The sequence below is a fragment of the Cryptomeria japonica genome, chromosome 11 (assembly GCF_030272615.1).
Source record: "Cryptomeria japonica chromosome 11, Sugi_1.0, whole genome shotgun sequence".
Lineage (NCBI taxonomy): Eukaryota > Viridiplantae > Streptophyta > Pinopsida > Cupressales > Cupressaceae > Cryptomeria > Cryptomeria japonica.
In genome coordinates this window covers 304,099,603-304,171,691 of record NC_081415.1, presented here as the reverse complement: position 1 = coordinate 304,171,691, position 72,089 = coordinate 304,099,603, and positions in this window count along the sequence as shown.

The following is a 72,089-nucleotide window of genomic DNA, read 5'->3' as shown; positions in this document are numbered from 1 at the left end:
CTAAGTTCGATGAAGTGGTGATCAAGGAGCAGTCAAGGATTTCTTGAATGATGTGTAGAGATTGTTATGTAATCCAACAGTCATACTTGAATTGACTTGTTTGTAGTCTCTATGAGAATTAGGTTTTTGTTGTGTTACCAACCTAGTTGATTTGTTTATAAGGTCGATGAGTTGTTTTAATTTGAGTGTGTTGGCAAAGTTGAATTGAGTGTGTGGTTGTCAAACCAGATGTTGTGTCTACAATTTGAGTAAAGGTAGATAAGAGCATGAAAAGGATCTGAACAAGAAAGTGAAGTGCTATTCAAATAGATCAGCAAACTCCTGTTATTTTCTAACAATTACAGTAGTTAAATCCCCTAACCAGGTAAGCTCTAACAAGCTTGGTGTTATTCAAATCTAATCCTCTAACAAGGTGATCCATTATCTTGGATTTTAAATCCTTTACAAAGGTTACTCGTCATAGGATATTGCTTCTAACAAGGCATTATAGTCAATCCTTTAACCAAGTGGTTCCTAACAAGATTGGTTCTTAACAAGACTTTTTGTAAAAGCTTTAACAGGCTTGGCTCCTAACAGGGCAAACTTCAGAAGAGTTCAAATAGTTATCTTATGAGTCTCATCTCAATGTGGTTTTTCTCATTTGGGTTTCCACGTCAAAAATATTCTGTCAAGTGGTGAATGTTTTTGTGGTTATGTTTCATTATGGTTGATTTTATTAACTACTTAATCCATTTTGATAAGTCATAATAACCGACAACAATATGAAGCTTTACTTATATCAGTAAAAGTATTTGGATGTTTGTAAGTTACAAGTTGATTAATTTTATCTGTTGTAATAGTCAACCGGTTTAGCTTGACAGTTTTTATCTTGACATAGATATTGAATTGATAGTTCTAAGTTTACTTTGAGAGAATTTTTTTGAGATTGGTGAAGTTTTATCAGTTTTGTCATCTACTGATTCATCCCCCCCTCTCATTAGTTGACTAGATCCTTGTTCTTTCCTCATACCATCAATTGGTATGAGAGCTTCTCAGATCCTCTAAGGTCTAAGCCTAACAACTTGAGGCAAAGATCTTGCAGATCATGATGAAGAAGTAAGGTCCAAAGTTTAATAGAGAGAACTATAGGATATGGAGTGAAAGAATGAAAATTTATATCAAGAGTCTTGGGAATCAATATTGGGAACATGTTAATACTCAATATGTTGCACCTACTAGGATTATGACTGATGATCAAAAGAAAAAGAAACAAGAAAACAATCAAGCACTGGAGGCTATTATCCGTTCTTTATTTGATGTTGAATATGTTGATGTTCATGCTCTGGAGACTGCACATGAGGTATGGGATAAAATTGAAGAGATTTATAGTGGTGATGAACATGTGAAGATTGACAAGGAAGAGATTATAAGAGGGAAGTTTGATGACATGTGGATGGTTGAAGGTGAGAATATCCAATAGTATGGTCAGAGGATAAAACAGATAGTTGGTGAGATTAAGAGTGTTGGTGGTGAAATGGATGATGCCATAGTAGTTAGTAAGGTATTGAGAACCCTGCTACCGGTCTATGCTATCCAAGTTTCAGCCATTCAAGAGTTGAAATCTATTGACAAAACCAAGGTAACCCTTGACTCCATCATTGGTAAGCTTACTGCATTTGAATTAAATGGTTATGATGGTAGTATTCAGAAATTTGAATTAGCATTTAGAGCTTTTGTTTATAACCCATATATGAAAAAAAGTAGAGATGTCAGTCACAGTTATGAATCTAGATCTAGTAGAGAAGTTGATGATGAAGATAGTTTAGTTGAGCTTGAAGGTTTGTTGGCCAAGTGGTTTCCCAGAGGTACTAACAAATATAGAGGTAAATTACCTTTGAAATGTTTTGCATGCAACAAGATTGGACACATAGCTGCTAACTGTCCTAATGGTGCTAATGAGCACAAGCGAGACAAGTTCAATAAGTACAAGGGAAAAAGAAGGAGAGATTGTCTTATTGCAGTTGATGGTGGTATCACTTGTGAGGAATATGATGGTGATGCTAATGAAGACATTGTGTTCATGGCCATTCAAGAAGAAACATCTGATCAGAAAGCTTTAGTTTCACAAATGTATAATTCTGATGATTGGATCATTGATAGTGGTTGTTCACATCACATGACCAGTGACCCAAGCAAATTTCTCTTTAAAGGAATTTGATGGTAGAATTGTAAGATTTAATAATGACTCACCTTGCATGATTAAGGGTAAGGGAATTATTTCTCTTAATGGAAAGAGCAGTGCAAATGATGTCTATTGGGTTGAAGGTCTAAAGCACAATCTATTAAATGTTGCCCAACTCAATGACAGAGGATATCCATTGGAGTTTAAAAATAACATGTGCAAAATATATGGGAGCAAAGGTGAATTGATTGCAACGGGCAAGCAGACTAAAGGTAACCTATTTCACCTAAATCCTAAAGTCAACAACTATTTAATTGCTAAAGTAGATGAAAGTTGGCTTTGGCATAGGAGATTTTGTCATTTTAATCTTGATAACATTATTAAAGTGAGTAAGTCAAAGACAGTGAGAGGTTTTCCTCAATTGGACAAACTGATTAATGCTCATTGTAAGGAATGTCATTTGGGAAAGATGACATCCTCAACTCTCAAGAGAAAGTCTTTTTCAGCAGAGCATCTATTAGATTTGGTTCATACAGACCTATGTGGACCAATAAAGACTAAAAGTATTCAAGGTGATACATATTTCATGATCTTCACTAATGATTTCTCAAGGATGATGTGAGTCACATTCTTGAAGGATAAAATAGAGGCATTTGGTAAGTTCAAGGCATTCAAGGCCTTAGTTGAAAAGGAGAGTGGAAAGAAGATAAAGTGTTTGAGGAAAGATCAAGGCAGAGAATTCACTTATGAGGAATTCACTAGATACTATGAAGAGAATGGTATCAAATGAGAGCTTTCTGCATCGAGGAAACCACACAAAATGGTATTGCAGAGAGAAAAAAATGGTCAGTTGTTGAAGCTGCTAGGATGATGTTGATATAAGGAGGTGTAGCAAAAAAATTTTGGAGAGAAGCTGTTAGCACAATTCTCTACACAATGAACATGATTTGCATAAAAAGAGGTAAGGAAAAGACTCCTTGTGAATACTGGTATGGTAGATCACCTAATGCTGGTTATTTCAAGATAGTTGGTAGAAAATGTTTTATTAAGAGAGGTGACTATATTAGAAAATTTGAGACTAAAAGTGATGAAGGTATATTTCTTGGTTATTCGACCAAGAGTGAGGCCTACAAGTGTTTTAACAACCAGACACAGAGAATCATAGAGAGTGTTGATGTTTGAGTGGATGAGTATCTTGAAGTCTCAGGGGAAACCAGTGTGGAGAAAAAGGATGAAGATCCTTGCATTTTGTTTTTGGAGTCAAAACCTATGAAACCTAAAACTGGTAAAGAGAATACTGATGTACTAGTTCAACCAGAACATGTAAATTCAGAAGAAGATGATGATAATCAAGATGAACCTAAAGATAATGATCGTTATTATGAGGTATGTGAGACTCAATCACAATCCTGAGAAGATTATTGGAGATAAGGATGTTGAAGTGCTAACCAGAAGAAAAATTAGAGAGAATTCTTGCATGATCTCCACTATTGAGACTAGAACTGCTAAGGAAGCATTTGGTGATGATCATTGGGTTAAATCTATGGATGAGGAGCTTGAAAAAATTGAGAAAAATAACACATGGACTCTAGTACCCCATCTGGTAAATAAAAATGTGATAGGCACTAAGTGGGTTTGTAGGAACAAATTGAATGAAGATGATGTTTTAGTTTGAAACAAAGCTAGATTGCTTTGCAAAGGTTATGCACAAGAAGAAGGAGAAGATTATGGTGAGACTTTTGCACCAGTGGCCAGACTGGAAGGTGTTAGAACTTTACTAGCTTTTGCAACTCATAAAGGGTTCAAAGTATATCAGATGGATGTGAAATTTGCATTTTTGAATGGAATACTGGAAGAAGAAGTACACATTGAGCAACTAGAGGGTTATGCTTTAGCTAACAAGAAGGACATGGTATGTAAGTTGCACAAGGCACTATATGGATTAAAACAAGCACCGAGAGAATGGTATGAAAGGTTTCATTCACACCTAATGAAGATAGGATTTCAGAGAACTAGTGAAGACATCAACATATATCTCAAATCTGAAGGAGATAAAATATTGGTTAGTGAAGTGTTTGTAAATGGTATCATATTTGGAGGAAATGATGAAATGAGAAATGACTTTGCAAATGAAATGAAAAGTGAGTTTGAAATGTCTCTAGTGGGAGAGATAAAAAATTTCATAGGTTTGTAAATACAGCAAATGAAGAGTTGTATTTTCATCACACAGTCTAAGTATGTGAAGGAGGTATTAAAGCCATTTGGTATGAGTGGCTGAAAAACTAGTTGGGATAGCAATGTTTACAGGTTGTAAGTTATCTAAGGAAGATGAGGCCACATCTATTGATGAGAAAGAGTACATCTCAATGATTGGAAAATTGCACTATGTTGTTCATAGCAGACTGGATATAGCTCATGCAGTTGGTCTAGTTGCAATATTTCAGAAGAATCTAAAGGAAACACATTTGGTAGTAACCAAGAGGATTTTCAGATATTTGAAAGGTACTGTTTACTATGGATTATGGTATCCATTGGAAGGAAACTTTGATTTGAAGGTGTACATAGATGCAGATTGGGAAGGTAATGTCGATGATTGGAAAAGCACAACCGATGGAGCATTCTTTTTGGGTGGAAGACTTGTTTCATGGAGTAGCAAGAAGCAGAGCTATATTTCACAGTCTACTGCTGAAGCTGAGCATGTTGCAGCTTATATGAATTTTACCTAGGCTATCTGGATGAGGCACATTTTGGAAGGTTTTAAGATGAAGCTTACAGAACCTATAAAGATCTTATGTGACAATACGAGTGCCATAAATATTTCAAAGAACCATGTCTTGCACGCATGAACCAAGCACATTGAATTGAAGTTTCATTTCTTGAGGGAAGAAGTGCAGAGTAAAGATGTGATCTTAGAGAATGTTTCTACCAAGGAGAAGCTTGTAGATATCTTTACTAAACCTCTACCTAAGACTACTTTTGAGTATCTTAGAAGTCAGCTAGGGGTTGTACCCCTTTATGAGGTAAATTGAGTGTGATGTAGATTACATCAGTCCTGAAGCTACTTGCATAATTTTATAGCAGGATTGGTGTAGAAGTGGATTTCTTCCATAGGGGGAGCATCAAGTTGCAGGTTGTTGATGTTGCATAGTGAAGTTTTACATTGCATGTTTTACTTTCACTCTGGCATTGTTGTCAAAGGGGGAGAAGAATTATGTGATCATTGTGAGCAGAATTGTATGATTGACAAAGGCAAGATATATAGCCAACTAGTAAGTGAAGACAAGCTGAGGACAAGGAGAGTACATGGTAAAATGTAAACTAGGATTCCAATTCACAATCACAACAATCAATGGTATTGATATTTGTATTGCCATCAATTCCAAAGGGGGAGATTGTTGGCATTTGCATGAAGACTGCATTAATAATATTTTATATTATCATTGATGTCAATTAACCAGTAATGATGTTGTTGTAATGTTGTTTTGTAATTAGTAGGAAGAGCTAGTGAAAGGAAACCATAACCTGTAGTTTAGTTTGTGGAGTGAACCGGTATTGCTAAGTATTGGAGAGTTGAACTAGTAAACCCTACCTACTGTTTTGATAAACCCTAACCGATTAAGTTTGGTAAATTGGTTATACTAGTTTATGATCTGATGATGAGCGGTAATGATTATGACATGTATGCATATTGTATGAAGAGAGTTTCAAAGTGATTTTGGCACATTGAGGTTGTAATACCCTAAAAATGGTCATCTAAACCACGAGCCCCTAACCTCGACAACATCACCAAGGTTGTAACCAAAGGCAATTAAATCAATCTTGAGCACACAATTAATTCTTTAATTATCAAATGTCACATGGCAAATTAATCACTCAATATTAATTAAATATTTATTTAATTAATTAAATCATTCCAAGTAAATCATTTTAAACAATTATCTTATTTATTTTATTAAATATCCTAGCATATTTAATTAAATAAATCAATTTGCCATTAAATCATCAAAAAGAGGAATTAATTTGAAAAATAAATAAAAATTGCCATAAATCTTCAAAAAAAGAAACAAATCAAGAAAGAGGAATTGGAAATTATGAGTACAAATCTTCAAAAAAGGAAACAAATAAAAAAAGGAATTAATTGACAAAAAAAAATTAAAAATTGAGAAAAGAAATCAATTGAAGATAATTTTGAAAAAAACAAATTAAAAATTGATAAATAATCTCAAAGAAAGCAATTAAAACAATTAAATATTAAAATTGAATGAAATAGAGAATAAATCAGTTTTTTCCTGATTTTATCTTAATTTTAGTTCAATTTCCTTTAAAACTGAGAAAAACATCCAATCACATCAATTCACCTGGATTGTGCTTCCTCTTGGAAAATCTTGACCACTCATCATCATTTGATCTCAGCCGTTGGTTTCTTTTTGAATTTTCTATAAATTCAGGCTCTTATCTCTCATTCAAAAAAAATCCTGGAGAATATATTGTTATTATGTTGATTTTGCTCTAGGTTTATTGAGAATATTGCATACATATTTAGATCATTTATCTCATTTATTGCTTAAATCTTGTTAGATTAATCTTGCATCCATCTAGCATTAATATCATGCTCATATAGATTAAAATCCTTCGTCTTGGTGTTGTCTAGTCACTGGATTGCTTATACAAATATGAGAGCAATCTTATACTCACATCTTTTAGAAGGAAATGGGTCGATTTTTTATGGTTTATTATTCATTGATTATTGATTTACTAACCATGCATGTAATGACTTAATTGAAGTGTTGTGTATTCCAGATACAGATATACGTGCACTTTTCACACACATATCTTTGGCACCTATCGTGGGGCTCTAACCCACAACTACAAGATTTCTAATGTTTCTTGAACAAATTTAATGTTTGGTTTTTATAACTAATAAACATGCGTTAAATTTGCAAATAAAAATCTTTCTTTTTGTTTGTTCTTCTATGATAGTCAAAAATGGTCTCGGTTTGGAGGGCATAACTTTTTATTGAACTATTGGATCTAAACCAATTTTTTATATGTTGTTGAAAACCAAGTTTTCTACAGGTTTACTGAAGGGATTTTCCTAAAAATTTTGGATTCAAAAGTTATGATTGACATAGCGCAAAACTATCATTTTACTTATTCTTTTGTGACAGTCAAAAATGGTCTCGGTTTGGAGAGCATTACTTTTTATTGAACCATTGGATGTAAACCAATTTTTGATATGTTGTGTAAAACCACATTTTCTACATGTTCAATAAAGGGATTTTCCTAAATATTTTGAGTTTGAAAGCTATGATTGACAGAGTGGAGGACTATTATTTTACTTATTCTTCTGTGATAGTCAAAAATGGTCTCGGTTCGGAGGGCATAAATTTTTATTGAACCATTGGATCAAAAAAAAAATTTAATATGTTCTATTAAACCAAGTTATTCACATTTCCACTGAAGCAATATTCTGAATTATCTCTGATTAAAAATTTATAAATGACATAGTGCAGTACTATAAAAACTGTCATAACTAGGATAGTCATAAAAAATGGAAATTCTTGTTAGATTAGTTTAATTTACAGTTTGCATGCTAGACTTTTCTTTTGATGATTTTTTTTAATATGATTTTGGAAACTAATTTTTGGGATTTTAATGTTTGTAGGATGCTTGTCAAAGAATCTATCAATCAAACATACACCTGCCAAAGAACCAAGAAGAAAATGACTACTGACATATTGGTTTTGTAGGTTGCCTAAGGAGAATCGACTAAACATTGTGTATTCATTTAGTATTTTCTTAGGCACTTAAATTGCTATCTGGTTAAAGAACAAATCTTTCTTTTGTGTTTTTAGAAAAATCTAAGATGTAGGAGAGTATGCTCTTGTCTTTTATAGACAATCAGAAATCTAGACCCTCCAAGCTTTTTTCTAAGTTTTGAGATTTGTGTACCTTTAGCAGGCCTGTCACAGTGGGAAAAAGTAATCACCCTATGAGAACAACCCAAGTGAGTACAGCTGGACTTGAGCATTCCAACTCACTATAATAAATAGGCCTTTGGTGATTAAAGTCTCAAAGGATGAGATTATTTGAGTTTTCTCTTTGAGATCTCTCATATCAAGCATTTTGTAGGGCCTCGTGGTCTCAATCACGTTTACATGACTACAACTTTTTTTGGTACCTTGTCGGGCTATAGGCCTTAATCATGCTTGCGTGACTTCAAGGGGTAATTTCAAATGAAATTCCTGACTAAGAACTATAAGATTAGAAGCTACCTGATTCACCTCCGAAAGGTTGATAATCTTTGTGCAAGAGAGATAGTAACTCTCCCAAGACACTTGCCATATCATGCCCCCATTAGTGTTTGGAGTCAGCTAATACGACATTGAGAATCCATTGCATGAGACTCATTGGCCATATTCTGATTAGCTATTAGGTGTGTACCTAAGTCAACAAGAAAAGGTTTTCTTCTCTGAGCCAACTTCCATAGGGTTAGTGTGCTATGATTGAATTATTATATATCCTGTGTGTTTTCTGTGTTTTCATCCCTTAAATTGAAAATGAAATACTGAAACTAGAGAAAATAAATGAAACAATATCAAACAGTTAAGTGATAAACTCTATCTGTGTCCAAACTGGTCTCTGTCAGTCATCGAAACATCAATCCTTATCAAAAAATGGTAGTCGTCAATCATTGAAACTTTGTCTATCAAAATCTCATCTCTGTCCAATCCTCTATCATACGAATTCCTAATCTTGTCAGTCAAAATAGTCAAAATTGTCTAAAATAGTCTACAACAAGCCTAAAACTGGTTATCATCCTCCTGAGCATAAACAACCTTGATAGTGTACCCCTGTCGTTGCGTTGCATGATTTTGTTGATCATCTCTCAGCTAGTTCAAACAACATCTTATCAAACCTAAGTTAACTTAGATAACATCTTACACAGGATAGATCATTCCTGAAATGAGACCAGATCTTAGTAACTTCTCTCAATCACTATGTTAAACGAACTACTAGCTACAATTTGATCTTGACTTTTGCAACACATTTAGCTCTCGGTCATGTCAGTTGTAAATGCTTATTCAAACCAAAAGCTCTTCTAAATTTTTTTTTGACAAAAGTAAGAATCTCATGGATACCTTATCTCCAATTCCCATGTCTACCTTTGCTCAAATATTTCAAGATATCAAGAAAGAAATATATGACATGGAAATCCAGCAAAATAAATCAATGACTCCATTTGAAAAACAAAGGCATAATATCAAGAGTGAGAAACTTCAAGGAATGCTAAAACAATTATATGATTTGACAATCAAATACCAACAAATAATTGACGATCAAAAGCCAAATCTCAAACAAGATCACAAAACACCTTCACCAAGACATAAAGACATTTCCTCCAAATATTCCCTAGATAGACAGTTTACACCTTTGGGGCAATCTATTGAGTTATCTTTGGAAGAGGTTCTTAAGAACAATCTTATCATAATACCTAAAAAGACCACATGGGGATGGGAATTTTTTAGTAAGTATTGTGCATATCATAGACAAAATGAACATAAGACTTCGCATCGCATAGAATTAAAACATAAGATTCAAGATCTCATTGATAATGGTGTCATTGAAATTGAAGATCCTAATGACTCACCTAAAGAAAAAGAAGGAACTATTTCTAAGCATGATCAAAATCGTGAACCTATGTCTAGCAAGGCTCCATATGTAGCCTCCATTCCTTCCATGACGCCTTCATCTCCTAAGACTTCTCAGCAACAATCCATACCATCTCCTTCAAACAATGAAACTTCTCATGTTGACCTTCAAGGGCTATCTCCTATGGAAATCCAAGTTAATGCCAATATTGATACAAGTTTCTCACATGATTTAAAATCCTAGATCCTATGCCATCATGCACTCCAATTCCAATCATACCCACTCCAGAAGGCCCTTTCCAAGATGCTTCCCAATCATGTCAAAATATAGAGACCTTCCAAGAATCCCCTATGCCTATGAAAAACCCTATCCCTTCCTTAGAAGTGACTCCATGTCAAGAGGATAATCTAAAAAATGAAGAAACAAGTCCTATCATAAATCAAGATCAAGGCACCAAAACTCCTCAATCCCATCTAATTAATAAAAAAGATCCTATTTCACTAGAATCCCATTATGATCCCATTATACCTTTCCATTTATTCCAAGATGACCCCCTTCCATCTCAAGATCAAAGCATCCTTCCAAATCCCTTTCCTAATCCACTTCCTAAGCAAGATCATGATGCCTCTTCCATCATTTCAAATGGTCCTATTCAAAATGAAGAGTCAAACACCCTTCCTATTCTATCTAATGGTCCTCTTCCATGTCAAGATCAAAGTATCCCTTCATCCTCTTGTCATAATCCTCCATATTCACCTCAAGGATCCATCATGCCTACAAATCCCTCTCGTGATCCTATCATTCCTTGCATTCCACTTCCATCTCATAATGGACCCATGCCTTCTTTCCAAAGGAAAGTGTATCCTACAAGTCAAAATATTTATAAAGGTAAAGGGGTAGATCTCCACAAGCAAGAACCCCTCCATATTAAAGAAAAAGTTAAAGGTCATGGCCTCAGGGAAATTTCTCAAGATGTTGGTATCCCTCATAAATCCTATATTTCTCCAGTTAAATCCAAATACATGCCTTCCCCATCATCGCTTCCTTACATTCTAGGTCCCTATATCCCTTCGTCCCTTATGCAGGATCAACAAAGGCACACATCTTTGAGTACCTTCCATACATCTAAAATACCTTCATATCATTCCTATCTATCCACACATCTCCCTCCAAGAAATTTGGATGTCAAGCATAAAAGTCATAAGTCAAGTAATCCAAATGTATTCAAGGATCAACATGTCCCATCTAATCGACATGTCAAAACAAATAAAAATATGATCCAAAAAGAAAAAGAAAAATACAAAACGCCACAAAGGCCCACAAAGAAAGAAGAAAAGTCAAAATTTATATGGATTCCTAAGGCACTTGTACAAGCAATACACTCTAAGGAACTACAAAAGCATGAAAAATCAAAAACCATGTGGATCCCTAAGCGGCTTCTTGAATCACAACAATCTAAAGAAAAATCAAAATTGGCATCCAAAATTGTTGTTCCTCCATCCAAACCTTCCGAGTCTATTCCTCCATCACCTCCTTCATCCGTTTTGGGTTCTTATGCCCCAAAATCTATAACCATTCCTTCATTCAAATCTTGAAATCTAAGATTCACCTCTCCTCCATATGTCCACCATCCCTCAAGGTGTGTGCCAATGTTGATCTTTCCAACATTTCCATCTAGCCATACACAATTCTCCCAACATCCCATCCATTATCCAACACCTCTTTTTCACCCTTCCATCCCTCTTATCCAATCCTTTGCATAAATCCTTGCCCTAGATTCATTTCATTATCTTGCCAACATCTTTGAGCATACCTTCATAGTCATGATCTATTGCAACTCATATTCTAAGGGTACCATCCAAAGCAGGGAGATGTTGGGGTCCTTCTTCAATCCCCTATCATGCCTCCAATATCTTTCAAAAAGAAAAAAAATGATGAAAAAAATGAAAAAAAAAAATCAGAAAAAAAGAAGTAAAGAGAAATAAATTCGTCCACGAGTGAAAACCACTTCTTGTGGCGCCTTGGACAAGTACCATGATGAAAACCTAGCAAACAGGCGTCATGCGTAATCCACTATCCTTTTGTACTTTACACTAGGGGAAAGTTCCATCCATGTACATCCATCTATTATCCTTCTGTTGGCATTACAATAAGTTGAGAGATTGTTGGCATTACAATAAGTTTGATGGTTGATGATATTGACAAGGTTGTTGGAGATGAATGATATAATTGATAAAGGTGATTACTGTCTTAATATTATTATTTTGTCATTGATGTCAAGCAATTGATTTTCTGATTCAGTATGATGTTGCCATATCTTAAAAAGTATGTTTTGATGAGTATAAAGATGTCATTAAGTGGCACAGAAAGAATGTGAAAATGAAGGCGAGCAATAAGTTATTCAATGGGCAACTATTACCAAGTTTGACAGTGATGAGATTATGATGTTTTAATTGTTTTGATATCCTATATATATGTATTCGAAGACTGAACTAGAAGGGGAAAAGATTTCATGTAATAGAATGAGTAAAGGTTTGATACTATTCTATTTTACCAAGCAAGGAGCTAGTCGGTAAACTCCAAGGTTACCGATGTCGGTTAATGAATGAAAAAGTCACTGAGAAGAGAATGTCTACTGAGTAAAGTTCAGTATTAACCGAGTATCAACCAAGCAGTAACAGAATGCATTAAATACAATTTTTACATTATTTAATGAAGGATTCCAATGAGCTAGAGGTTTATTGAAGATAGGAATGTCATGCAAGAAGGTTGTTAAGGATCAACGACAATTAAAATTCAAGAGTAAGATCTACAACATAGATTGAACAATCCTAACTGAGCACAAGTACCAAGGAAGGATACAAGTTTCAAGGCAAGATAAAAAAATTTCAGATCGAAGGATACAATGAACCTAGTCAAGTTTGAAGATCTGATGACTAAGATTAATCATGGGAAATGTGATTAAGGAGATTAAGTGGTTGGGAATTGCTTATAAATAAAGAGTAGTTGAAGAACAAGAGCACAGGCAAACTGAAGCACAGTGATGCTACAAAGGTGATACCGAGTACAAAAGATTGGAGATCTGATTGAAGAATAGATTGAGAAGCCCAGGTAAGGAGAAAGATAAGTCTTATGACAAGATTATCTTGAGCATATTGAGCACATAGAATCTGCTTTAACATTTTAGATGTGAAGTTGTAGATATATTTTATTACTGTTATTTATGTTTGTAAGTGACAGGAAATCTCTTAACTAAGTGGACTTAATAGTCTTATTTGTAAATCCTCTTGGAAGGTAACATTTTGAATGAGTGTTTGAAATTGTTTGACAAGGTCACTTCTAACAAAGTGAAGATTCTAACAAATATGATAGAAATCCCTTAACTAGGTCACATCTAGCAATGTGTATGTAATCTTTAACATGATTTGCTTTTAATCGAGCATACTCTAGAAGAGTATATTTTCTTGTGGGTCCGCAATCCCATAGTGGTTTTTCCCTATTAGGGTTTCCACATTAAATTTGGTGTCAAATGTGATTTAATGTTTCATGTTTATCTGTTTATGAGTTTGAATGATTTACAGTCATAAGTTGCATATCAAGTAAATGCTACTGAGGTTGAATCTAATTAGATTAATTATAATTGAGGTTATCTGATTCACCCCTCCCCCCTCACATCTATCTAACAATTGGTATCAAAGCTTGGACTCCGGAAGAAAAAGTTTAAAGGTACTTGAGGCAAGATCCAAAGATGTATAAAAGGGATGCACCAAAGATGAACAAGTCAAGTTTCACCAAATGGCAGAAAAGGATGAAGCTGCACTTATCAAGAATTGGAAAATATGCAACATATTATCTAGAGAATGATTACAGTGCACCTAGCACCTACCCTATGACAATGAAAGAAATAAAGGCAAAGCAAGAACACACTCAGGCAATGATAGAAATAACATCAGCTTTGACTGACTTAGAGTTTAATGATCTAGAAGGTTGTAATGATGCCAAAGCAATGTGGAATAATCTCACATCTGTGTATGGTGGAGATGGACATGTTCAAAGAGAAAAAATAGATAGTCTACAAGGACAACTTGAATCCGTTAGAATGAATGAAGGTGAGAACATAATCCAATACAGTACAAGATTAAAGGAAACTATCAATCAAATCAAAGGAGTAGGAGGAACTATTGAAGAAAAGGATGTAACAAGTAAGTTGCTGAGAACACTTCTACCTATTTATGCCATTAGAGTCTCTGCAATAAATGAATTGAGGTCTATACCAAGCATGTCAGTCTCCTTGGATGCTACTATCGGTAAGCTACATGCTTTTGAGTTAAGTAATTTTGATAATAGTGGGTCTTCGGTAAACAAAGTTGAATTTGCATTCAGTTCTTTTCATCTCAGTGAATCTGAAGATTACAATGATAGAATGTCTAAGTATGCTGAAGGAAATCATAGTGGAGCAAGTGAGAGATTTCATAAAAACATGGAATAAGTACACAAACTATATGAGGAAATCAGAAAGCAAGAAGAGTTTGAAGCATTATTGGTCAGAAGGTTACTGAGAGGCAAAGGTAAGTATAAAGGGAAGTTACCTTTAGAATGTTTTAACTGTGATAAAATTGGATGTATGGCTTCTAACTATCCTGACAAAGATGATGAAAAGAAAGATTATCAAGATGACAGACAGAAAGACAACCAATATAGAAGACACCAAGACTTCAAAAGGAGAGAAAGAAAGACATGACTAGTAGCTGATGAGGAATCCAATGATGATAAATCTGATGAGACTGAGACATAGGAAGTTGTATATGTGGCTACCAAAGATGGATTAGATGAAGAAAGGTATGAAGAAAAAGCCTTAATATCACACATAAATAAAAATGATTCTTGGATCATAGATAGTGGATGCTCACATCACATGATAGGTGATAAACATAAGTTTGTTAAATTAGAAGATCATGATGGAGGTTATGTAAGATTTGGTAATGATACACCATGTCCTATGAAAGGTAAAGGTTCTATTACACTTCTTGACTATGCTAAATGTGATGATGTATATTGGGTTGAAGGTCTGAAATACAATTTGTTGAGTGTAGCACAACTAAATAATATAGGATACCGAATAGAATTTCAGAAAGGAATTGTCAAAGTTCATGACAAACATGGAAAGTTGGCTACTACCGGGACTCAAACAAGAGGTAATACATTTCACCTTGACTCAACTAGGAACAATTGTCCGTATGCAAAAATAGAAGATACCTGGTTATGGCATAAAAGTTTTTGTCATGTAAATTTTGATAATCTGATCAAATAAGTAAGAAGCATCATGTAAGAGGTCTACCAAGCTTGGAAAAACATGTGAATGCAATATGCCGAGGATGCCAGATCAATAAGATGACAAAATCAAGATTTACATGTAAGTCTTACACCTCTAAAGGAATTTTAGATCTTGTACACACTGATATTTGTGTCCTATGAAAGTTCAAAGTTACTATGGTGATAAATACTTCATATTATTTGTGGATGATTACTCAACGATGATGTCAGTTATGTTTCTAAAAGAGAAATCAGAAGCTTTTCAAATGTTCAAATGGTATAAGGCAAGAGTTGAAAAAGAAACAGGAAGACAGTTGAAATGTCTTAGATCTGATAGAGGAGGAGAATTCATTTTTGATGAATTTAACTTATTTTGCAATGATTATGGTATAAAGAGACAAGTATTAACACCAAGGACACCACAACAAAATGGAATAGCTGAAAGAAGGAACAGATCAATTGTAGATTGTGCCAGAACTTTGATGATAGAAAAGAGAGTATCTCAAATATTTTGGAGAGAAGCAATAAGCACTGTAGTTTACACCTTGAACTGAGTACAACTAAAGAAAGGAACTATGAAGACACCTTATGAAATCTGGTATGACAAGAAATGAAAAGCAAGCTATTTTAAAATATTTGGAAGTAGATGTTATGTTCACAAAGATGATAGAAATGGAAAATTCGATCAGAAAAATGAGGAAGGAACATTTCTTGTTTATTCCTCTAGGAGTAAAGCATTTAAATGTCTGATCAAACCATCTAACAAAATTGTGGAAAGTGCAAATGTGAAAATTGATGAATTTGCAGAAAGGAATGATGAAGGAAACCCCAAAGAACCAGAAGATTATGAAGAGTTTGTATATGTACAACCGACCAGTTTTACCGAGAAAGCCAATGAAGAAAATACTCAGTTACCGAGTGATGAAGAAGATCATCCAGAGCCTACCGAGCCTATATTAGCAAAATATGTCAGAAGAAATCATGCATCAAGTAAGATTATAGGAGATAAGGATGCTCCAGTGATGAAAAGGAACAAACTGAGACACAACACATGTCTGATATCCAAAATTGAACTGAGGATAGTAAGAGAAGCATTAAGCAATGAAGATTGGGTGAATGCTATGACAAAAGAGATTGATCAAATCAAGAAAAATGAAACATGGACACTAGTTCCAAGACCAGAAGAGAAAAATGTAATCAGTACAAAGTGGATTTTCAGGAATAAGCTAAATGAAAAAGGTGAGGTCATTCAGAATAAAGCAAGGCTAGTTTGCAAAGGTTATGCTCAAGAAGAAGGAATAGACTATGGAGAAACTTTTGCACTTGTAGCAAGACTTGAAGGAGTAAGAACATTGTTGGCATATACTGCTTACAAAATTTCAAGGTATATCAAATGGATGTTAAATCTGCATTTTTGAATGGTATACTAGAAGAAGAAGTCTATATTGAACAGCCTGAAGGATTTATTGAAGAGAAGAATAGAGATCAAGTATGTAAGTTGAACAAAGCTTTATATGGTCTAAAGCAAGCACCTAGAGCATGGTATGAAAGGTTGCACTCTTACTTATTAAAGATTGGATTTATAAGGACTAGTGAGAATATCAACAAGTATATGAAGAATGATGAGAATGGAATATTGATGTTAGCCATATTTGTTGATGATATTATTTTTTGTGGAAATGATTCTTTATGTAAGAACTTTGGAAATGAAATGTGCAAAGAATTTGAGATGTCATTAATCAGTGAGATAAAGTATTTTATAGGTTTACAAATACTGCAAATGAAAAATGGGATTTTTATTACTCAATCCAAGTATATAAAGGAAATCTTGAAGAAATTTGGAATGGAGGATTCTAAACCTGTAAGTACTCCTATGACTACTAATTGTAAACTATCAAAGAATGATGAACTTGCATTTGTTGATGAGACACTTTACCAATCTATGATTGGAAAGTTGCAATATATAGTTCACAACAGGCCTGATATAGCACATGTAGTAGGTATAGCTACAAGATTTTTTGCAGATCCCAAAGAAACTCATATGACAGTAGTACAGAGAATTTTCAGATATTTGAGAGGCACTGAAGATTATGGTCTACTATATGAAAAGAGGAATGATTTTGACTTAAAAGTCTATACTGATGCTGATTGGGCAGGAAATATTGATGACAGAAAAAGCACAAGTAGTGGAGCTTTCTTTTTGGGAGAAAGACTAGTAAGTTGGCTTAACAAGAAACAAGGATGCATTTCACAGTCAACAACTAAAGCTGAATATGTCGCTGCAGCATTGAATTGTACCAATATAGCATGGATCAAACAACTATTGGAAGGAATGAATGAGACAGTTACTGGGCCAGTAACTATATTTTATGATAATACAAGTGCTATTAACATTTCAAAGAATCCGGTAATGCACTCTAAGACAAAACATATCTCTATAAAGTATCATTATCTTAGAAAAGAAGTTCAAGAAAAGAATGTTGCGCTGGAATATGTTAGCACAAAGGAACAAATTGCAGACATCTTCACAAAGCCACTACTAAGGGACACTTTTGAGTATCTCGGAAGTAAGTTAGGGGTCCTACCCCTATCTAGCACTCACTGACAGAGTTTGGTGAGAGCATCAATTCTATAACTCCAATGAATACTATTTGTAAGTTGATGCTAATTTACACACTTTAGAAGGATGTCTAAATTTGTGCAGGATATAGTGAATGAAGGCAAGTTGCTCTGACCAGGATACATTTGTATATGTTTGTACTGCAAGGAAATTACTTCACAGGGGGAGTAATTATGGACCAGTTTTCCTTTAGGCATTGTTGTCAAAGGAGGAGAAGATTATCAAACAGGAAAAGGTTACAACAGGGAGATGATTGTTTACAACTCAAGGATAGTAGGAGAAGATTAAAGAAATTGGAATAAATCAAGTTGGTATTGCCATCAATGCCAAAGGGGGAGATTGTTGGCATTACAATAAGTTTGATGGTTAATGATATTGAGAAGGTTGTTGGAGATGAATGATATAATTGATAAAGGATGATTATTGTCTTAATATTATAATTTTGCCATTGATGTCAAGCAATTGATTTTCTGATTTAGTATGATGTTTCCATATCTTAAAAAGTATGTTTTGATGAGTATAAAGATGTCAGTAAGTGACACATAAAGAGTGTGAAAATGAAGGGGAGCAATAAGTTATTCAATGGGCAACTATTACCAAGTTTGATAGTGACAAGATTATGGTTTTTTGATTGTTTTGATATCCTATATATATATATATATATGTATGTATGTATGTATGTATTTGAAGACTAAACTAGAAGGGGAAATATTTCATGTAATAGAATGAGTAAAGGTTTGATACTATTCTATTTTACCGAGCAAGGAGCTCGTCAGTAAACTCCAAGGTTACCGATGTTGGTTAATGAATGAAAAAGTCACCTAGAAGAGAATGTCTACCGAGTAAAGTTCAGTATTAATTGAGTATCAACCGAGCAGTAACATAATGCATTAAATAAAGTGTATACATTATTTAATGAAGGATGCCAATGAGCTGGAGGTTTATTGAAGATAGGAATGTCGTGCAAGAAGGTTGTTAAGGATCAACGACAATTAAAATTCAAGAGTAAGATCTACAACACAGATTGAACGGTCCTAACTGAGCACAAGTACCAAGGAAGGATAGAAGTTTCAAGGCAAGATAAAACATCTTTTAGATCAAAGGATACAATGAACCTAGTCAAGTTTGATGATTTCATGGCTAAGATTAATCATGGGAAATGTGATTAAGGAGATTAAGCGGTTGGGAATTGCTTATAAATAAAGAGTAGTTGAAGAACAAGAGCATGGGAAAACTGAAGCATAGTGATGCTACAGAGGTGATTATCAAGTACAGAAGATTGGAGATCTGATTGAAGAACAGATTGAGAAGCCCAGCAAGGAGAAAGATAAGTCTTATGACAAGATTATCTTGAGCATATTGAGCACATAGAATCTGCTTTAACATTTTAGACATGAAGTTGTAGATATATTTTATTACTGTTATTTATGTTTGTAAGTGACATGAAATCTCTTAACCAAGTGGACTTAACAGTCTTATTTGTAAATCCTCTTGGAAGGTAACATTCTGAATGAGTGTTTGAAATCCTTTGACAAAGTCACTTCTAACAAAGTGAAGATTCTAACAGATCTGAGGGAAATCCCTTAACCAAGTCACATCTAGCAATGTGTATTTAATCTTTAACATGATTTTCTTTTAACTGAGCATACTCCAGAAGAGTATATTTTCTTGTGGGTCCGAAATCCCATAGTGGTTTTTCCCTATTAGGGTTTTAATGTTAAATTTGGTGTCAAATGTGATTTAATGTTTCATGTTTATCTATTTATGAGTTTTAAGATTTACAGTCATAAGTTACATATCAAGCAAATGCTACCGAGGTTGAATCTGATTAGATTAATTATAATTGAGGTTATCTTATTCACCCCCCCTCTCATCTATCTAACACCTTCATCCTCCATTATCCCTCATTCGCTCTATCTACATTCATATTCCTTTTCCACCTTTGATCTTGACAAGGTTAAGGATCTTTATAGGTTTGGTATGTCTTGTATATTGCACTTGATCCACACCCTTTATCTCCTATCCATTACTTGCTTACATATTTAATTACCACCTTTGATCTTTCTTATCATATTTGCCTCTTATCCAAATCTATCCCTTGATCTTGATCAACACAATGGACAAAATGCAAAAACATGCTTTCCAGAAACCTCTTGACATGGCCACTTCTTTAGACCATATGGCTTCGTTATGCCTTATCCTTGCTTTACATCGCTAAAATCCTTGCTTTACATCACTAAAATCCTTGCTTTACATTGCTATATCAAGACCCTATGCTTGGATTAATGTTGTGAGATAGTCCTTGAAAGCGTGCACCATCATTTTCTTATCCATTCATGTACTCAAAATCCCTTTTGCCTTGCTAGACACTAGGGGTAAACATTCGAAAAAATCCTAAAAATGATAAAATGTCCTAAAAAAAATCCATAAAAATAAGAAAAAGTCCTTAAAAAATCCTAAAAATTAGAAAAGAGTCCTGAAAAAATCCTAAAAATCAAAAAAGAGTCCTGAAGAAATCCTAAAAAATCTGAAAAAGTCCTGAAGAAATCATAAAAATCAAAAAAGGTCCTGAAGTAATCATAAAAATTAGAAAAAGTCCTGAAGAAATCATAAAAATTAGAAAAAGTCATAAAGAAATCCCCCCCCACCAAAAAAAAAAAAAAAATCAAGAAAAAAAAGGAAAAAAGAGAGAAAATGCCCTAGTGAAAACCTGGTAAATAGGCACCTTGGTTAAAAAAAAAGGGAATCTTTGCCAAGCAAGTGAAAACTTGGGAAATAGACGTCGCTTGTACTCAAGTGCTCCATCTATCAACACAACATTGGCATTCCCACTTTCACACAATTCTTTGATTTCATTTGTACATAACTTTGAGTCACTTTTGTGACATCCTAGTATGTTGGAACCCTCATGTCTTGAAACTAATCATTTTCCTAGTCTTAGGTTAATTGATAGAGCACTTTACATGTCCTAAGCAGTATCAACCAAGTCATCTTTACATAAATAATACCTGGTCGTCCGCTCCAAGTCAGTCACCTGTCTCCTAACTAGTGAAGAGTTTTATCACTGAGTACACAAGCAAAACAAAACTGAAAACAATCACTAAACAGTTTGAGCTATGCATGAAATTTTCCTTGTGTGTTGTCTTTTACATTGGCTTTCGCTTATTTTTCCCTCTGAGTAACTCGAGGAAGTCTATCTTGACTAAGAGGAGAAAGGATTGGGGGCATAATATTTTTCTTTGTTTTTTGCTTGTAGGAATGATTCTGATGATTTGAAAACATCTAATCATCTAGGTGTCTATGATAAGTGTCTTCACATTAAGGTGAAATTTCCACACATACCTCGACTCCACTTATTTGAATGCTACAAGGAGGTTCACATCATTTCTTTGTCTGTTTTGAGGGAATTTCTTCATTGTGAAATCCACGTCCATGCGTAATCTATCCAAGGATATGAATGAGAAAAAAGGGTCAATGCGGACAAGATAATTAATATTGCACATGAAAAGTAAGGAACTCTAATCTTCCTGTTGTGGTTGTAAAGTGCTCAATGATGAAAATTAAGCTTTTCAAAATCTAGTGACTAGGTTTAGGTTGCATCTCATTTTTTCATCTCATTTTGCATTTCATTCTGCATCTCATACATTTAGAGTGATTTCGATATGGTAACAATGCTTTCTTTATTTTCTGAATGAGAGTTGGAGTGTCATCATTTCTAAGCTAAGTGGTCTCTTTTCATCATTTCTCCAATTGAGTACTTGTGTTTTGAGGTGTTAGCTGCATACATAAACATATTATATAGATTCATACATTCATTATTACTCATCTGCATTCATCTTATTGCATAGAAAAATGAAAACATTACATTATTCATATTACTCAGACTCATTCATTTTATAGGAGTTGAGAAATACAACCCCATAGTAGCCTAAAGATCTTCTGCAAGCTGAATAACCTATTACAAGGAGAAGCAATGAAGCTATAATCTGAAGAACACACAAAACATAGGAAAACTATTCTCAAAAGATGAGAGCTCCAATTCACCAAAAAAGTATTGTGTAAAGATAATACAATGAAAAGAAAAAATAACCTCTAATAGGTCAAGAAACCCTAAAAAGGGAAAACCCTAGACTTGCACATAATAATTAATAAAATAATTAATTAATATGCACCTAATGTTAGCTTAAGTGTAAAAAGATAAATGGGAACTTAAATAATTAAACAAATAATGTTAAAATTAATCAAGTAAAGACCCAATTACTCTAACACCCCCCGTTAAGCTAGACTTAGGGAGGAGCTGGTGCAGGAGCACCTGAGCACCTGAATGCTCAAATCCTAGCAGGTATAACATTTTATTGCAAATTAAACATGTGTTTTTATTTTATGCTTCTAGTAAGTTTAATAGGTTTTTTTTGTGGTGTCATAAGGCTTGGAACTCATTTGTGTTTAAGAGTTTCCAAGATTTTTGTTTTTTTCTCAGTGGGCGAAAAACTGTCAATTTTGGGTCCAAATGAGCATTTTTGAATTTTTGATGTTGTAAAGCCTTGAAAGGAATTGGAGCATGTTTATTTAGTGTTTCTAATTATTTTGAGTCATTGGTTTGAGTGCCAAGTCACTGGGAGTCAAAATGCAACTTTTTGAGCAACAAAAGTTGTCAAAAGTTGTCAAAAAGCTGTCAAAAAGTGCAAAAAAGTGACTTTTGGTGGTTTTGGTTATTTCCAGCCTATACTTGTCCATAAAAAGGATTCAATAAGTTGGAACATGTATAAAAACCATGTTCCCATCATTTTATGTGCAGTTCATGTTGGAAAAATAAAAGAAATACTTGTTTGTTCTTGTATTTTGTGAGTTTTAACTAGTTTTCTGCACTTTTGAGAGTACAGTCCATACCATGGCTTCATGAGCATGTACTACTCCTTTTTTTAATTGGTTTAATCTCCTTTGATGTTTGAGTAGTGATTTAGAATAGGTTTTGTTTGAAGTGCTCTTAAGAGAAGCATTGTTTTGTGGTTCCAATGGAAGATCATTCATGGTCCAACTGATTTCTTCAAAGTCTCTTCATCCATGGCTTTGAGGAAGTTTGTTGGATCCTTTGTACATACTATATCATACATCTATCTTCCTTTTCTAGTAGTGCACAAGTGTTTGTAAGCCCATGGCAAGTATGTGAAGTGAGCAACTTGGCTTGGGTATTCTTAAATTTGTTTGAATTGTACTTTGCTGTTCATAGCATTGTACTTTAAAATATTGAAGAAGAACTAAGTTGGCAAGAGTTATCATTGCCTTTTACCATCCTTGTCTCTCTCATGACTTGGTTGGATGCAAGAAGCAAAAGGTAATCAGATTGTAAAACAATGTGTCACTGTTTCATTGTTGAAATCTTAGTGCCAACCTCCCAAATGGATAGTATGGAATGATGGAGTCCTCTTTATGCATCATGGGAATGTATTTGTAAGTGTTTTCAATGTTAAGAAGACAAGGTACACCATTTGATTGTAAAGGACCTCAATAAGGATCCTAGAAAAGTGTATTTCTTTGTCACAGTCTTATAAGGCTGTCATGTTTTGTGGCATCTTTTGAGTGTTCAAACTTTTAAGATCTTTAAGAGGCTATATGTATTGTTTTTGCCTTGCCATTAACACCCCTTTGCAGGCCAAGGATAGAGTGAAGGAGTTCGTCCAAACAAAGAAAGGAAGTTGTATTAGTTTTAATACTGTTAAAAGTGTAGTGATGGTGGGTGCATGAGTAACAGTCACAAGAAATCCTTTCTTATTTGCTTTGCAGGGTGTTCCAACTGATGTCAAACCATTGTTGCATCCCTAATTGATATACTTTAATTGTATTTGGTTTATCAATGCTCAAAATGTATGCAAAATCTTAAAACCATTGCTGTCCCAGTCCTCTAGACTGTTATTTCTATGTAAATGCAGCAATATGGTATTTGTTTGATGTAATGACAGCATTCTAAGTTAAGGTTTGAATCCTTGGGAGTGTTGTGTAGATTTTATAATAAGGTTTGAACATTTAATTTGGGTCTAGCATCATGGAGGAGACCTTTAATTTGCAAACCCTCACTAAAACTCTTAAAAAACCCTTAAAAAGTGCCTATTTTGTGGGATAGTCCTCAAACAGTCTGTATAGTACTTGCCATAGCAAAAATCCTTGATATTTCATCATCAAATGACCACATCTCCAAGGGTTTTCCATGAAGTTTAACAAATTGAGCAGGGTGAACAAATTTCACTAAAAACTAGGGCTAATTCTAGTAGCCTTTTTGGAGCAAATTTGACAATTTCATGAAATCAATAAGGAAGGAGGAGTAAGTGATGGTTTCAAATCATCAAAAATGATAAGTTAAGACTTGAGACACCCTACTACAAGCTCCTCAACATTGAATTAAGTCATTTGATCAAAATGACCATTTGAACCTAGAAGTTGCCTTGAGTAGAACAACGCTCTTTGCACCCAACTTGGAAATTTTCATTCTTGAAAGGTGAAGGATAGTCATCACACTTTGTAGGCCTGTCTAGATGCTCAGTCAACACATTAATATGATTGAAATCCTTAAAGGTGCAAACAAGGTTAGGTAAACCATGGTTCTCCAACAATTGCCCATTCCTGGAAGAGAGGAGATTCAGCCAGTTGGACAACCAAACTTGTTCATTTTTGGTGACACCCAAGAGGACCTCATTTTAGATTTGAATGCCTTAGCATGGAAGGTAAGAAGGAGTGATGTATAATACAATAGGGTGCAAGCAGTGTTGAATAGAGAGGAGGAGATAGGAGAAAGGTTTAGAAGAATCCCATTTGTGCCTAGGGATTGATTTGGGAAGCATATTGAGAACAAAAGCCCACCAACCTCAAAGAAGACCAACTTCTATTTTACCTCCTCATCAGAAGCTAAAACCTAGAACAACTAATAAAAGCATGAAAGATGGGTCCCGACAACAAGGCCTAATCAGGTACCCAAATACAATGAAATCTCTATGAAACAGAGACAAAGGAAAAAACCCAGTGGGAAAAAATCCTCTCCAAAAAGAGATAAAAGAACATGCTGAAAGAAGAAGAAGGAAAGAAGGCCTCATAAAGACCCCCCAAGGACAACTTCCTTCACTCCAAGCATAGAGCATAACTGAAGATAGCACGGTGATGCAAAAGGTTTCGTGAAGATGTCTGCAACCTGCTTAGAAGTGGGAATGTACTCTAGAATGAGAACACCATCCTGAATCAACTGACGGATGAAATGCATATGAAGCTCAATATTCTTTGTCTGCTGATGCTCTACCAAGTTGCGAGAAATATGAATAGAACTCTGATTGTCACACCAAAGAACAATGGGACTATCAGGAGGAAAACCAAACTCAATCATCAATTGTCAAAGCCATAAGATCTCCTGACTAGGGAGCACAGCAGCTCGGTACTCAGCCTTTGTAGATGATAATGCATGAGCAGTCTGCTTCTTGCAAGACCATGTGATAGGACTAGAGCCAAGACAAAAAACAAAGTGAGAAGTAGACTTCCAATCAGTGACATCACCAGCGCAATCTGAGTCAGTGAAGCCGACAATGTGAGGTTCCCCTGATGTGTAGTGAATGCCATGAGAACTAGTGCCCTGAATGTACCTCAAAATATGTTTGGTAGCTTGCCAATGACTCTCATGAGGATTATGGGAGAATCAAGAGACAAGACCAACTACAAAGGAAATATTAGGATGAGTGTGAGTCAGGTACAAGAAACTACCAACCAACTACCTATAAAGTGTAGAATCGACTGAAGGAGTGGGACAAGCTGTAGTCAAAACAACACCTAACTAAAATGGAGTGGGAGCACGCTTGCAATCAAGCATGCTGAAGTGCTGAAACATGTCAATAGCATACTTCTACTAGTAGAGAGAGATCCCATCAAAAGACTGAATCACCTGAAGACCAAGGAAATAGTGCAAAAGACAAAGATATGTCATCTCAAACTGATCCATCAAGGCATGTTGAATATGCTGAATCATAGAGGATGAGCTACCTGTGATGAGAAGATCATCAACATATAGCACAAGAATTAGGATACCACCCTCAAGAAGTTGAATGTACACTATGTGATCAAAATGACTGTGGGAGAACCCAATGGAGAGCAAGAAAGAGTCCATCTTCTCATACCAAGCCCAAGGGGCCTGTTTGAGACCATACAATGAATGTCAAAGTTTGCAAACCAATGAACTATCCTGCACAAATCCCTGAGGTTGTTCCATGTAGATTTCCTCTTGTAAATCCCCATGCAAGAAGGCACTCTTCACATCCATCTAAAAAATAGGCCAACGCTAAGAAGCTGCAAGAGATAGTACAAAGCGAATGGAATTCATCTTGGCAATAGGGGAAAATGTCTCAGAGTAATCAATACCCTCAACCTGTGAAAACCCCTTCACAACAAGACGGGTTTTGTACTTATCAATGGAACCATTAGCAGTATATTTAGTGTGATACAACTAGTGACACCTAACCATCTTTCTTCCCTTAGGAAGAGGACAAAGATCCCAAGTATGATTCCTCATCAAGGAAGAATACTCCTCCTCCATAGTACAATCCCACTCAGGGTGACCTGTCACCTCTGAAAACTTTTGAGGATCATCTGAAATAGCATGACTCAAAAGACTGGAACCCACTGTATGAGAATGAGTGTGACAAGTATTTGAAGGATCACCAGCCATAGGACTGACCGCCTCAACAGTAAGGCAAGCCCACTTGGGCATCTGAGGTGGAGCAGGGGGAGGTGGGGATGGTGGAGGTGGGGATGGTGGATCATCAACACCATCATCAGAATCATCCTCAAAAAGATCCTGAAGGGGTGTAGAGGTCGAAGGAGGAAGAGGAGTAGACATTGGAGTTGGGGTATCCACTATGGGAAGAAACTCATCAAACTGAACATCCTGTCAAAATAGGTGCTCTCTAGAATCAGGATCAAACAACCTGTATGCCTTAACATCCTCACAGTAGCCAACAAAAATAAGTGGTCGGCTCTTTCGCTCCATGGCTTTCCTCTGAGTATCAGAAATAAAGGCCCATGCCTCACTACCAAACACTCGAAAAAAGGAAACATCAAGCTTGTCATGAGACCAAGCCTCCTTAGGAGTCATATGTCGAATAGCCTTGTGAGGCATTTCATGCTGAATATAGTTGCCACAATTGATGGCCTTAGCCCAAAAAGCTGAATCCATGGACCTAGACTGAATCATACAATTCACCATCTCCCATAAAGTTCTATTCTTACATTCAGCGACACCATTTTGCTAAGGGGTGTAGGGAATAGTGAACTGATGTTGCAAACCATGCTCAGTGCAAAAATCTTTGAAAGCCTAATTCACATACTCCCCCCCATTAGCTGTACGTATCTATCGAATAGAATAGCCAGACTACTTCTCTACATATGTCTTGAAGATTTGAAATGAATCAAAGACATCAGACTTGTACTTAAGAAAGTACACCCATGTGCATCTGGAGAAGTCATCAATAAACATGAGTACATACTTGGCCCCTGAAAAAGAAGAAGTGGGAAATGATATGTGGTCACTGTGAATCAACTCCAAGGGTGCCAAAGCATGAGAGGCTCTCCCCTTCAGAAAGGGATCTTTGTGATACTTTCCAAGCACACAACCATGACAAACACCATCAGTGTAGGAAATCTATGGGAGCACAAGAAAAAATGCCTATGTACTCATCTGTTGAAGATATCTGTAATTGACATGGCCCAATTGCTCATGCCAAAGCTTACTCACTGAATCTGCATGTGCTATAAGAGATGAACTTGTACCCGAAGAGGGCTCAAATTCATCAAATATATAGAGACAAGATGCATAATCCACACTACCAGTAGCCACAACCAAATCAGGGTCATGGAGGTCCCGAATAACCACATCATGTGGTGAGAACTCAACTGTCTTACCAGAGCTAGAGTGGCAAATCTGATAAATGGATAGAAGGTTCATTGAGATGTCAGGGACAATTAGAACATCCTATAGATTACCCCTATCCAAAGAGACAGAACCTGAACCCAAGATGGAAAGCTGAACTGAGTCACCCACTGCAATCTATGAAATACCACAAGAGGCAAGAGAAGTAACCAACTATTGAGTGTGTGTCATATGGTGAGAAGCACCAGAATCTAGAATCTATGTGGACCCATAGGTTGAAGCTCTAGCAGTGAGAGCATGACCTTTCCCCATGGAAGGAGAAGATGCCCAAGGTGAGGAAATGTGATGATGCTGCATGGCTTCCTCTAAAGCCTCTAATCATTTCCAACACCTGGAAACAAGATGTCCTTCCTTGCCACAAAAACTGCAAGTGTCTGATGATTTCTTCTTAGTCTTGGAGGAAGACTCACTAGACTATGAAGATTTCCCTTGTTTGGGAGGAAATGGTTTTGAATCAAACTTAGGAGCAGTCTTGGAGGAATTCTCACTACCTGCAGAAGGCTTTTTCGGCTTTGGTTTCTACTTCTGTTTCTCCTTCTTCTTAGAGGACTGAGCAACCAATGCTTTGTTCTTGGATCCTGAGAGCATATCCAGCTGAGAAAGATGAGACTACTCATGATACAATCGCTCAAAAAAGACATCAAAGGTAGACATGTTGAAATGAGCACCCAAGCCATCCATGGTGGAGTAGAAAGTAGAGGCAAAAAATTGAAAGTGACCCCGAAGCTTTGAAAGAATCAAATGAATTCACTCGGTTGTTCTTTCCACATCCCTGAAGAATAGATCTAGTAGTCTTGAATTTGTTCAAACAATCCTCAATAGTGGGAAAGGAATCAAGTGACAAAGAAGTCAACTTTGCCTCAATCTGTAATGCCTGAATCTCATTGATCCTCCAAAAGAGAGAATCAAACTTCAACAATATATCCCAAGGAGTAAGCAACTCATCAAGGTGAAATAGAAGACCGTCGGAGACATGCAAAGAGATCAAACCCATAGTCTCATCCAGCTTGTTCCGGTGCATAAGAATCTCATAAGGATGCTGCAGTACTAGTTGAACGTCATCCAAAGAATCCCACAACCCACATGCCTTGAGAAGCCTCATGATGTGGGGGTTCCAGGTGTGATAGTTGTGTGATGTCAACAACTCAATTGAAGGATCTTCCATGAGAACAAAAAAACTCTGCACCTACACCTGTGCCTTGTTGGTTGTTTTTATTATGTGATCTTTCAAAATTGACAGAAGATGCAGAAGGGTTTGTTTGTTTTTGAGAGTTTAGGTGTTCTTGATTTCTAATATAAATGACACAAAGTGAGAGAAAAAACACTCCCCCACAATAGAGAAACCCAAACCCTAGTACATAGTAATAAGAAGGAAGTGGTGCATAAGATAAAAAACTTCAAACTGATATCTCATGTACCTGGTGAAAATTATGAGGAAAAAGATCACAAATCTAAATAGAGCATCCTGAGAGCTTTCCAACGCTTATTCATTTTTGAAAAATGGAGTCCGTTTGCCCATTCTACGGCCCCGAAAGTGCAAAAAAGAAGCCCAACTTTGACTAGTAAAAAATATAGTCAAATAGTAGATTCAAGAAAAAAATCCACCACCACGAGGTCCAGATCGGAATCACCTTTCTGATGCCTATTTGTTCGCCAAAAACTGACTTTGGATGCACAATCTAGGCCCAAAAAACCAACCCCCTCTCAAAAAGAGTAGAGAGGAGGAGCTGGTGGTGGTTTGGGCGGAGGTGGGGCTCAGGCAGGGTGGAGGTGGTGTGGCCCAAGCTGAGCGAAGAACTAGCTAGGTGGAGGAGGCAACTTGGCTAAGGGGAGGTGGTGGTGGCGTGGGCTCGAAGAGGTGGCGGGGGCCGGTGGCCGGCGGGGCTGCCAGAGGCCGGGCGTCTACAGCCGGCAGGGGCCGTGGTGATCAGAAACTGCAGTCGGTGGGGGCTTGGGTGGCCGGAAGGCTGGCGGTGCCTGTGGGGCTAGCCTGATGGGTCTGCAGGCACTGTATGACGTCGGACAATCAGGTCCGGTGCCCAACAAAAAACAAAAAACAAAAAACAAAAAACAAAAAAATTCCTTTTGCAAATTGCTATGTGATTTTTTATTTTTTTTTTAAAATAAAAAACAATCCACCTTGCATGTCGTAAAAGGGCAAAAAAAAATTTTTCTTTCAAAAAAAAATAAATCTCGATTTGTGTGCTAGGGTCGTACAGCCTGGTTGGGAGAAACAAAATCACCCAAATGCTCAAGGGTCAAAAATGGACAAATTATATATGACTAAAGGGGTTTTTGGGCCTCCTGAGCATGACGGTGAGGTTCATTTAGGCCCAAAGTGCTCAAAAAAAAAACCTTAACCCTAAGCACACAAAAGATGCCCGAAACCCTAGATCTGCTTCAAATGCAAAATTCTCAAAAAGCAGGAACAGGTAGCTGCAGATTTGAGCTCTGATACCATATAGGAGTTGAGAAATACAACCCCATAGTAGCCTAAAGATCTTCTACAACCTGAATAACCTGTTACAAGGAGAAGCAATGAAGCTATAATCTAAAGAACACACAAAACACAGGAAAACTATTCTCAAAAGATGAGAGCTCCAATTCACCAAAAAAGTATTTTGTAAAGATAATACAATGAAAAGAAAAAATAACCTCTAATAGGTCAAGAAACCCTAAAAAGGGAAAACCCTAGGCTTGCACATAATAATTAATAAAATAATTAATTAATATGCACCTAATTTTAGCTTAAGTGTAAAAAGATAATTGGGAACTTAAAGAATTAAACAAATAATGTTTAATTAATCAAGTAAAGACCCAATTACTCTAACACATTTATGTGCATATGAAAAGAAACAAAAATAGACATCAATAATCATTTGCATTACATTCATCCATTCTGAAAAAGAAATGCATACATATAGAATAAAGCATATAGAACAACATCTCATAACCAATCAACACAAGTACGATAAAATCAAATCAAGAGCTCGTAAATCGGCTGCCCTGAGTCCATTTTCGGGATCGAAATCGAAATTTGAGATCATTTTGCTAGTCAATTTCAAAATTTGGACCACTTAGCGCTCTTTTTATCAAAAAATTATTCTTTCTTCAAATTTCGCTCAATTTCAACACTGAATCTTAGTTCAATTTCATTCTACACATCAACTTTATGATCAACTTTGCGCTCAATTTCTTATCAATCAAGATAAAAATTCCAAAAATTCCTCTGATTCAATTTGTGCTCAAATCATCACCATCGCTAAAGCAATTACCTATAATCATGTACCCTCGCTATCTTTCAATTTCTCTCTTGAGGGGGCATACTCATGACCTCAAAGTCAAGAATTTCTTTCAAAAATCTTCATCAAAACTCGAGCAAAAAATCTTTTCAACTAAAGAAAATCAAATAAGACGTCATCGCTAGGGGCATCTCAACTTCATCGCTTTATATCAAGTTGAGATTTCTCAACCATCTGAATCAAATCAATCACTAGGGGCATATCAATTTCATCACTTCATATCAAGCTGATATTTGTCTTCATCTGAATCAGTCTCTTAACGTTAAGCAGTTTCATCATTTTTCATCAAGTTGATTATTCGTTTAAACTTAATCAAGGGTTTAAAGAGTATCTTTGATCACATTCAATCTAAGCAGGTGTTCAGTATTCATTGCTTTGGATCAAGCTGGACAATTTATCTTCGCTCATCGTGTCTTGATCAATCAAGTTCAAGATCGATTTTTTATCATCACTCACTGTGTCTAGATCAATCAAGTTCTAGATCAGTAAGATCCGCTTCTTGATCAATCAAGTTCAAGTTTGATATCTTTTGTTTTCTATCGTTCCTAAGTTCAATCAAGTTCAGGATCAGTATCGCTTTAATTAGACTTCATTTAGCTTCGTCGCTTCGAATCAAGCTAAACACCTCACTTTATAATCTAGTTCGTGATCAATCAAGTTCAGAACTGGTATCTCCTAGACATCAAATTTTCTTTGAACCAATGCACTTCTCGCACATTAATTCAAAGAGGGGCAAATGTAATACCCTAAAAATGGTCATCTAAACCATGAGACCCTAATCCCAACAACATCACCAAGGTCCTAACTAAAGGCAATTAAATCAATCTTGAGCACACAATTAATTCTTTAATTATCAAATGTCACATGGCAAAATTAATCACTCAATATGAATTAAATATTTATTTAATTAATTAAATCATTGCAAGTAAATCATTTTAAACAATTATCTTATTTATTTTATTAAATATCCTAACATATTTAATTAAATAAATCAATTTCCATTAAATCATCAAAAAGAGGAATTAATTTGAAAAATAAATAAAAATTGCCATAAATCTTCAAAAAAGGAAACAAATCAAGAAAGAGGAATTGGAAATTATGAGCACAAATCTTCAAAAAAGGAAACAAATAAAAAAAGGAATTAATTGACAAAAAAGAATTAAATATTGAGAAAAGAAATCAATTGGAGATAATCTTGAAAAAAACAAATTAAAAATTGATAAATAATCTCAAAGAAAGCAATTAAAATAATTAAATATTAAAATTGAATGAAATAGAGAATAAATCAGTTTTTTCCTGATTTTATCTTAATTTTAGTTCAATTTCCTTTAAAACTGAGAAAAACATCCAATCACATCAATTCACCTGGATTGTGCTTCCTCTTGGAAAATCTTGATTGCTCATCATCATTTGATCTTAGCCATTGGTTTCTTTCTGAATTTTCTATACATTCAGGCTCTTATCTCTCATTCAAAAAAAATCCTAGAGAATATATTGTTATTATGTTGATTTTGCTCTAGGTTAATTGAGAATATTGCATACATATTTAGATCATTTATCTCATTTATTGCTTAAATCTTGTTAGATTAATCTTGCATCCATCTAGCATTAATATCATGCTCATATAGATTAAAATCCTTCGTCTTGGTGTTGTCTAGTCACTGGATTGCTTATACAAATCTGAGAGCAATCTTATACTCGCATCTTTTAGAAGGCAATGGGTTGATTTGTTATGGTTTATTATTCATTGATTATTGATTTACTAACCATGCATGTTATGACTCAATTGAAGTGTTGTGTATTCCAAATACAGATACAGGTCCACTTTTCACACACAGAGAGGTAATGGTTTTTTGTGTTGGGAATGGGCAAGTATATTACATATAATGCAAAGTGCATGATGAGTTACTAAGTTTGATGAAGCAGTGATCAAGGAGCGGTCAAGGATCTCTTGAATTATGTGTAGAGATTGTTATGTAATCCAATGGTCATACTTGAACTGACTTGTTTGTAATCTCTATGAGAATTAGGGTTTTGTTGTGTTACAAACCTAGTTGATTTGTTTATAAGGTCGATGAGTTGCTTTCATTTGAGTGTGTTGGCAAAGTTGAATTGAGTGTGTGGTTTCCGAACTAGATGTTATGTTTGCAGTTTGAGTAAAGGCAGATAGGAGCATGAAAAGGATCTGAACAAGCAAGTGAAGTGCTATTCAAATAGATCATCAAATTCATGTTGTTTAATAACAATTACAACAGTTAAATCCTCTAACTGGGTAAGCTCTAACAAGCTTGGTGTTATTCAAATCCTCTACCAAGGTGATCCATTAGCTTGGATTCTAAATCCTTTACAAAGGTTACTGCTCATAGGGTATTGCTTCTAACAAGGCATTATAGTCAATCCCTTAACTAGGTGGTTCCTAACAGGATTAGTTCTTAATAGGATTTTTTGTAAAATCTTTAACAAGCTTGTCTCCTAATAGGGCGAACTTCAGAAGAGTTGAGATAGTTATCTTGTGAGTCTCATCTCATCATGGTTTTTCCCATTTGGGTTTCCACATCAAAAATATTGTGTCAAGTGGTGAATGTTCTGTGGTTATGTTTCATTATGGTTGTTTTGCTTAACTACTTAATCCTCTTTGATAAGTCATAATAACCGACAACAATATGAATTTTTACTTATATCAGTAAAAGTATTTGGATGTTTGTAAGTTACAAGTTTATTACCATTATCTGTTGTAATGGTCAACCGGTTTAGCTTGATTGTTTTTATCTTGACAGAGATATTGCATTGATAGTTCTAAGTTTACTATGAGAGAACATTTTTGAGATTGGTGAAGTTTTATTAGGTTTTCTATGTAATGATTTACCCCCCCCCCCCATTTCAGTAGTTGGCCGGATCCTTTTTCTTTCATCATACCATCATTATAAACCTAAACAAAGCATGTCATAAGGATGATTTTCCCCTATCTAGCATTGACATAATTATTGATCTTACGGTTTGATACGAGATTCTTTCTTTGATGGATGGTTTCTCTAGATACAATCATATCAAAATTACCAAGGAAGATCAACATAAAATAACTTTTACCACACCATGGGGAACCCTCTGCTATTAGGTCATGCCCTTTGGACTAAAGAATGCAAGTGCCACCTATTAAAGATAAATGACAACTATTTTCCATGACCTCCTGCATGACATCATGAAAGACTATGTGGATTACCTCCTGGGAAATTCAAAGACATGTGAAGGACACATCCTTGCCTTGAGAAGAATCTTTGAGAGATTGGAAAAGTACAAGCTACAACTCAACCTTAAGAAGTGTGTCTTTAGGGTCAATCTAGAAAATTGTTGGGATTCATTGTGTCTGCTAGAGGAATTGAAGTAGATCTAACAAAAGTAAAAGGAATCATGGAAATACCTCCCCCTAAGACACTCAGGAAGTTTCACGGTTTACAAGACAAGCTTCAATCTATTTTCCAGTTTATAGAACAACTTGCAAACAAGTGTCATCCATTTGCACATCTTCTATGCAAGGACACAAAGTTTCAATGGGATTGTTTGTGCTAGAAAGATTTTGACAAGCTTAAAGATTTTTTGGCATCCCTCTAGTCTTAATGCCTCCTATTCATGGAAAACCACTTCTTTTGTACATATCAGCAACTACAATGGCCATGGGGGCATTACTTGCACAAACTGATGACCAAGGTAAAGAACACACAATTTACTACATCAACTGCACCCTTGTTGGATACTAGCTCAACTACACCCTGATAGAGCGAGCATTCCTTATAGTTGTCGTTAGTATACAAATAGTTCACCACTACATAATGAATCACAAGACCAAGCTCATAGCAAAGATCGATCCCCTCAAGCACCTACTATCAATGGCTACTCTCATGGGGTGTAGAGCTAAGTGGGTTATTTTACTCAGTAAATTTAATAGAGTATGTAGACCAAAAAACAAAGGATAAATCATTACTGACTAGTTGGCTGAAACTCCTCTACAAGGAGGCTATCGCCTCATTGTAGAATTCCTAGATGACTCTATCATGACACTCACACAATCCACTAAATGGCAGCTTTACTTTGATAGTTCTTGTACACAACATGGATCGGGGGAAGACATTCTATTGATTACCCCTCAAGGAAATTGCATACCCAAGTCCTACAAGATAGCCTTTACATGCACACACATCATCTAAAAGTTTGAAACTCATTATTGGAGTCTCCCTAGCTATCTAATGAAAGATCACTGACCTACAAGTCTATGGATACTCCCAAATTGCATCAAGTAATTCAATGATGAGTACCAAACCAAAGATGACAAGCTACTTCCTTATCACCATATGCTAGAAACCTCCAAGCAGCACTTCACTTCTATTTCATTTGAGAAAGTCCCCATGACAAACAACAAAGATACCAATTCTATGGACACTATTGGTTCTCTTTCAGATGCAGGAAAATGGTCAAAAATGTGAAATCCTAGTCAAGTATCTTCTAGTCCCAGCATACGATGTCCCTGAGTCCAACATAGTGTGTGTCCTTGTTAGTCCTGACTCTCCCTAGTATCAAGAGACCTATGCCTACTTACGTAACAATACCTTCCCCCCTTACCTCACTAAAACACAACAACAAACTTCCATTTGATGATCAAACCATTACACAATCCTTGGGGATACCCTATTTCAAAGGAACTTCAATGGAACCCTCCTAAGGTGTTTAAACAAAGAGGAGGTTGAATGAGCACTACTTCAGAGACATGAAGGCATCTATGGGCCACACTCAAGAGGCCTCACTTTGGCTAAGAAGCTCTTACACACTAGATATTACTGGCCTACTATAGAATAAGATGCATATCACTACATCAAGAAGTGTGTTCCCTATAAGAAACATGGCACTAAGATTCATGCGTCACCTCAGGATCCCCAACCATTTATTACACCCTGGCCCTTCTCCCAATGGGGGCTTGATCTCATAGGTAAAATTAATCCCTCCTTATCTGTTGGCATTTTGGCACAAAGTTGTCATTGATGTCAACCGGTCCATATAAGGCGAGCATAAATAATGAAGGTCTACCAGTAAAGTACAAACTAGTCTAAAGGATAAAGAAACCAATCTAAAGGATGATTGCTTGTGTATGATGAAGAGGTAGAATGTTAAAGTCATCTCACACCACCGGAGGTGAAGATGTGCAACCAATGTTGGATGCTCTACCACTTAACAAAAGAAAACTCTATAGGCAAAGGGATACATTGGTATGTACTTGCCGGATCAACTGTGTGTGTGAGAGGGAGAAAAAAATAACAGAGGTCAAGAAATAGAGACATCGATCTCACAACCGATAGTGTGAGTTTCAGTGGAGGAGAAACTACTTTCAACCGACAGAGAGTTATTTGATTCAAGAGTTGGATAATTCATTTGCAACAAGAAGCCTTAATTGTATTCAAATAGTATTTCAATATACATCACCTAGTTGAAGCTTGGTGCAGGGGTTGGTGCTCCTTTGGTTGGTGCCCAAAATATTTGTAAGTTTGTGTTTTACCTATGAGGCTGGATTGGTGTAGTAGTCTCTAGAATCTCTTCTCACCGAGGTTTTTCCCACATTGGGTTTTCCTCATAAATTTGGTGTTGTGAGTTACTTATGTATGAATGGTCTCTTTGGCTTTCTATCTTGTATTACCAGTGTGACCATTTAAGTGGTTAAGTAAATAACTGATATTCTCAAGTTAGATCGGAAGAGGAAAAACTTATGCACCACTGATTCACCCCCCTCTCAGTGGTATTATGTGTTTAACAATTGGTATCAGAGTGAAGGTTCCCGGTTATCTTTAAACCTTGGGTAGATTCTGGACTTTGAGAACAATGGCAAGAAGTGAGTCTGCTTCCTCAAAAGCCCCCATGTTTGATGGATCCAAGTATGCCTTCTGGAGCTGAATGATATAGACCTATATTTCATCTCTTGGTTCTAATGTGTGGATGTTAGTCAAGAATGGGTATGTTGTTCCTAATACTCCTCCCTCTGATCCAGATGCAAAAATGGAGTATGAGAATAATGCAAAGGAAAAACATGCTATCTTGAGTGGACTATCCGATAATGAATTTGTCAAAGTCATGCACTACATTTCAACAAAGGAGACATGGGACAAATTTCAGAGGTTGTTTGAGGGAGATGCAAAAGTCAAAGAAGACAAGGTGCAAACACTAAGGGGTCAACTTGAAAGCATCAAAATGAAAGATGATGAAAAGATTGCAGACTATCTTCATAGATTTGATGAAACTGTGAATACAATTAGAGGACTTGGAGAAGAGATTGCTAATGAGATCCTTGTCAAAAAGATACTTAGATCTCTCACTCCCAAATATGATACTAAGGTGTCAGCCATTGAGGAAGCCAAGGATCTGAAGACTTTTACAATGGATGAGCTGTTTGGCTCCCTGACAGCCTATGAGATGAGAACAACCGGTGATACTTCCTCAAGGAAAGAAGCAACATTCAACATCACCAAAATGGCAAAGAAGTGGTTACTCAGAAAGAATCCAGTGAAGATTCTGATGTAGAAGTAGCAAACTTTGTCAAGAAGCTCAAAAGGGATCCGACCGGTACAAAGGAAAGCTACCACTTAAGTGCTTCAACTGTGGAAAGGTAGGACACTTTGCTGCAAACTATCCCCACAAAGAAACCAGTGGAGATGAGTCAAGAGATTTCAGAAGATCTACCGACAAAGATAGTGAAAGGAATGACTATCGGCAAGGAAGAAGAGGCTACCAAAACTAGAACAAATTATATACCTTTGAGGAGGACACAACAAATGATGAAAATGCATCAGAAGATGATGACCAATGGAACAACAAAGAAGTCAATCTCTTCATGGCATGTGTCAGTCCAACTGTAATGCCCTGCCAGGAACCCTAAAGGAAAACAACACAACTAGGCAACTAAAGGGTGAATTTTTATTTTTTTAAAATATTAAGTGCATTAATTATAACCATTGCACGTCTAATAACATAGTGGAAGACTAACACATGATTTCCTAAGGGTTACCAACAAAGATTAATTGTAGATTATATTAACACCATGGTTAATCCAATTGTCCATTTAATTAGATAAAGTAAATGTTTAAGTTTAAAACTACACATACATCTAAATACCATAATGAAAGAATCAAAGTATTCTAATGCATTCAATTTTCCATAACTCATTTATACACAAGATCAAAGCAATGAATTAACATACATTCCACTGACATAATATTACAATATCCATAAATTCGTGGCTTCCAATAATACCACAAATTACAAAGTTACAATATCAAGGTTACATAAAAGTTTGATATAATGACCACAAGGTCTCAACTGAACAATGATCACAGACATGAGCTGGTACATGAACCATGAACCAAGAAACACTAGCGAAGCCTTTCCTCACCTGAAGATACAAATGAGAACATGTGATGGGAAGTGACACTACCACTAAACCATGTGATCCTGAAATGGAACCACCACACCATGCTAGGAGATAGTAGAAAACCCTCAAGCAAGAAAAGTAAGACAAGTACAAAAGAACTACAAGACTCCACAAACATCCATGTGACTCAACTCACAAAACACTAGTGACTCTAAGGAGAGAGTGTCATCGCATAGCTTGATGGTGTTTGCCTTTTTTTATGTTTATGTTGTGATTGTCATTGATGGACACACACTTGTATTGAGATCCCCTTTATATGTATGAGCTAGAGCTCAACCAGTATGTTGTATTCTAGTCTTTAGACTAGTGATTTTGTAGAATGTGTTTCCCAGTCTGAAGTGGCATGTTGACCCCAAGCGGTTTGTAGATCTCAACCGGTACAAGGGAGCAAAGTGGCATAACACATTCTTACCAGTCTTCATTTTTGTCAAACCGGCAACCGATATTTTGTATGAACTGTTAATACTCTGTGATGAGTTACCAACCCACCGATTGATTGACGGTGCCGACACACTGACAGTTCTTTTTGTGTCATGTTACTGAGTATGTCTAGATTCATTGAACCTAGGAAATTGTAATGTAATCCTATTGGACCGACATGAAATCAGATTCCTTTAAAAAGACATCATGTCTAGGGTTTTGAGTTGTTGTTGCTATTACTGAAAGGGTTTATGTTGTGGCTAGGGTTTAAGGTGGTTGTTGAGTTGTTGTAAGAGTGATCTTATCTGAGAAGATCGAGTTGTAAACAAAAAGAGATAGAGAAGACTGAAGTAATGCTGAAATGCATTAGCAGTGAGCTATATTGGATCTAACCAAGCAATTTGTGCTATTAGATAGATCAAACACTTGTTCAATACTCACCTCTTTGACAAGTCTGTAGCCCTTAACTGGGTAGGCCCAAAAGCCTTTGTAAAATCCTCTAACAAGGTGGCTCACTTCTGTGAATCTGAAATCCTCTAACAAGGTAGTCTTTAATCGGACTTATCTCTTAACAAAGATTGAGATTCCTAACATGATCTGTTCTGGTGAAGAACATTGTAAGACCCTAACTGGTCTAACCTTAATCGGTCTAACCTTAACTGGTCTAACCTTAGTCAGTCTGGTTTCTATTCTGCAGATAGTGACTTGTGAGTTCCATCTCACCGTGGTTTTTCCTAGTTGGGTTTCCACGTCAAATATCTTGTGTTATGGTTGTATTCCTTTTGTGGGTGAATGCTTTATTCACATTTTGGTTTGCATGTGTGATAACTAGTCTGTCTGTTAGACTGTTGTACTAGTTTATCTTCAGACTGTGTAAGTGTTTAAGTACAAAGATTTTTGGCATACTAATTCACCCCCCCCCCTTAGTATTCATTAGATGGTTACCATGGTAGGCCTCCTCGGTCCTGACTCTCTATCCTGGTAACCTCTCCCAGCTTCCGACTCCAGCTAAGTCTCATGCAGACCCTACCAATCCTTTCATGAAGAAAAGGTGGTAAGTTTGTCATTCTAGGCCTTCTCACAACATTATGAGCCCTATACAAGCACTCACCTATGCACAAGGTACATTATCTTAATTAATATTTATTCACTCCCCCACAATATATTATTAGGTTATCACTTTTTAACTGACTTTCGACGGGTTATCTTGTCATCCACTTCGGGCATGACCCCCACTCGAAAGCCACTCTCTCTCATAGGACACTAATGGGAAAGGTCTCTCTACGAGAACTCTATGGTGAAACAGACAACCATAACTAATCCTGACAAACCACAGGTGAAGGATACAAAATCACTAACCCAAGATTGACCATTTGGACAAAACACACAATGGCTCACATCAATAAGGTTATACAACAACACCTGACCAAGGAGATATAATAACATAGGACATAATGACAACTCAACAAGAATTGCAATGGAATTAAGCTTGACAAAAAACACCATTTACACAAGACCCTAATACACACAATCTTTTCTTACAATAGCCAAAAGCATAAATAACTTGCAAATAAGGAATTTACAGATAATAAGAATTTACAACTATATTAATATAAATAAATAATTTTTTTCATTTTCCTAATAAGGTTAAATCAATCACACAAAAATTAATCTCCTAATATTTTCAAGCATAAATGTAAAATCTCCAAATTTATAAATTTTTCTGAAAACACCCAAACTATAATCTAATTACATTCATAAAATATAAATATAACTATAAATTAAATTATATTCATATAATATAATTATATGAATACCTATAAATAATTCACTTATAATTATATTATAGAATATTGTAGCGTCGTAAATTATACGCACTCGCTAGGGTGGTACAATTTCGCACCTAGTTTAGCACCCGCCTTAGTGCATTTTGCATTCTGCATTGCATTTCTCCTTAAGCACTTAATTAATCAAATTAATTAGGTCTAAGGCCCTATTTCATCATTTTCTACATCATAAAGTTGGGCCCTTTCACTAAAGCGCGCCCTTTGCATTTTATTCTTCCAATACACCACTTAATCAAAAACCCTAATTAAGTCCTATTTCAAACTTGGGGGCTTGGTTTCGGGGTCTAAACATCTCGAAATCACCTGTAACTTCGGGATTCTCTCTAAAATCATCATATCCGACGGCCCTGAAAATTTGGTGAAAAGTTGTCGAGACCATGGCGCCCATGCAACATGGTCCTGGACATTTTTCCTGAAATTTTGGGAACACGATCCAATCATAAAATAAAGCTTAACCCCAAGAAATTGGCAAGATATTCAATCTCTAGGTCGGCCAAAATACGAATTTACGACCTAGGGTTTCATACATAAGAGCTCTCTTTCCTCATTTGAAGGGATCAGATTTTTGTTTTCAGGAACTTCATATGCAGCGAAAGAGCAGATCTTTGAGGACTTCAACAACACTCAACATCATTTTATCAAGCATCTATCAAATTCATTCATCCACTTAGGGCTTGGAAGACATTGAAGAACAATAAGAGATTACCGACTGAAGATTGGCTCGTACTCTTCCCTCGAGGGTTGGGTATGATTTCATATTGTTTTCATGTCTTTGCATAAGCTTTGATACATCATTTATTCATGCTTTAGATCACATTGCATCTTGATTTAGAGCATTTACATTATCATTTACAAGCAATTAGGGTTTACTTTCTAGGTTGCTCTAGTTTGCTTTCTTGCATTTTGGACCTTGCACACACACTAGGTCTGCACACACAATACATTTTACAAAACAACTTGGCTATTCGTGGAGGTCGAAATCACCGAAGCGGGGGTTTGACTAAGGCAAAACCCTATATAGCCGCCCCTCCCCCTTTTCAGCTATTATTGCAGGTTTCGGGATTCGGACGACGCCGCGGGACACAGATCCGGAGAGAGAAGGCTGAGGCAGAACCCTGTGTGAAATTGCAGCTCAGAAGACCAGGACAGGGGCGCTGGGTGCCCTGGTCCTACTAGGACAGGGGCGCTGGGCGCCCTGGTCCCTGGGACAGAGGTGCTGGGCGCCCTGGTCCTCCGGACAGACAGCTTTCCGACGACTTTCCGACAGTGTTTCAGGGTGCAGAACAGTGGTTTCCGGTGCAGTTTTCAGGACAGTGGCGCCCGCGCCCCTATCCCAAACATTTTCAGTCTGATTTTGACTCCGGGTACATATCTGCATTCTTATTTTAGCCTTACACTTACAGCTGTTCATTGTTTAATCTCAATTCTGCAATCTTGTTATTAGTTCATACTTGCATTTTTAGATTAGGGTTTGAACTTGCATTACTTGATCTTACAATTTCAACAAGGGAATAGAAATCCTAATAGATATCCCGTGGCTCTCTCTTTCACCAAAAGAAGTAGCCAATTGTGCGATATCTCTAGGCTCTTTCGTATTCCGTAATGTGTGTCGAAAGGTAGGATTAGGGCATGATTAACCTAGTCTCGCTTTTTTCCCCTACACATTTTGGTGAACCCGACGTGAATCTATCATTGCTTCCTCTTGCATTGCATTTATTAGATCTAGATCTAGATTTAGTGTGTTTTCATTTCATTTCATTAAAAGAGAAAAAAGAAAAAAAAAAGAGAGAAAACTTGTGTTTCTTTGCATTGTGTGTTTAAATTTTATGCAATCTTTTCAAAATGTCAGATTTCTATTTGCAAAATGTTCATGCATTTGATGATTATTATGAGTATAGCCAAGATGAATTAGATGAAGCTTTAGATGAGTTTTTAAACCCTAAGGATGCTAAACCTTCATTTTACCAAAAACTCATAAACCTTGTTACTATGCCATTTAGGTGTGATGAGAAAGATAAGTCGAATGATTCCTCTCAAGGATACATTCCTATCCACTCTTCCCCTGAATCTAGTAACATGGTTGTTTTCAATAATCCCCTCTATGAGGAGATGTCTCCTTTTGAATCAAAAGACAAACCTTTTAATCGATATGATCATGCTTTGTTGGATGATGCTCTTGATGACTTTGTGGCTTTGTCGAAACCTTTAAACAAAAACAAGACTTCTAAATTGGTTAACATGATAAATTTGAATGAATATAACAAGCCTCTCTTTGAAGTCCAAGGTGCTTATCCTTCCCCCACCTTTCAAATTCCTAAAACTCCTCTCCTTACTGTCCAAGGAAGGTATGATCATGATTCCTTTTGTACTCCGAATAAACCAATCATCACCGTACAAGGAAGAAAACCTATAAGTCCTTACAATTATGCTAAGCAAATAACTAGAGAGAGTTATCATGCGGTTGCCCATACCTATCATACCAGAAATAATAGGCAACCTAATCCTCCTCCTGTTATTCCAGTCTCTCTTCCTAATCCTCAACCAATTCTTCCTCAAGCTCCCCGTATTTCGCAAGTTATGGGTAAGGAATATGATCTCATAGAACAACTCAAAGCTACCCCTGCTAAGATATCCCTTTGGGATTTGATTCAAACTTCCTCCGCTTATCATGGAATGTTACAAGATGCCTTGAAAGATTTGAATGTTCCTCCACCGAATACATCTAGTAATATAGCATCTTTTGTTAACTCCGTGATGAATCCTAAACCTCAAATTGTGTTTACGCAAGATGAGTTGCCTACTGGTGAAGTCCAACAACAATATGATCCCTTGATGATTGTGGTTGTCATGAAAGACACTGCTATAAGACGAACACTAGTAGATAATGGCTCTGGCCTTAATGTGTGTAGCATTAATCTATTGCATAAGATGAATGTGGATACTTCTCTTATGGAGTCTGACTCTTGTTCCATTCATGGCTTTGATAATGTGGCTAAGACTTCATTGGGTATCATCACCTTACCTCTCATAGTAGGACCTGTTACTTTGCCTACTCCTATCCATGTTATGCCGGGAAATTTAACATATAACTTGTTATTAGGGAGGCCTTGGATTCACAGTATGCAAGCTGTCCCCTCTACATTGCATAGACAAGTTAAATTCATTTATAACAATAAGACATATACTTTGATGGGAGATACTAATTTTCAAGCTTGTCTACAAACATCTAATTCCAAAGGAGATTCTTCTAAGCCATCCTCGTCTAGTGATGACTCTTTAAACAAGAAACCTATCGATGAGTCTTCGCTTTCCGATGATCAAAATCCTTTGGATGAATCTGGAACTCCTGAAGAAAATCCTTCTTGACTTGAAACTACACATAAAAAGGATTTTGATCCTGAGAAGGATCTCACAGAAGATGATTGGGGATCTCTTGATTTTAACCCTACCTTTGTAGGTGAATATAAGGTTCCTCCTAGAGAAATTAAAGTTGGAAAGAAGGAAGAAGCTGAAAATCATAAAGTTGAAAAGAAAGAAGAAGCTAAAAGTCAATCAACCTTACCTGAAGCTATGAGTAATAATTTTGTGGTCGCTTCTCAAACTTCTTCTCCTCACATCTATAATTATGAAGAGTTTGATTCTTTGTCTTATGAAAAACCACCTTCTCTTCCTGAAATGGCTGATCATTATGGTCGTGGTTTTCGCATTTTCGCTAAGCATGGGTATCATGGAAAAGGTTGTGGTGCTAATGAACAAGGGATAAGAGTTCCTCTAGAGACTAATTTTCAACATTATGCCTTTGGACTTGGTTATAATCCCTGCAGACGTACTAAAGCCTCTAAAAGACCATGCATTAGTGTTAATGCTATCTCTACATCTTTATCAATACAACACCCTGAGTATATTGATGAGGATTCTTCGGGTGATTGTGCTCTAGATATCTTCCCTACCGACGATGCTTTAGCTGAGTTCTTGGGAGCCTATGACACTCTTCCTCGTTATCATCACAATAGGGGACTCCCTTATTGTTTGAACACTGAAGCCTATTTTGGAAAAGAGATTGATAATGACGAGATTGTGAAAGAATTCCCTCAGTTAAAGGATACTCCTCAACAAAGTAATCTCCTCATAAGTGACACCACTGATATTAAGATGGATCCTTGCAATAAAGAGAAAGTCATTAAAATTGGAAAATGTTTGGATGAAGAGGAACAGAAACAATATGAAGAACTATTGCATGAATTCCTTGAGATCTTTGCTTGGGCATATTCTGACATGCCTGGTATAGATCCTAAGATCGTTACTCATAATATTGTCTTAGTTCCTGATGCTAAGCCCGTGAAACAAAAGATTTGAAAAATGAATCCTAAGATAGCTCTGCTTGTTAAAGCTGAGATTGAAAAATTATTGGAGGCTGGATTTATCCGCCCTATTGACTATTCCCCATGGATTTCAAACATTGTCGCTGTGGCTAAACCAGATAACAAAATAAGAATGTGTACCGACTTTCGGGATCTAAATAAGGCTTCTTTAAAAGATGATTTCCCTCTTCCAAACATTGACATGATAGTTGATTCTACGGCAGGACATGCCCTCTTATCCTTCATGGATGGTTTTTCAGGCTACAATCAAATTTTCATTAACCCTCAAGATCAATTCAAAACCGCTTTTACCACTCCTTGGGGTATGTTTTGTTGGATAATGATGCCTTTTGGACTTAAAAACGCCGGTGCAACTTATCAGCGAGCGATGACCCTTATCTTTCATGATTATATGCATAAGATTTTAGAGGATTATGTTTATGATATTCTGGCCAAATCTTTTCTTCGCATGGATCATGTTAAAATTCTTCGACAAATTTTTGAAAGAATTCGTAAATATCACATGCGCTTGAATCCCCGAAAATGTGTTTTTGGTGTGGATAGTGGAAAACTATTAGGATTTATAGTTTCGCATCGTGGGATTGAGGTGGATACTAAGAAAATAGATGCTATTGTTAACATGCCACCTCCTCGAAATGTATCTCAACTTAAAAGCTTACAAGGAAAGATTCAAGCTATTCGTAGGTTTGTGTCTCAGCTTGCGGATCGTACCTTTCCTTTTACTCAACTTCTTAAAAAGAATATCACTTTTCAGTGGAATGAGGATTGTCAGCAAGCATTTGAAGATTTAAAAGTGTATTTGGCTAGTCCTCCTATTCTTCAACCTGCTGAACCTTCTAAACCCTTTATCCTATATACAGCTGCTTCTTCTCATGCTCTCGCAGCATTGTTAGCACAACATGATAAAGATGGTAAGGAGTGTCCGGTGTATTACATAAGTCGTACTTTACTCGATTATGAGACTCGATATTCTGCGATAGAAAGACAATGCTTGGCCGTGGTGTTTGCGACTCAGAAATTGAGACATTATCTTTTAAATTCAGAAGTCCACGTCATGGTTAAGTTTGATCCATTGAAGCATCTTTTCTCTAAAACTGATTTATCAGGACGTCTCGCTAAGTGGGTTATGATGTTAACTGAATCCTTTCCTGATGACTTCATTCTTTCTATAGAGAAAGATGAAACTTGGGAGTTATACTTTGATGGCTCTAAGTGTCGTACGGGATCGGGGGCAGGTGTTGTTCTGGTTTCTCCTACAAAGAAACCTATTCCCTTGTCATATCATCTAAATTTCCTGTGTACCAATAACATTGCTGAGTATGAGGCTCTTATAGCAGGAATAAAAGCAGCCTTAGCTCTTAATATAAAACACATACATATCTATGGAGATTCACAATTGATTATAAGACAAGTAACAGGAATATATCAAGCAAAACAAGACAAATTATCACAATATAAAGACCTAGCTATCTCTTTATTACAAAATTTCAATTCTTATACCATGGAACCTGTTCCTCAAAAAGATAATCGATATGCAGATGCGATGGCATGTGTGGCTTCATTAGTATCTTTAGAGGACCCTATGGTCGATCTTAACTTCGTTATTCACAATCTTATTTCTCCAGCTATTGAAGATGATTCTAGCTTGGTAACATGTTGTGACTTTGTAGACTCAAATGAATCGTTTTCGCATATTGTAAGATATTTGACCGATGGTACCTTCCCTGATTCTACTAATAGGAACACTAGGGCTAGAATCCGCAAGTTGTCTGCTAGATATATCATCCTTTCTAATGTCCTTTATCAAAGGGGTTATGATGGTCTTCTCCTTCGTTGTCTTAACAAGTCGGAAATCCCTATTGCCCGTGAAGAGGCACATTCGGGTGCCTGTGGGGGGCACTTTGGGGGTAAATCCCTGGTTCATAGGCTGCTTCGTATGGGATACTATTGGCAAACTATGCAGAAGGATTCCTTTTCATTTGTTAAAAAATGTCATCAATGTCAACAACACAATAACCTGATTCATGCTCCTACCCAAGAACTCCGCTCTCAAGTAGCTTCTTGGCCCTTCTCCGCATGGGGTTTGGATCTTATTGGAAAAATCTCTCCTCCTTCATCTCAAGGACACACCTTCATTATAACTGCAACGGATTACTTTACGAAGTGGGTAGAAGCTATTCCTCTCCGCTCTACTACTGCTGAAGTGATTTATCAATTTCTCCTAGAAAACATTATTTCTCGATTTGGGATACCTTCCACTATTATCTCAGATAATGGAACTTCGTTTAAGAACAAGGATGTGAAGAAATTCCTCGAGAAGTATCATATCAAACATTGATTTTCTACACCGTATTACCCTCAATCAAATGGTCAAGCCGAATCATCCAATAAGATAATTGAGCAAATTCTTCGTAAAACCATAAATAAGCATGGTAAGGATTGGAGTAACCAGCTAATCTACACTCTTTGGGCCTACCGAACGAGTGTACGAATTGCTACGGGAACTACTCCTTATAATCTTGTTTATGGTGCTGACGCTATTATGCCCTTAGAGTTAGAAATTCCATCACTTAGGGTTTCTCTTAAAGGTATAATAGATGATGACTCTTATAGAGAACAATGACTTCAACAGCTTGAGATGCTTGATGAACAGCGTATAAACGCTCTTGAGCATATCCAAGCGTATCACAAAACTCTACAGCGAAGCTATAATGATAAGGTTATTCAACGTTCCTTCTCAGTAGGTGATTTAGTCCTTTATGAGAATCAGCGCAATGTGAATGCCTTGCCAGCCAAAAAGGGAAAATTTAGTCCTAATTGGCTTGGACCATATATCGTTATTGAGGATTATGGATCAGGTGCTTACAAAATAGCGGATGTAGATGGTACGCCTCTTAAAGAACCTATCAATGCTATGCACTTGCGTAGATATTATGCTTAACTTCTTCATTTCTTATCTATCTTCAACATTGGATAATATGTTAGTGTTTCTTAATTAAAGCAAAATAGAATTAAATGTTATATTGTTTAATCTATATTGCTTCGTTCCTGACAAGCGTGCCTTCTTACTTTATAGTTTGTCTTGAATTCATTTATGTAAATTGTGAAAGATTTACATTTCCATTATGCTAGCATATTATACAGTGTCTTTATGTGTGTTAAGTAGAATCGTATCATGTTGTGTTTAAGTTCAAAATTAAATCACATTAGTTATATGATTCTTAGACTTAATGCATATTTCTTCCTTATCATCAATGTTGTACTTGATTAAATATTTTAATTAAGTCACACATGTATCAATTTAATCATGGAGCATTGAGAAATCAATCACATAGAAATTAAATTCTGAACATACATGTACATTTACCAAATGTATTAGATTTAATCAAAACAAAACATACATTGTTTTAAGCATTAGAGATAACACATTTGAGACAAAAGAGAAGCATGTATATATACATATATATATGTGTGAATCGTATACAAACATAGGTCACTGTATATCCAAAATGTGACCTCTCCTACATCATACAATCATCTCCTATCTCTAGGACTAGTGGCTAGAGAGTGTCGACTAGATGCTCCCTCCTGATCTGGCCGTGGAGGTGGACCCATGGGTGTATAGCGCGATACAGATCATGAGTGACTCCGAGAGGAACTCCTATGATCCCTATCCATAAGGATCACACGATAGGTGGTAGCTTCGGTCTGAGCCGCTACTAGGTCCCGCCGCACCTGCTGGAGGTCCTCTGATAGGACTCTCTCTCTCTGCCGTGCCTGCTGGAGGTCCTCTGATAGGACTCTCTCTCTCTCCCTCCATATATCTACCTATACTCGGAATGGGAAAAACAAATTCTCATGCCGACCTGCATTCCCTTGAGGCCTATAGGCAATCTGTGAGGAACTGGGGATCTGTGCTATCATGGAAATGTCTGTCATTGCCTGCTGAATCAAGGAACGCCATTCCTGCACATTAGCTGTGGCAGTAGAATAGATCTTTGTTAGTACCATTCTTTATCATCAAAACATTAATCAATCAATATAAACCTACTATACCTGGATCTCCCTCGCGCCAGTAGGGATCATGATATGGTAGTATCTGTGACTGAGAACCGCTAGGCTCCCCTCGCTCATATACTCTATCCATGATGGGTGTAGGCTGGACGGTACTGGTGATGGGTCTCCGTATCACCTCCTGTTCCCCCTGTTGGGGAATAAGAGGTGGATCCAGAGCTATGGTATCATCTCCTGAATGGTGGGGAGCTGCATCTGACTCCTCCTCATCATCTCTATCCTCCTCCTCATCGTCCTCATCATCCTCGTCCTCATTCGCGTCATCACCTGCATCCTCCTCGTCCTCCTCTCTATCTGCATCCTCGTCCTCCTCCTCCTCGTCACTGGGCTGATCGCCTGTAGGTGGATCAGGATCTTCTGCCTCCTCATGATCCTCTCCCTCCTCTGACTCCTCTGACCTGGATCCCTCGTCCTCGTCTCGGTCTCCATGTCTCCATGGGCCTGGATAGCCTGTCGGATGATCTGGTGGAAAGATAGGACCTGGATATGATCTCATGAACCATGAAACATATCTGCGCTGTGCTCCAGGCTCTGCAGAATAGTCAGTGACTACATCCTGACCTGATCCCTCTAAGTCTGTCATCTCGATATCATCTACCGTCGATCTCGCTACTGCTCTAGGTCTGGGAAGGACCCGTGAGTGTCGAGTATAGATGGGCACATCGGCTGGAACACACTGCTCTAGTCCGAACTGCCTCCGTACTCGATCAAAGTAGAAGGGGACTATGATGTGTGCATATCGTCCTCGCAGTAGGCGGTTCCTCTGTAGACATGCTAACTATCTCTCCATCCCATCCCATCTATGCATCAGTAGGTAAGGTCTCCACACTATCACCTCGGATGTCAGTCTGTCAATAATCACTCTCCAATATAACAAATCTCCAAATCTCCACTCGCTGGTCAGTGGATAAGTGAACACCCTAGGTTGCTCGCTCGCTATACTCAGTGGAAAGCCGACGGGCCTGGTGCATGTGACGTGCTCTAAGATCCACACCTGCAGAAGTGTGCATGTCATCAAACTACAACCCTGTCCGAATACATACTCCTCCAGGTCGTGATAGAGATGCGCAAGCATACTCCGACCCCAGGCATATACTCTCCTGTGTCTCTCCATTGCTCTAATACACCATGTGAGGCCCCCGTGCATGTGTGTCCCTTGCCCATTAGGGCAGACAGCTAGTGCTATGATGGCTATCATGAGGCGTCTCAGAAGTGGTATCTCCCCTGTAGGATGTAAGAGCCAGCTGACCATGATACGGCCTCTCGTCTTGCTCGACATGACTCTCCCTATGCAATACATCTGCTCCCTCTGATGATCCTCCGCTACCCGATCAGTCATGTATGTGACTGTCACTCCTCTGATAGGAAGACGCAGTATACGGTACACATCCTCGAGTGTGACCGTCAGCTCTCCTACCGGAAGGTGAAAGGTAGAGGTGTCAGGATCCCATCTCTCCATCAGTGCCATCAGCATCGCAGGATGAAATCGAATGGTCGACATAAGAATCACGTACCACAATCCTACTATCGATAGGGTGTCTCTCTCTGACTGAGTCAGCCATGGAATCTGATCTCGCAAAGTGCGAAGAATGTGTCCCGCTGTATGCTCTCTCATGTACGGGAGACCCTGCAAAACGAAAACATGACCATAATTAGTACTCAATCATCGAAATCGCAAATGAAAACTGTCGTACATTGTATGCTCGCCTTGTAACCCCTCGCCGGGCCCTGATTGGGGACCATGGCGCCCTGTCAGAGACCATGGCACCCTGAGGGGACCATGGCGCCTTGTCAGGGACCATGGCGCCCTGCAGGGACCATGGCGCCCTGCAGGGACCATGGCGCCCTTGTCAGGGACCATGGCGCCCTGGGGGGACCAGGGTGCCCCTCAGGGACCATGGCACCCTAGGTGGGCCCCGGTCAGCATTCAAGGTCCGCATTTGATCACAGAAAAGTCAAACATGTGAAAAATCAAAAGTCAAACGTTCAGTCAACTCACCTCGTCCAGTGGCTCGTCGTCGATCACGGCCTGGCGTAGGATCTCGATCCTCGTGGGACGCTCCAGTCGTTGTGAAGGCATGGTGATGGCTAGGTGGGCTCTGCTGCACTGAATAGTATCCTGAAATCGACAAAGTGACGAATACAAGTGTCACTTTCGAAGTATATACTCTCATTTGTTTATTCTTACTTCTTGAAACCCTAATTTTTCTTCTATCATTCATTTTATCATAACTTGAGTTTGGGAGATGCGATTTTCGAGCCGTTTGTTGCGTTGGAATCATACTTTCCTTCTCCTACTCTCGGGATGTTCCAAAAAGTGCTCTGATGAAGCCTATTTAGTGAACACTCCTCATCAACGCTCTCTTACACAATTTGTCGCAAGTAAACATGCTACCCTATTTCACCTCCCTAAATAAGCAAGTCAAAACAGGGGGGGCATATAGCTACTCACAGATTTCATCACTTTCCCTAGTAAGCATTAGGTGATTTTGTGATCTAACGTTTGTTTTGTAGGGTGCGGTTCCTAACTGTGTACTGCAGATACCGCTGGGGGCTTCGTCCGACGACTTATGGATATATCCTTTTTCAAATAATGTTTACTTTTCTGTACTTTAGCTTGCATATGCACGTAGTACTCATATGACCACTAAAGTGGGGGCTAAATGTAGCATCGTAAATTATACACACTCGCTAGGGTGGTACAATTTCGCACCTAGTTTAGCACCCGCCTTAGTGCATTTTGCATTCTGCATTGCATTTCTCCTTAAGCACTTAATTAATCAAATTAATTAGGTCTAAGGCCCTATTTCATCATTTTCTACATCATAAAGTTGGGCCCTTTCACTAAAGCGTGCCCTTCGCATTTTATTCTTCCAATACACCACTTAATCAAAAACCCTAATTAAGTCCTATTTTGAACTTGGGGGCTTGGTTTCGGGGTCTAAACATCTCGAAATCACCTGTAACTTCGGGATTCTCTCTAAAATCATCATATCCGACGGCCCTGAAAATTTGGTGAAAAGTTATCAGGACCATGGCACCTGTGCAACATGGTCCCGGACATTTTTCCCGAAATTTTGGGAACACGATCCAATCATAAAATAAAGCTTAACCCCAAGAAATTGGCAGGATATTCAATCTCTAGGTCGGCCAAAATACGAATTTACGACCTAGGGTTTCATACATAAGAGCTCTCTTTCCTCATTTGAAGGGATCGGATTTTTGTTTTCAGGAACTTCATATGCAGTGAAAGAGCAGATCTTTGAGGACTTCAACAACACTCAACATCATTTTATCAAGCATCTATCAAATTCATTCATCCACTTAGAGCTTGGAAGACATTGAAGAACAATAAGGGATTACTGACTAAAGATTGGCTCGTACTCTTCCCTCGAGGGTTGGGTATGATTTCGTATTGTTTTCATGTCTTTGCATAAGCTTTGATACATCATTTATTCATGCTTTAGATCACATTGCATCTTGATTTAGAGCATTTACATTATCATTTACAAGCAATTAGGGTTTACTTTCTAGGTTGCTCTAGTTTGCTTTCTTACATTTTGGACCTTGCACACACACTAGGTCTGCACACACAATACATTTTAAAAAACAACTTGGCTATTCGTGGAGGTGGAAATCACCGAAGCGGGGGTTTGACTAAGGCAAAACCCTATATAGCCACCCCTCCCCCTTTTCAGATATTATTGCAGGTTTCGGGATTCAGACGACGCCGCGGGACACAGATCCGGAGAGAGAAGGCTGAGGCAGAACCCTGTGTGAAATTGCAGCTCAGAAGACCAGGACAGGGGCGCTGGGCACCCTGGTCCTACTAGGACAGGGGCGCTGGGCGCCCTGGTCCCTGGGACAGAGGCGCTGGGTGCCCTGGTCCTCCGGACAGACAGCTTTCCGACGACTTTTCGACAGTGTTTCAGGGTGCAGAACAGTGGTTTCCGGTGCAGTTTTTAGGACAGTGGCGCCCGTGCCCCCGTCCCGAACATTTTCAGTCCGATTTTGACTCTGGGTACATATCTGCATTCTTATTTTATCCTTACACTTACAGCTGTTCATTGTTTAATCTCAATTCTGCAATCTTGTTATTAGTTCATACTTGCATTTTGAGATTAGGGTTTGAACTTGCATTACTTGATCTTACAATTTCAACAAGGGAATAGAAATCCTAATAGATATCCCATGGCTCTCTCTTTCACCAAAAGAAGTAGCCAATTGTGCGATATCTCTAGGCTCTTTCGTATTCCGTAATGTGTGTCGAAAGGTAGGATTAGGGCATGATTAACCTAGTCTCGCTTTTTTTCCCGTACACAAATATATATTTAACAACTCAAAATTTAATTTCCACGATATTAAAATAAAGCTAAAATAATATAATACCCATAATAATAAAAAACAACTAATATATAAATATATATATATATATATAAATACACACACACACACACACACACACACATATATATTATAAATTAATTAATAAATAACTCAAACTACACAACCCTCGGGCACAAAACCTGAAAGTGCCATGTCAAAGTACGCACAGGGGAAAAGAAAGAGGAAACCATACATCACGGCTACTCTGCATGGTAGCACATGCTACCATTGGTAGCACTTGCTACCGTAGGTAGTAGGTGCTATCGCCGGTAGCATACTACTGATGGTAGTACTGCTACTGCACAGTAGACGTACTACCCTCGGTAGTTGCTACCTGCCAAATTTTATTTTATATATATATATTTTATTTATTTATTTTTATATTTTACAATAACACAAAATTTACAATGAATTTCTTAGAAATCATTTTCTAGAATTTAGTTAAACAACTTTTAAAAAAATTTAAAAATTAAATAAGACAATTTCTCTATAACCTATAAAACCGAAATAAATTTAATTAAAAATTAGATCCATTACCATAGTAATTAATAATTACCCAGAGATCACACTAACATTGACAAAACATCCATAGCCAAATATCAAAACCAACCCCCAATAAAAGGAAATATTCTCTCTGGTAAAAACCCATTTTCTTCCAATCTTACAATTTCCATGCAAAATAAAATCTTGGCAAAATTTGCCATAATAACTTTCCTAATTTTCTCAAAATTAACTTCCTTCCATAAACTAGAAATTAACATCAGGAATGGACTTTAGCCAAGAACAAGAAATAATCAGACAGCATTTTAGCTTTAAACAAACATCTTAACACACACATCAATCAAGAGATAAAAAAAATAAAACTATTTTCTTTAAAACAACAATCAAAGAAGCAACACAACCTAGTATAGCTTTCCTGGAAGAAATCTGTAGAAGAGCCCTAATCTTTTCAACAAGCTTCCAAATAAATTTCTTCACCTACATCCCTGACCTATTTCCTGTGTATCCTAAAATAATGACCTATTGCTCTTTTTAAACTAAAATTCTAGGTTGAATATCTTTTCCCCAAAAAAACCTAAAATTTAGAATAAAAGCAATTTTATTTTCTTTTATAATATTCTAATCAAGGATAAGTTAACATGCAATAATTAAAAATTATTTTTCTTTCTTTTCTTTTCTCATGCAACTCTAATTAATTTCCTAAATAAGAAATTAAAGCAACGCTATAATTTTAATGAATTCTTTTATTCATTTATTTATTCTTTTATTTATTTAAAATTCTAGGAAACAATAAATGCAATTAATCTAATTTATTTTTTCACTAAAATTTAAATAAAATATATTTCTAATATCATGCAGCTTGCAATCTTAATTTAATAACTTCTTTTAATTAATTAAATTTATAATCTCAATGCATACATAATTCAACTATGAGATAACTCCATAAACTTAATTAATTAATCAAATCCTAAAACACACAAACTGAATAAATCTCAAGAAAATACTCATAAAAAGATCAAACGACAAAATATGAAGGCCAAACAAACTGACAGGATGACCAACTGATGATACTCACATGAGTGTAAATGAGTAAAATAGGGTCAACTACTATCTCCTCCACTTCCATCGAAAAATATAAAGCACTCTCAGACTTGTGAAGCCAAGTGGAGATGATACCCCATACCTACTCAGTACTTGTACTTGCAATATCCTATATCACCAAACCACACATGCATATATAGAATATAGAAAACACGACAAACACACTGATGAAGGAGAATCGCAACGTTCCCTGTCTCACTAAAATGAGTGAAGGAAAATCGTCCCCTTGTATCCAATACACTCGCAAACACACAACATATAATTACACATTGCATAGATAAAGTGAAGTGTCAGTACATAGCAATAATCCATAAAATGCCATAAATCACAAGTACTGAAATACTGCAAATAAATTATGCATCACATATCTAGATAAAGCATGAAATAATGTCATAAAAGTTTGAATAACACATCATGGTAATGTATCCATTGAAAGTAAACAATAATAAAATATGAGTCTAATAAGTTCAAATGAGTAGGGGTACTACACCAGCTGATTAAGATGAGGAAGAGGTGGATGTTGAGGCTGAAGTGGATTTGGAGAGAGAAATTATAAGTACTCTTGAAGAATTGAGTAAAACAACAACAGAACTCAAGAGGGTTAAGTGTGTTGTAGTAGATGAGCAAGATATTTTGAAACAATCTCTAGAAGAGTCTGGTCAAGTCATATCTGACTTGAAGTTGCAGCTGGAAGAAACTAAGAGGATTAGTGAAGCTACAACCTTTGATCTGACAAAGAAAGAAAAGGAGTTTCAAGAGCTAGAAGCTGAAATAAAAATAAGGAACAAGTATGAAGGCAACACTAAGGCCTTAGATAAGATGTTGAGAAAACAAAAGAAATCCAAAGACATCGGTGGTTTAGGTTTTGAGGAAGGTCAAAGTTCAACCCACAAAGATAAATCCAACAAAGAAATAATGTGTACCTATTCATTTGAAGGTGAAGGAAAGAAGACATTCACTATAGGCAAGGATACCGACAAAAAGACATATGCAGATGCTGTTGGAAATCGTCACTCAAACCGGTATGCAGAAATGAACTGGAGGCCACACTTATTGCACCAAAATACAAATCCAAGGAGAAATGCTAGAATTGATCGTGAAGGATTCACCAGTTTTAACAACATGAAGGGAAGACCCTCCATGAGGCAGTTCCATTCAGGACCAAGACAGCTTAACCGATATATTTCAAACTTTCATGGTTATTGTTACTGGTGCAATAAATTTGGACACAGAATAACTAACTGTAGATTAAACAATAATCCTTCTATGAATTATGAAAGTAGAAACCCATTTAATACATTTCAAGATATGAATATTGTCTGCCATCAGTGCAATAGATATGGTCATAAGAGTTTTGATTGTAGGAAGAATAAACCTGCACCCTACAATAATTTTAAGGATTCTCCCTTTAATAAAAATGTAAAATTCTATAATTGTCAAGAATTTGGACACATAGCAAAGTTATGCGAAAACAAGAAGATCAAGCAAATGAAGGCAAATCTAGTTCAAGGGCCGGTAACTAAACCTGAGCTCAATATAGTAGTAGACAAGAAGAAGGAAATCAAACCAGTTTGGGTTGAGAAAGAAAAGGAACAAGCTAAATCAAGTCTCTTAGTACAAACGACCTTGCATGCTTAAAGGAAAAATATATGGGTGGTAGATAGTGGTTATTCAAACCATATGACTGATGACAAAAATAAATTCATCAAACTTGAAGGCTCGAATGGTGGATCAATAAGGTTTGGAGACAACTCCTCCATCAAAATAAAGTGAAAAGTAACTCTAAGCATTGATGGAAAATTGAAGGCACATGATGTATATTATGTGGAAGGCCTCAAGCATAATTTGCTAAGTGTGAGTCAAATGTGTGACAAAGGTTACAAATTCACCTTTGACTCACCTGGTTGCTAGATAAAGAAACAAAGTACCGGTAAAGTTGTGGCAGAAGGAAAGAGGACTGATGGAAATGTTTATAATCTATAGGAATTCTATGAGTCCCAATGTATGTTAGGACAATTAGATGAAAGTTGGTTGTGGCACAGAAGATTAGGCCACATCAATTTTGATAACTTAGTTGTAGTAAGGAAAAAGGGGTGTGTGAGGAATATTCCACCCATCATCAAACCGGTAAACACATTTTGTGATGAATGTGTAAAAGGAAAGCAAACAAAAGTGAGTTTTAGGACAAAGGAGCACAACACCTCAAGACCACTTGAAATTGTGCATATAGATCTGTGTGATCCAACTCAAACAAGAGCACTTGCCGATGAAAGATACTTTATGCTCTTCATTGATGACTACACAAGGATGACATGGGTCACCTTTCTGCAAGATAAAACACAAGCTTTTGAAAGATTCAAGATCTTTTGGAAAATGGTGGAAAAGGAAAGTGGGTACAGATTAAAATTCCTAAGATCAAACAGGGGTGGAGAGTTCACATCAAATGAATTTGAAGATTATTGTGAAAAACATAGAATTGGAAGGCAATACTCTGCTCCTAGAACACCACAACAAAATGGTGTGGTAGAAATGAAGAATAGGATAGCCAAGGAGATGGCAAGAACCATGCTAAATGAGGCCATTCTGTCAGATACATATTGGAAAGAAGTTGTTCACACAGTTGCATATACTTTGAACTGGGTTCAATTAAGAACAAACAACAAAATGACACCTTATCAGTTATGGTATGATCGAAAGTCATTAGTCAAATACTTCAAAGTATTTTGAAGCAAGTGCTTCATCAACAAATATATGGATGGTCTAGGAAGTTTTGACTCCAAGAGTGATGAAGGAATATTTCTTGGTTACTCATCTAACAACAAAGCCTACAAATGCTACAATAAAAGGCTAAGAAGGGTTGTTGAGAGTGTGCATGTAAAAGTTGATGAAGATATGCATAGAGGATATCAACCATAGGTTAACCAATATGATGACTCTGGTGATGAATATTATGAAGTTCAAATAGATACTGAACTAGAGGTAGCATCCAAGAAGGTCCCCAACAAGTACGCACAACTGAATCACCCGGAAGGGAAAATTTTGGCAAATAAGAGTGATGGTGTGCAGACTAGAAGAAGACTTACCCAGAATGATGAACAAGTCAACCTATGCCTCATGACTGAAGTTGAACCCAAAACTTTCAATGAGGCTAGCAAGAGACAAGAATGGATGGATGCCATGGAAGATGAACTACACTAGATTGAGAAGAATAAGGCTTGGGAATTAGTCCCTAGACCAGAAGACAAGAACATCATTGGCACAAAGTGGGTCTACCAGAACAAGATGAATGAATAAGGTAAGATTGTAAGGCACAGATATAGACTAGAGTGCAAAGGATACTCTCAAGTAGAGGGGATTGACTTTGAAGAAACATTTGCACTAGTGGCTAGATTAGAAGCAATTAGGATGTTTCTAGCTTACTCTGCCTACAAGGGCTATAAAGTATACCAAATTTACGTAAAATATGCTTTTCTAAATGGAAATTTAGAAGAAGTATACATGGAGAAACCAGAATGATTTATGATACATGATGATGAGACATTAGTGTGTCGGTCAAAGAAGGTTCTGTATGGTTTAAAGAAAGTTCCTAGAGCATGGTACTCAAGATTAGATTAGTATTTGAAGGAGCAGGGATTTCACAAAGGGAAGTGCTGATAGAATTTTGTACATAAGAAAAGGTGGGAATCACATGATTATTGTGGTTGTGTATGTAGATGACATCATCTTTGGAGGCAACAAGGATACTCTTTGCAAAGAGTTTGCTGATCAAATGCAATCAAAATTTGAGATGTCAATGCTTGGTGAATTGACATACTTCCTTGGCTTGCAAATATTACAAAAAGATAAAGGAATCTTTATCTCACAAGTCAAGTATGCAAAGGAGATGCTGAAGAAATTCGAACTAGAAGATTGAAAACCAATAAGTACCCCCATGGTGACCAGCAGCAAATTGAGCAAGAATGATGAATCATCAGTGGTGGATCAAACTCTGTACAGATCCATGATAGGCAGTCTATTGTATCTAACTGTTTCAAGACCAGATATAGTTTAGGCAGTATGCATGGTAGCCTAATTCCAAGCTACACCAAAGCAGTCACACATGAATGTTGTTAGCAAAATTTTTAGGTACCTACAAGGAATGCTTACCTATGATTTGTGGTATCCTAAGCAGGGAGATTTTATCTTGGAAGCATACACTAATGCTGATTGGTCAAGATGCATTGATGATAGAAAGAGAACAAGTGGTGGCTCATTCTTTCTAGGTGATCGATTGGTCTCTTGGCATAGCAAGAAGCATGACTCAGTATCCTTATCTACTGCTGAAGCTAAGTACATTGTTGCTGCTACATGCTGCTCTCAAGTGCTTTGGATGAAGCAGACTCTCAAAGATATATAGGTGGACATCACTAAACCTATTCTCATCTGGTGTGACAATTCGAGTGCAATCAACATAGCAAAGAATCTGGTCATGCATTCTAGAACAAAACACATTGCTATCAAATATCACTTTCTTCAAGAGAAGGTTAAAGGATAGGAGGTAAGGATGGACTATGTCCCCACTGGTGAACAAGTAGCAAACATTTTCACCAAACCATTACCGGTAAGCACTTTTGAGTACCTCCGACACAAGTTGGGAGTTGTGTCATCTGCATAGGAAGGTTTTATATAGCTCAGGGGGAGATGATAGTGGTCGAAGGGGGAGTTTGGTATGGATCAAAGGGGGAGTACACAATTATCCTTTGTCATTGTGTCAAAGGGGGAGAAATGTACTGGTATGAAGTGAATCATGAATCGTGAGAAGTTGACATCAATGCCAAAGAGAGAGATTGTTGGCATTTTGGCACTAAGTTGTCATTGATGTCAACCGGTCCACATAAGGTGAGCATAAAGAATGAAGGTCTACCAGTAAAGTACAAACTGGTCTGAAGGATAAAGAAACTGATCTAAAGGATGGTTGCTTTTGTATGATGAAAAGGCGGAATGTTAAAGTTGTCTCACACCACTGGAGGTGAAGATGTGCAACCAGTGCATGATTCTCTACCGATTAACAAAAGAAGAAAAGTCTATCAGCAAAGGGATATACCGGTATGTATTTCCCAAACCAACTGTGTGTTGGTGGGCCAAGTCTTGATCATTGTGACACCATGTGAAGTAGAGGTGGCAAACGTATTGTGGTTGGTAAAGCCTCATCGAAAGGGTTGATGAAACATATAATCAGCATTAATGGAGGAGCCACAAATCATGGGATTGTATCTGACTGATTGTGGCTCAAGGAAGAAGGAATGATAGAGGAAGATTAAAGAGTAGTTGGCACTTGAATCTATGCAAGGGAAATCCGATTCAGGAAGTCCTCAAAAAGAAATCTTTTGAAGCAATTTTTGTGTCGACTGATTTTGTGACATAAGATCTGATTTGAGATTTCCATTTCTAGAAAATGTGCATTGGATAATGGAAACCATGTGCAGGTGCATCCTTCTAAGACAAGTGATCGATCTAAGAAAAGTAGGATTGGATCTCATGAAGATTGTGACAAAAAGAAAAAACCCTAACCGCTCAAGTTTTTGAATTACGTTTTGGTGGGAAATCATGGAATAAGAGATGAGAGCTCTAGATAGAAAATGTTTTTGATGTTGTGAAGATTGAGAAAAGAAGAGAAGTGAGAGGGAACATGAAGAAAACTTCAGAAGGAGTTCTGAGAAAGTTACAGTGTGAGTAAGCAAGCAAACCAGTGAGAGGATTCTACTGGTAATACCATAGTCTTGCAGTTGAGCCCAACCGGTAAGGTGTGGAAGAGAAAGAAACATCCTAGTGCGACATAGTGTGTTGAGAGAGTGTGTGTGTGAGAGGGAGAAAAAGGTAACAGAGTTTGAGAAATAGAGACAACAATCTCACAACTGGCAATGTAAGTCTTAATGGAGGAGAAAAGACTGTCAACCGACATAGAATTATTTGATTCAAGAGTTGGAGAATTCATTTGAAATAGGAAGCCTTAATTGTATTCAAATAGAATTTCAATATACATCACCAAGTTTAAGCTTGGTGCAGGGGTTGGTGCTCCTTGGGTTGGTGCCCTAAAAGTGCAAGGGTTGGTGCCCAAAACCTTTATAAGTCTGTGTTTTACCTGTGAGGCTAGATTGGAGCAGTAGTATCCAACATCTCTTCTCACTGAGGTTTTTCCTACATTGGCTTTTTCTCATAAATTTAGTGTTGTGAGTTACTTATGTGTGAATGGTCTCTTTGGCTTTCTATCTTGTATTACTGGTGTGACCGTTTAAGTGGTTAAGTAAATAACTGATATTCTCAAGGTAGATCAGAAGAGGAAAAACTTATGAACCACTGATTCACCCCCCTCTTAGTGGTATTCTATGGTTAACATTATCCAATGACCATAAATTCATAATCACTACAACAAAGTACTTCATTAAGTGGGTGGAATCCATACTCACATTCACCACTAGCAAACAGATATCAAAGTTCATCCTGAATTATTTAATTTGTCGATATGAAATCCCTAAGGTTATCATTACAGACAACACTAGACCTTTCAAGAATCAGGATGTCAAAGAGTTATGCTAAAAAATTGCCATCCAACACCACTTTTCCACCCCCATACTACCCACATGGTAATGGTCAAGTTGAGGCTTCAAACAAAACTCTTATCGAAATCCTTAAAAAGATAGTCAATGAAGTTGGCCATGATTGAAACTTGCAACTCCATGCTACCCTTTGGGCCTACCCCACAAGAATTCACACTCCTATAGGAGCCACAACATACTCCCTAGTCTTTAATTTTGAAGTTGTCCTCCCCCTTGAGATAGTGATCCCTTCACCTTGGGTGTAACTATAGAACATCCTTCTTGATGAAGAGTACAAAGTAGCCAAACTACAAGTGATTGGATTTTTAGATGAATGACATCTCAAGGCCTTGAATCATCTTTGTGTCTATCATAATTGCCTTTGACTCATCTACAACAAGAAAGTTAGGACATGATAATTTGACATTGGTCACTTGGTGCTTATGGAGAATCAAAGAAATATGTAGGCTGAGAGAAGAAAGGCAAGTTTGAGCCTAATTAGTTCGGTCTTTATGTCATCACTACCAAGTATGGCTTTGAAGATTAACAATTGGCAACACCTGAAGGCAACCCCCTAGATGAGCCTATGAACATCATGCATCTAAAGAGATTATATGCCTCATCTTTGAAGTATACTAGTTTTCAATTAAAAAAAAAGTAAAGAAAAATCATTTCATCCATTAGTTGAAACCACTTTGTGGCGCTATGGACAAGTACCTTGGTGAAAACCTATTTTTAAGAATCAAGGTAAATAAGTTAGATCCACCATTTTTTAGACACTCATCCGATTCACTTACATCACTCTCATTCTGTATTCATACCCCTTTCATCCTCTGATTCACTCATGAATATCCATCTCCCTTTTCTATCCGTGAAGACCCTCTTCACCCTCGTTGTTCACCCACATCCTCACATTGATCCTTCATTCCTTCTCCAACCTATTGAGATGATGAGTTATACTCCAAACCTTGAATAAGGATTTTCTGAGTTCACTAAGTTGCCCCTCATATTCTGAGCTTTTTCCATTCAATATGAGCTTTTTTTTGACTTGTGCATCAACCAAGTGCCAATCCATATTGTGATAATCAAATCTCAGCAACAATGTCCCCACCTTCATATGCTTGTGCATCCATGTGGTCTTTTGCCAACTTTTTAGTCATATCCATCATCTTTGCCCATTGGGATGCATCCTTCCCATGTCTGATAGTCTACCCAAATCCTCATCCTAGCCTTGGCAAGAGATATCAGTTGGCCATGTATATTTCATTTGCATGATTGGTCTTTTCACTTTGATTTTAATTTTGTGTCATATGACTACTCCTATCTATGGCTACCTCGATCATTTTATATCTTGGTATGTATTGGGTTGGTGTATATTGGGGCATCTTTTGTGGTATGGTGTGTTTGATGGTTCCTCTTGCATGATCCAATAGTCTTGCATCTATACTATCATTGGTGTTTGTGAACCTGTGTGCATTGAGATACCTAATATCTAAGAGTTTAGTCCACACCTTGGATATTCACAATATCTTGATTCCTATAATCAGTGATGTAGATTATCCCTAGCAATATCAAAACTAGGTTTTCTCTCCACATCTACACAATAAAATACCATGCATCCCCTCCTTCCATTTTATCCATTTTCCTTGGAGACTTCAATTTATTTTTCCTCCCCTCTCTCACTATTCTACCTAATCTATTTCATTGTATTATGGTTGGCACATCACAAAAAGTGCCCATCTCCAATTTTCATTATCATATCCATTGCATTTCGCTTGCATCTCCATCATAGGTCGCATTTGCATGATCATTTTAGAATTACATTCGGTGGCATTGCATCATGTCAAGATTCATTTTCATTATCCATTTTTAGCATTTGCATAAAAGAATCATTATCATATTGTTAACGTTCTTCCTTGCATTCATTATCATTTTAGAGTTTATTATCATATAGTTGCACATTGCATATATAATTATGTCCTTTTGTATTCGTTTTCATTTCTATATCATTAAGGCTCATTTTTATTCCTTTCATTTATTATTCATCGACACACCATTTAGATTCATTTTTTAATTAAATTTTTATTACCATATAATGAAGGTACATTTTAATTCATCCATATCATTAAAGTTCATTTTAATCCATTTTGCATTTTGCATACAATTTAGGTTCATTTTTACCCATTTTTATTCTGCATATCATTAGAGTTCATTTCCACCACCATTATTACTATGTGCATCCATAGTAATATTATCATTTTCATGTCATAAATATTTACCATTCTGATTGCATATCGTTTCATTTTAGAATTGTAGTTTTAGGGTTCATCTCATAAGATAACAATAATTACAAATAGTCATTATGCATTACAATAATTATTACAAATTGCATCCATCACATTCACATCATACATCAATAAATAATGTAAATCACCACATTATGCATCCATCCTACACCCACAACATGTTAGGAACACATCATAAATGATAATCATAAAATAAATCATAAATGTATGCATGCATCATATACATATCTCTGCATCCATATATCCATCCCACATCACAAATGCATCAGCCAGGACATCATAATCATAATCATAATCATAATAAATGTGCATTATCACATACATCAAAATCCATAATAAAATTTCCATCAATAAAGTACAACAATGAATCTGCACCAAAATTGATGAGTCATATATATATAACAAAAAATAATGCATCTAGTCATAATACAATGAAAATCACCCTTGAAGGGTAAAAAATGTCACCAAAAATGGAGCTAACCAGTGCTCTCCCTATCTCCTACCCTTCTATTTTCCCGTCCTCTAGATGGTCCTACTAGAGGTGACTAAGGTGCCCTCATATTGACTAACTCACTAGATGCATGTGATTACATCTAACGTGTCTAAGCCCTCCATGTGAAACTCGGTGCCCATTGGGAGAGAGGGATTGTATCTTGACATAATCCCCGATATTACTAAGCCTCTCATAAGGATCTCTCAATGAATTTGCATGCATACATGCCTTTTTGAATACTGACATCATCTATCTTGGTATGAATGCTCATCGGGCAATATCTCTCTCTCCCCAAAGGTGGGTGATAGCTACCTCCATGCACATCATCCTCACCCTCAATCCCTCCATCTCCTCATCCATCCTCCTCATCTCCTCCACCATATCTCCTCCATGAGCTTCCCATAACATATCCATAGTGGTATTGACCTCTATTTGGAGAGCATCCCTATCAACCGTCATTGCCTCCAACTCCACATGTATCCTATCCCTCTCTCCCTTCATCCTCTCTACCTCTTCTTGTAGTCTCTTTTCTCAAGCCCTCTCCACCTCCACCCTCCCCCTCTCATGAGACACCTCATCACCTAGGCTCGCTTCTTGAGCCCTCTTTGTATCCCACTCTAAAATGGCCTAATCATAGGTAGTCTAGGGTATCATTGGAGCTTATCCCCATACCTGTAGCTAGGCCTCTAGGCCCTATCCCTACCCCTTTGGTTGTGGCTTTGGTTGTGGCTATACAGGTGGAAATGCCACCACTAGAGGCTACACCTATAATGGCACCTATACCTATGTCTTCCCTACCTCTCCTCCTCTCCTTGGGACCCTCCCTCCTCTCCACCCTCCTCCTCCATCTCCTACTCCATCTCCATCCTCGACAACCATCTCATCCACTGAAGGAGCTATCTCATATGGGGCTAATACTCTTGGAATGGTGAGATGCACTAGTAGATGTGCCTCTCACCGGGCTACATATGCTCCTGTGCTACCTGGATCTACAACCTTTTGCCTCTCCTTCCATGACACTATTTCCGTCCATGTATAGCTCAATCATACCTCAAATGACCTGTAGAAATCTCCCCAAGTGGTCATATGGTCCTTGCTGATAATATCCTACTATAGATGTGGTAGGTACTGATCAATGACATGCACAGTGTGGCCCATCAACCAACACTGTGTCTGGGAAAAATCAAGTTGAATTTCTTTGCTCCATTGCTCATAATGCATGTACAAGTGCCAAGTAAAATCCATCATCTCATCAAGATGCCACCACCAGAACCATACTCCTCCTACCCTGGTATAATGTAGAAGGTCTTTGTATCTACCAATATATGGGTGTCATCACCTTCGCTCCTACACCCCTAGTGGCCAACACATGGTGATGTGCTCCCAAGCCTAGATATGTAGCAATGTAACATCGGTACACAAGTTCTTGTACCCACAACACACACACATGTGTATATCATGGTACAATTGCTCGAGTAAAACTGATCCCTAGGCATATTGAGTCCCATCCTCCATTATGTAATATAAACAATGTGACCAACCAATAGAGAATCCATGCCCACTCAGATCCAACATCATCTGCCTATTGATCAAACCATAGATGTACAACACCAATCATAAAATATGTCTATGGGGCTCCATAGCTTGCTCCAGTGATATCTATGTGTGATCCATGGGGAGGTCATCCACCTGGCACGTGTTGTAGGTACTACTCCTCTCCCTCTAGTTGATACTCTAATATCACACTACAAATTGGAACCTTCAAGATCTCCCACACATCAAGCAAAGTGATGGAGGCCTCACCTACCAATAAATAAAAGGAACATGTCCTACTATTCCGTCTCTCCACCAAAGCCATCATCATTGCTACATGTTCCCGAATCCTTGGGCAAATGGACACTAACTCTTATCTGCACCATAATAGCATGGCCTCCTCATCTCTATACATCTCACTTCAAATCCTCATGGTAGGAGGCAAGTGCTCCCATGACTATAATGCAACAGGATTCTCCTACATCCATGTAATCACTCATTTCATCCCTTTCTTCTATATTCTACCAATTCCGAGCCTTGGGGCATCTCTTGGATTCCTCTTGGTCCCTTTCTTGCAATCCCCTTCCCCATCTCCCTCTTCTTGGGTGGAGACAACATTTCCTAGGTGGAGACACTAAAACCACAAGTTGTGCACCATTATGTAGATTTTAGATAGTGATCCACAACTCACCTCCATGAAGACCCTTCCTCATCTACAGAAGCAGTGATCCTTGGGTGATTGACATTTACACCCCAATACCCTTTTCCCTCATTTATTAGGCCTAATAAATGTTAGCCTATTAAAATCACAAAAGCCAGGTTCAAGGTATTTACTGGTGGGTACTACATTAACGGTCTCTGGTACAACTGAGCTCTCTTGCCATGTTTCTTATGCACTAGAATCCTCACCATGGTGCTCCTTTTCTCTTCTCTCTAAGGGATCTATGAATAGTAAGTGTGACAATGACCCTTCTATGGCCCCGTGTGGCCTATATAAGCCCTCCTTTCGCACTTTTGTCATGCATTCCCTACTTGTCTCTCACCTTTCTCCATCTTTTTCCTCTTTTTTTTCACCCTTTTTTCCATTTTCTTATTTTTTCAAGAATTTTCTCATAAAATTTTGAATTTTCTAATTAAATTATTGAGGGGGCATACCTCACTCATGTTTTCACATTGGGGCATCCTTCTTTGTCTTTTACCCACCACCAATTTTTTTGCTACATAAAAGAGGGGAAAAATGTAGACATCGAAAATTAATTAAATTAATATTTAATTAATTTGAGCCTTTTCACAATTTTAATTAAATTAATTGTGTTAGTCCTCTTCTTAAAATTAACTAAATCAAATTTAATTAATTTTATCACTATAACCCTTATAATTAATTTATCAAGATTAATCATCTCTTATTATTCTAAATCATTTCAACCTTCATTATTTCTTCTAAACCCTAATTTTTAAATCAATCTTAATTAGTTAACTAACCCTCTGGTTCCTACAAAACAACCTCCCTAATCTCATCATCTAGCCTAATTAATCTACTCTAATCACACTTATCATTCCTCCAATTTTATATTCATCTACTCATTTTGTCCTCATGTCCCATCCTCCTAACTTTCCCACTTGCACTCCTAATCCCTCATTAACCACCTAATCATTTCCCCTAATCATTTGCACATCCCTAATCACCTTGATTAGTGATTAGTCAAATCTTTGCCATAAATGGTCTTTCTCATCTCACCTTCCAAACCTTAAATGCACCAAATTTGGTCCATTCAAGAAATATAAAATCCTTGCACATCCCCGTGTCTCCTCTTCCCAAGGAATTTTTAATTCCTTTCTCCATTTACTCTCCCCACACAATCCATTATCTTGGAATTTTTATTTCCTCTTGTCCCTTCCCAAGGAATTTTATATTCCTTCTTCTCTTCCCAAGGTACTTGGGGAACTCTTCCCCATGTACTTGAGAAGTGTGGAGATAAGAAATGCCTTTATGCAAAATCTCTTGGATCTCCCACTTTGTCCTCTCAATCCTCGCCCACTTTCTTTCAATCATAGACCTCCACTCACGATCCATCTTGGCTATCCATTTTAAGCCCCTCTAGTCTATATATTGGAGTATCCACTCCTCACAGATCATCCATCTTTTGAGTAATTTCATGTTTTCCATTTGAGTCCCAAAATCATCCATAGCACCCTCATAATGCCAAAATATTGCTTCATCTAAAGCCATATCCATCATCATTCAAATCCAATCAAAATCAATCTTGTTGTGTATTAGAGATAAATCCACAATCCACAATCATAGGAGCATATCAATTGGAGCATTGGGTGCACACCACTTCTAGCTCAATCTGAAGAAGAAGAAGAGAAGAAAAGGTATTACAAGGTTACTTTGAATGATTTTGAGTATTTCATTATGTTTTATATCTTGTTTATGCATTTAACCTTTCTCCTATTTTCCCCCTCTTCAACCCTAAATGAACCTACTAATCATATCAATCATAATTTTGAAAGCATTTTTGGACCCTAATTGAGCAATTTGTATGATTTGATGCAATTTCTAGTTTTTGATTGTCAATTGCATAACTAATTTCATAGATTCATGAAAGATTAATAGAAATTGCATTAATAAAATTTCAGATGCATGGAATATTATAAGCAATTACGCGACTATTTTTAGTAGATTCAAAAATTAAACTGCAATTTATGTGAATCTATTTGTATTTTTGGATAGTTCTATGTGAGTTTTTTAGTGCAATTAGTTTATCAGACACTTAGAAGACAATAAAATAGTTTGGTTGTTGACTCAATTACTCTAATTAGCATAATTGTGTATGTTCTATGCCAAATACAACCCAAATTTTTATTGGTCCTTAAAATAATGAAAGACAATTTAGATAGTCTTTACAACTTAAGGACAAGGCTCATAGCGATGAAGTTAGACTCACACTTGGAATCTCCTTCAACTCAAATATGCAAAACCTTAAGGAGTTTTGGTCATTATTTTCTTTGTGAGAGAGGATAGCTAGGGGGCTCTAGCACTGAAAGCATGACTCAATCACCCTCTCCCTAGAAAGATATATATAGCTTATGCTAAGCTGATGATTTTTGTCTCATCTCAAGGGAGCCATATGGCGAGTAACTTTTGGGCCTTGATCCACATCCCTTGCACAATAAATAATGAAATGTTTGGTCAATCAAAAGGTTGGGCCTCTAAATAGAAGGTGTCTAATCATTGTTAGGGAGATTTGTGTGCTTGTCACTTCCTGATAAACCACTTAAGGCTTTAGTCACCCCTATGTGGCTCTCAATCTACCCCGCTATGGACATCAATAACATATACTCCCAGGTTAGGCTCTAGTTTTGACCTTTACCTTTTATATAGTAGCCTAAAGGAAAAACTACTTTGGGTCATTCCCCTTGGAGTGAGTACTTCTCCAAAGGAAAGCCCTCTAAACAAAAGGAAGATAGTGTGATTTCTCTTGCACCCAAGCTTGTAAGAGACAAGGGGAGAAAATACCTTCACAAAACTTTATGTTCTTATTTAAACACAACATGAAAAAGCATAAGACACTCAAACAAAGGTTAATTCTCTTTAAGAAATGAAGTGTTTTCTATGCTACCAGACACATGAAAACATAAAATGACAAAAACTCCAAGACCCTGCAACAAATTTATTAGTAGTTTAAACAATAATTTCTTACCCCACAATCACTACATTTTGAAAATAAAATATTAGTGCCGAAAAACCTAACCTAGAGAATTGGAAAAAATAGAAAATAAAAATAGAATTTGACAAAAAATAGCACAAAAATAGGAAATAGAACAATTATACCTACTGGGTTTTACCAAGAAATTACATGAAATCTGACTATCAAATGTGTAAATCCTTTGTCAGTTGCATGAGAAATATGATCAATTGGGTAAATCAAAGCGTTTAAATGTGTAAACCCAAGCCTTCTGTCAGAATTGGCTATGAAGGTAGCCACCCAAGATCTAGAGGCAATGGAAAGTGCAAGAACAAGAGAGAAATAGTGTGTGACAAGAACAAACTATATTCTCATCAAGATGCAAAATGCCCAATTGAGTATAATTTACATGTGCCTACATATATAGGCAAGAGAAAAATAGAAGAGAGGAAACAAGGATGACATGTGGCTCAATGAGATGCAAGGGTAGGTAGGAGAAAATAATAGATAATTCCACTAAAGGTGGATCACCCACTGAAGGTAGAATTTCTCCAACAACCATATTCCCTAAGTGTCTCCTATGCAAATTACTATGATATGCATCATCCTAAGTCAACCTAAGTAAAGTGTAATTACACGAGACATAAATTGCACCAACATCCCCCCTTAAGTGAAACTTAGGGGAATGTAGACTCAAGCTAACAATGCAAGATGGGTCCCAACTACTAGGCCATGTTAGGTACCCATGTACAAATGGAATGCAATCTCTCACAAATGGAGAAAGAGAGAAAAACCCAATGGGAAAAAACCCCCCCGCCAAAAAAAGAGATGAAAACACACAATGCTTTCGATCAAGAATGAGAAGAACAAAACCTCATGTGATTAAAAAGTCCCCCCCATAAGAGAAAAGAGGAAAGACTATGAATCCCCCCTTTAATGTTGAATCTCCTGCAAATATGGTCTAATGATTCTGACCAAAATTCCTCCCCATTAGGAATAAATAGACCCAATGTTGCACCAAAAATGTCAAATAGAAAACCAATGGCACTCTAATGGCTATGATACCATGTGAGGATTGTCTATGAAGGTATCCACCCAAGATCTATAGGCAATTGAAAGAACAAGAACAAGAGAGAAATAATATGTGACAATAACAAATTGTATTCTCATCAAGATGCAAAATGCCCAATTGAGTGCAATGTACATGTGCCTACATATATAGGCAAGGAAAAAAGAGAAGAGAGCACACAAGGATTACATGTGGCTAAATGAGATATAAGGGTAGGTAGGAGTAGGTAAGAGAAAATAATAGATAATTCCACTAAAGGTGGATCACCCAATGAGGATGGAATTTCTCCTACAACCATATTCCCTAGATATGCAATTCTCTAAGTGTCTCCTATGCAAATTGCTATTATATGCATTATCCTAAGTCAACTTAAGTAATGCATAATTACATGAGACATAAATTACTCCAACACATTCAATTGCCTAATTTTGTAATCTATAGCTACAAAAAATTTATATCTTCATAAAAATCACAAATTAAACTATTGTTAGTTCATGTTAGGTTCATTATTTGTAAGCACTTAAAAATTTAAGGGCAACATGATGCAATAGATAAATTAGGAAACCACAAAACCCAATCCTATCACAAAATTCTCAATTGCAAATCAATAAAGGATGCATAAAAGAATTAACAACCAAATGAAACAAAAATAAATAAAATCAAACACCTTTGCCAATTCCATGCATCTAGCCTTCATTGTCCTTCTTCTCCTTGTGTTGAGGTATGACTCTCAATATCATACTTTATGAAAATCTACAAAATAAAGACACAAGAATACACAGATAGTGGTTGTTGAAAATGGAGAATTGATGGTGAATTTATAGATTTTGAGAATTTGATTCAATGGTTGAGATCAAGTTGAGAATAGAGATGATCAACATTTGAGAATTCATGAGATAGGTTAACAGGAGATAGTTATGATGTGAATTGATTGCATGATTTAGTTAAACAAAATTGATTGAGAATTAAAAGAATTGATTGAATTGTTAACTAATTTGATGGATTTGAGGACTGAGTTGATTGACCAGTTAGGAAAATAAACTGATTAGTTAGAAAAAGGTGACTAGTGAGACAATGAGAGTTAGTGGTATTTAGGATTTTCAGCATGTGTTGTAGAAAATTAAATGAAATTGAACTTGGAATGATTTTTGGTTTTTGAAAATGTGAAATCAAATTGAAATGAAAGGTAGGTGAAGTTAATTTGAGTTTGAATGGAAATTCAAATTTATTTGAAATGAGAT